We start from the raw sequence: 60948 nt of genomic DNA on the forward strand, positions 1-60948 counted from the left end.
CTCTGGTCGGTCTGTCTCTCTGGTCGGCCTGTCTTAGTACAGGACGGGGATGATTTATGCTGGAGTGTGTGTTTGTGTGTGTGTTATTTTAGGTCCCCACGAGGATAGAAGAACATAATGTGTGTGTGTGTGTTTGAGTGTGTGTGTGTGTGTGTGTGTGTGTGTGTGTGTGTGTGTGTGTGCATGCGCACGTGTTTCCTAGTACAGGATCTAAATCAGGTCTGATTTATGCAGAAGGAGGTAAGTGATACTGCAGACACAGTGAGTGATACTACAGACACAGTGACACTGCAGACACAGTGATACTGCAGACACAGTGACACTGCAGACACAGTGATACTGCAGACACAGTGACACTGCAGACACAGTGATACTGCAGACACAGTGATACTGCAGACACAGTGATATTGCAGACACAGTGATACTGCAGACACAGACCTCAAAGCCATAGATGCTTCCACTGGATCAACAGGTTTATGGCTTCTCTCATACTGCTGTAGGCCTCATTGCATATGAACTGGGATTAAATTACTGATTGCCATTGTTGAATGACTTAAATACAGAGGTGTCCAACTCATTCATGGAGAACCTAGTCTCTGCTGGTTTTTGTTTTTTCCTTTCAATTCAGACCTAGACAACCAGGTGAGGAGAGTTCCTTACTAATCAGTGACCTTAATTCATCAATCAAATACAAGGGAGGAGCGAAAACCCGCAGACACTCAGCCCTCCATGGAATGATGATGATGATGATTTAAAAAGAAAATAGGTTGCTAAAAAATATATATATTTTGACATAAGTATTTTACAAAGTAAGTATTCATATATCTAGGCCAATGGATGGCATGGTATAAAATGTATCACAAAGTTAAAGTAGTGTTTAATGGTTGTTTGTCTTGCTTGCTTGTTGCTCAGTTGGTAGAGCATGGTGTGTGCAACGCCAGGGTTGTGGGTTTGATTCCCACGGGGGACCAGTACAAAAAAAAAATGCATGCATGAAATGAAATGTATGCATTCACTACTGTAAGTTACTCTGGATAAGAGCGTCTGCTAAATGACTAAAATGTAAATTATAAGATAGTTCAGGAGGTTAACACTATATACTTACTGTAAAGGATCATCTCTATATGATCTCCTGTGTTACCAAATGGAGGAGAAACAACTGTGGCATCAGCTCAGCTTTTCTTTACTCTAAAATCTAAAACATAATTTGTGCAATCTTCAAGCTCAAAGGTACAGTAATTTGACCTCAAACCTTGTCGCCCACACTGAAGCCTTATTGGTAGGCTACAAGGGAGTAACAGGAAATGATTTACATGCTTCCACGCTTACTTTTCTGGAATTGTTTATTTATGTTTCACAATAGATAAATGTAACTAATGTTTACTCAGATATGGTCTTTTGCCAGAAAAGGGAAAGTGAAGAAGATGGAGAAATGAGACAACATAACAGCATGTGGGAATGTGGGAATGACTAGTTTAGCTATCAAAACAAAAATCTGACGCATACTTTGACAATATAATAATGTTGATATTTCACATTAGAATAGATTCAGTCCTTGTTAAGGTTTCAGATCTTTGGCCAGAAAAGGGAGAAGTGATGAAATGTGTTGACAGGAGCATATGGGCATTAGAGAGAGTTAGCCATCACAACACAAATCAGACACATAATAAGACAGTCTAATGATATTTAGAAAAGACAAGTTCAGGGTTTTCCTCAAATGCTGCCAGAAAGGGATTTGCATCCGTTATGAAATGTGTCACTAGAGGGACTACTAGACTAATCCCAGATCTGTTTGTGTTTTTATGTATGACCTTAGGAATTGGCTAGACAGCACAAACAGATCTGGAATCATTTACATTTTAGTCATTTAGCAGACGCTCTTATCCAGAGCGACTTACAGTAGTGAATGCATACAATTCATACATTTTTTTTCTCCGTACTGGTCCCCCGTGGGAAACAAACCCACAACCCTGGCGTTACAAACACCATGCTCTACCAACTGAGCTACACGGGACCAGTCTAGTAGTCCCTCTACTGACACATTTCATAACAGATGCAAATTCCTTTCTGGCAGCTCGGCAGCCTGACACTTTAGACCAGTGGTTCTCAATCCTGGTCTTGGGGACCCAAAGGGGTGCACATTCCCGTTTTTGCCCTAGCGCTACAAACTTTATTCAAATCATCAAAGCATTTTAATGAGCTGTGTAGTGCTAGGGCAAAAACAAAAACGTGCACCCCTTTGGTTCCCCAGGACCAGGATTGAGAACCAGTGCTTTAGACTGATCCCAGATCTGTTTGTGTTTTCATGTATGACCATAGGAGTTGGCTAGACAGCACAAACAGATCTGGAATCAGTCTAGTAGTACCTCTAGTGACACATTTAATAATGGTTGCAAATCTTTTTCTGGCAGCTCAGCAGCCTGACACTTTAGACTGATCCCAGATCTGTTTGTGTTTTCATGTATGACCACAGGAGTTGGCTAAACAGCACAAACAGATCTGGAATCGGGCTAAAGTGTCAGGCTTAAATATTTTAAGCATTTGGGTTGCATACTTATTATATCCGTGGAATTTCAGGCTAATTGTTGTTATTGCAAAGAGAGAGAAAAATGCCACACTGACCCACAGCTTAAATCAAACTTGGCCTCTCCTCTCCTCCATCTCGAACCCTCGTTGAAATTCTACTGGGCCTCGTTCAAAGTATGAACCACCAAGAGCGCCAGAGGCTTTGGCCCAAATTCATAAGCAATAAATAATAAAACCGTTTTATGGAGCACAATTTCGACAAGCCACAGTGCATTGAGTAAGTTTTAAGACGAACAAAGGGTTTAGCTTTCAGCGATGTTCAGGATCACAGTGGCCTTTGGTTAGGTGTGCTAGTGTGAAAGCTAAATACAATATTGAGATAGGGCCTTTTATACAAATGTCAGGGATTCCACGTAACAGCTTGTGTTGCTTTGAGCTCATATCACTCTACTTGGTGACGTTATGGTGTGGAGAGAGAAACTAGAATCAAGTCGATGCTGCTGAACAGATGCCAAATCTTAATTTGAACCAGTTTGCTACAACAGGAAAATAATCATGCAGCAACAGGAAATTATAATTATTACGTGGATTATAAATATTGGACATTTTTGAAGGGGTTGATACATTTTTCGTTAGGGTAAATCAAGTCTGAAATTTCATTGTGGAAGTTACAGAAGCCTTTTTAAACCTCAAATACGCTACACGTTTTAAATGTCCTGCATTGCAGTAAAGTTCACCTGCAACTGATCAAATTAAGATCCTACATCTATCGGTTCAAACCTAGAGCTACATCTATTTATCTATATCTGTGGGTTCAAACCTCTTGGGATGATGACTGCTGTTTTCCGTTTTAGAGAAATACTAAACTGACCCACTAAACAACACAACATGTCCTCCCCCTGTCCTCAACATCTGGTTTGTACATGAGCTATTTTTGTTACCATGTAGGTAATGGTTGCTTTCCAACATAATCATATGGTTTTAAAATATGTTGGATGCTTATTTTCAATTTTTTGTTGTATATTAGTTTAGTTTTTGGTCCCATATTCCTAGCCCGCAATGACTACATCCTCCCCTGTTATTGGTAATGGAGACAGGTCAAAAAAAAAACATTGTGTGTGTGTGTGTGGGGGGGGGGGGCACGATCTTATTAAAAAAAAAACATTTTTGGGTGTGATTGTTGGTTACTGAAATATGAATATACTGATAATTAGTGCAGTGATTTATCAAAAACACATGCATGACCATTTTCTTTGACAAGATCTAACTCAATTGATTACTGGAAATGTTTGCCCTTGAAAGGAATTTGATTGTGAACTAGACACAAGTGGATTTTTAATTGGCAAGCCTTTCTCTACTGCACACCTGTCTTGTATCAGTCCATGTCCATTCCTCCATGTTCAGCTGTGGGTGCCAAGACAATCCATCACTGAGAGTGCTGTTCAGAAACTATAAGGCCTACTTCCCAAATGGCACCCTATTACCTATATAGTGCATAGGGCTCTGGTCAAAAGTAGTGCACTATATAGGGAAAGCCCATTTGGGACGAAGCCTAAGACTACCCAGAGTGCATTTCAGCCCCAAGTGCCCAGAAGATCAATAAACCCATTTTCTCCTCTTTGTCTCTGCTCTTGGTTTCAACATGGGGTTCTGGTGGAGAGAAGGCCTGGCCACGATAAACACCTATATTAGCATAACCCAGGTCGGGGGATTGAAATGTGTGAGTGCTCAGTGCTGGTAGATTTACACCGCGTGATGGATAGAAAGTGTGGAATATTCCATGAATCCATCACTGTGGTAAATCTAAGAACCACTACTGTCTCTGTCTGTCTGAGTGTCTGTCTGTCAGACTGTCACCCCCTCCCACAGAGAAAAGTAGTGAGGTAGCCTAGCCTGCCAGCGGAACCGAAAGAACCCATCCAACCGTTCCAGAACAAACAAGCTTCCATCTTCCTTCCATTCCACTCATCATAGTCATCTCTTTATGAATGGACTAAGTGCTTAGAGTCAATGATGCTGATTTGCATATTGTGATGTACTATAGACATTCCAGTAGGCATCCAATTTATCCTGTTGATTCTAGAGTGGCTAGATAGCATATGGCTTTCCAATCATAACAGCAAAACATCTCACTGTAAAACGGTAGGGGGACAGATTATGATATGGTTTGTGGTTTCTGTTTGTCTCTGTGAATAAATTGTATGACTGCATATTGTTTTATTCAAAATAACACTCACGGTGCTGTGTGCATGTGGGCAGTTTGGCAAACAAAGCTGTTCAAATTATTTAGGACTGCAGCTGCTGTTGCCTGGGTGTCAAGATTTCTGCAGTTGGAGAGGTTGTTCTGAAGGCAAAATACAGACAAAAGACCCCATAATAAAGTGACATCAGACACAGTGTCAGCAGCTACTGCATCTGATAGGGTTCCTTTAATTCATATTAATTCAACATCACGTGGGTTTATTGCATAAGATATTGAAGAATTTAGTGCAAATGAAGACTGGAGAGACGGCACAGAAGGAACTTTCATCAGAAACTGATCGGAGAGGCACAACCATCTCTATTCTTGGGTTTGGGGGTGATACTAAAACGCCTGAGACAGGTTGAGATATGGGGTGCTCAGCGACACAGACAGAATATGTTTTTTTTTTCTTACCGCATGGGATGCAGATTTGGACGAGCGAAGTGCCGCGCACACAAACGGTTTGCAGTGACCAAAGAGTACTTAACTCTGTGCTTTTCTTTAGTCTAGCATTTCCAACTTGATATCAACAGACAGAGATCTTTATCCAAAACCTTTTGCCTGGCTTTTCCAACCCTCCATTTCGCTGCTCCATCGGAGAGCGGTTCAAAGGCCGGAAGGTTCACTGTTGAGACAGAAAAGGGGGGAAGAGAGGAAGAGGAGAGCAGTCAGTGGTTTTCAGGACCACTTTGTGGTCAGTGGGGGAGATTGAGGAGCCGAGGGAGCCCGAGGAGGCCTCAGAGCCAGACTGGGTGTTGGAAGGACAACGGGGCCATTGCACAGGCCAAATGGCAAAGTTTGCGAGCGCAAATTACCAAGAAAATGGGGGAAAGAGATCAGAATGGGGAACATTTTTCATAGAAAAAGGGGGCCGGGGGAGGGGGGGACATCTCGTCAGGGCCAAGTGCTTGACTTAACTTCTGCTCTACGGGTCTGACTCTGACAACCCCAGCTGTTAAAAAAAGAACGAAAGTTGTCTTCTTCTTGGTCCTGGATTCCGGATCCAACTCCCAAGATCAATATTCCCACAACTGTGGCGCTCTTTGAGATGGGGTGCATCGCAAAAGGCAACCTATTCCCTATAGAACCCTACGGGTCCTGGTCAAAAGTAGTGCACTGTGTAGAGAATAGGATGCATTTTGGGACGTAGACATGGAACTAATGGGGAAGGTTTGAGCCATTCCAATCCTTTGAACTTCCAACGCTGTTTTGCGCTTCTGGATGATCAAGGTCGTCGGTTGTCACGCAATTCCTGCTCGTGTTATCAGATCCTGGCCTCCTACTGAGGAACGTTGAAAGAGAAACCATCTCCTGCCACTGTTAAGCCCGTTTGGTGCGTATGTGTGAGGTGAAGGTAGTCTGGCTGGTACTGATGTCGTTCTTTTCTGGCCTTAATGGCCATGTACTCTTATAGTCTCCACCTGGCACAGCCAGAAGAGGACTGGCCACCCCTCAGAGCCTGGCTCCTCTCTAGGTTTGTTCCTAGGTTCCTGCCTTTTTATGGAGTTTTTTCTAGCCACCGTGCTTCTACATCTGCATTGCTTGCTGTTTGGGGTTTTAAGCTGGGTTTCTGTATAAGGTCTTTGTGACATCTGCTGATGTAAAAATGGCTTTATAATTAAATGTCATTGATTGATTGATTTTCAGGAATGTCACGTTAAAATGGGAAAGGAATTAAAGAGAAAGTAGGAAGTGAAATGAAGGAGATGTTTTCACCTCTTAGATTGCTTCGGCGATTTTTTAGATCAAAAGGTCAAACCCTCCTTTGATGCACCTCGTTAAATTCCCTTTTCAATTTTTTATGCGGCATTCCATTTACTTTTCACACACTGGTTGTTTCTTGATTGCCAGACATCTTTCTCGCCATTTCAGCCTTCACAAAGCCTCTCTTTGTGAGAGATGTTTTGAATCATTTGGAAGGCCTAGTAGACCTGGTCCAGTCCAATGGAATACCAAACCAATGTCTCAGAGTATTCCCTCAGAACCATACTAAACATGAATGTCCTCTCTCTCTGTCTCTCTCTTTGTCTCTTTCTCTTTTTCTGTCTCTTTCTCTCTCTTTCTTTCTTTCTCTCTCTCTTTCTGTCTCTTTCTCTCTTCCTCGCCCTCCTCTCTTTCTCTCTCTCTGTCTCTTTCTCTCTCTCTTTCTGTCTCTTTCTCTCTTTCTCTCTCTCTTTCTGTCTCTTTCTCTTCCTCACCCTCCTCTCTTTCTTTCTTTCTTTCTTTCTTTCTTTCTCTCTCTTTCTGTCTCTTATTCTCTTCCTTGCCCTCCTCTCTTTCTCTATCTCTTTCTATCTCTTTCTGTCTCTCTCTCTTTCCATCCACTTCTTTTTGCTCTTAATCCAATGCCAAGCCACAAGCCTGTGTCTGCCCTGGCGTTGCCAAATAATGATTTAATTAAACAAACACGCGCACCTGTCTCCAGTGGGCAGTACGAGACGAGCGCCACGCTTTGGTTGGACCACCTGACACATTCCTCCTATCACCTCTTTTTATACTAAGCTGTCAATCAAAGAGAGAGAAAGACAGACAGTTTCAGCACTAAATGAATAATGTTAGTAGTAGAGGATGGAAAGGAGTTCCCTAACTAAGCTGCATGGTCTCTGGGTAACCATATGAGTGAGTATTAAAATGACATTCAATGTATTTAAAACCAGAGTGGGATAAGACACAGGCCTACAGTAAGTAGTATAAATATGAATAATTCTTGGGCTGATCAGAGTGAATTAATTCCCTTGATATCTGGGCTATCCATAGCAGGCTAATAAAGCCTGTCATAATCAATCACTGCATGAATTAAGTGTCTGGTTTAGAATATATTTGCCTAATATTAGCCTATATCATACATTTAGACAGGAGAGTAAAAAGCCACTAAAGAACCAGTCTGCCTACCTCATAGGCCTATAGTATGTCCTCAGCAAAGTATTCAACTTTTACTGGGTCTGGCCTGATAGTTGACACCTCTAGTTATTTATAACATCATGTTTCATATGCAGCGTCAGCGTAGCAAGAGAGAAATGCCATCTCTCGCCTTGGTTTGCACTTTATCATCAATTTGAAACCAAGCATTGATCCTAAGACCTGGAAAAAGAACACTGATCTAGAGAAATCAGATAGATCTCACTAGGGCGGCAGGTAGCCTAGCGAATAGAGCGTGGGGCCAGTAACCGAAAGGTCGCTGTTTTGAATACCCCAGCCGACAAGGTGAGAAATCTGTTTATGTGCCCTTGAGCAAGGCAGTTAACCTTCATTTGCTCCAGGGGTGCCATAATACTATGGCTGACCCTGTAAAACAACACATTTCACTGCACCTATCTGGTGTATGTGACAATAAAACATATATATTTTTTGCTACAATACCTCAAGGCATACTCTGAGATGCACACGTTAAAAACACTTGCAACAAATGTATTTTTACAGGAGCACAGAAAATAGCCTGAATTACTGTATACCAGTATTTAATGGTGAATTATAAGTATAAGTATCATTTCACACTTTCCTATACAGGCTGCACTGTACTGTCTAACCTACTGCATGTAGTGTTTCACCTTGTCACGACTTCTACCGAAGTCGATGCCCCTCCTTGTTTGGGTGATGCTCGGCGGTCGACGTCACCGGTCTTCTAGCCATCATTGATCCATTTTTCATTTTCCATTGGTTTTGTCTTGTCTTCCTACACACCTGGTTCCAATCCCATTAATTACATGCTGTGTATTTAACCCTCTGTTTCCCCTCATGTCCTTGTCGGAGATTGTTTGTGGTTATGTGTTCGTGTATTTTGTATAGGTGTGCGACGGGTTAGTTTACCCATGTTTATCTTTTATGTACGTTGGTTTCTTGGAGTTTGTTTTAATATAATTCAACTACTCCAGTTCCACCAAGTTGGTTTCTCCTGCGCCTGACTTCCCTGCCACCTACACACACGACAATGACAGACTCTCCGACCAAAATTATGAAGTCAGCAGGAAAGGATACCCTGGACATGGAGGTGGAGGAGCGCGTCCAGGAGCATGCGAAGAAGCTTCACCATCTGTGCGCAGCCATGGATCGCGTTGTCCAGAATATGGACCGCTGGGAGAGACAGGGAGTTCTTCCAACGCCTCCACCAGCCCAACCGAGGTCTATACTGAGCGCCCCTTCTCAACCTGAACCCGGTAGAATCCGTATATCCATGCCTCAGGGGTACGACGGAAATACTGCCGGCTGCCAGGATTTCTTCCTCCAATTAGACCTTTATCTGGCCACGGTCCACCCAGTTCCATCAGACCGTGAGAAGAGTTTCGCCCTCGTCTCGTGCCTCACCGGGAGAGCCCTGGAATGGGCCAGCGCTGTGTGTGGAGGAGGAGATGCGGCGTTGGACCGTTATGAGGAGTTCACCCGCCGTTTTCGGGCAGTCTGCGACCACCCACCCGAAGGCAGAGCGGCGGGTGAGCGCCTCTACCATCTGAGGCAGGAGATGAGGAGCGTCCAGGATTTTGCCCTGGAGTTCAGGACCCTGGCAGCCGGTGCGGGATGGAATCACAGGGCCCTGATCGACCATTACCGCTGCAGTCTGCGTGAGGACGTCCGTCGGGAGCTGGCCTGCAGAGACACCACCCTCACCTTCGACCAGCTGGTGGATCTGTCCATCCGGCTGGACAACTTGCTGGCTGCTCGCGGACGTCCAGATCGGGGTCTGGAGGTTCCATCCTCCCGCACCCCCTCTCCTATACACATGGAGCTGGGAGGGAGGGTGCAGAGGGAGACCGGAGGGGGTTCCCGCTCATGCACCATCTGTGATCGCAGAGGTCACACTGCTGGTCGGTGCAGGGTAGGTTCTTCTGGGAACCGAGGTAGAAGGCAGGGCGCTCTGGCGCCACCCCAGGTGAGTAGGCACCATTCTCATCCAGAGCCCTCTGTTGCACATATATTTGTATCTGTCACTTTTCCTGATTTTTTCCCCCCCGCGTTCCCAGTATAAGGCGCTAGTAGATTCAGGCGTGACTGGGAATTTTATTGATCAAGCGTTTGCTCATAGTTTAGGGATCCCCATTGTACCAGTGGATGTGCCTTTCCCCGTTCACACTTTAGATAGTCGACCATTAGGGTCAGGGTTTATCAGGCAGGCCACAGCTTCTTTGAGTATGGTGACGCAGGAGGGTCACAAGGAAAAAATGTGTATTTTCCTTATTGACACTCCCGTGTATCCCGTGGTGCTGGGTCTACCTTGGTTAACTTGTCATAACCCCACTTTTTCTTGGCCACAGAGGGCTCTCACGGGGTGGTCGCGAGAGTGCTCAGGTAGGTGTGTAGGGGTTTCCGTTGGTGCTACTACAGTGGAAAGTCCAGACCAGGTCTCCACCGTGCACATTCCCCCCGAATATGCCGATTTGGCTCTCGCCTTCTGTAAAAAGAAGGCGACTCAATTACCACCCCATTGACAGGGGGATTGTGCGATAAATCTCATGGTAGACGCTGCACTTCCCAGGAGTCATGTGTATCCCCTGTTGCAAGCGGAGACGTTGGCTATGGAGACATATGTCTCCGAATCCCTGTGTCAGGGGTACATTCGGTCCTCCATTTCACCCGTCTCCTCGAGTTTCTTTTTTGTGAAGAAGAAGGATGGAGGTCTGCGCCCGTGCATTGATTATCGAGGTCTCAATAAAATCACGGTGGGGTACAGTTACCCGCTACCTCTGATCGCCACGGCGATTGAGTTAATGCACGGAGCGCGCTTCTTCACTAAACTGGATCTCAGGAGTGCGTACAACCTGGTGCGTATCCGTGAGGGAGACGAGTGGAAGACAGCATTTAGTACCACCTCAGGGCATTATGAGTACCTCGTCATGCCGTACGGGTTGAAGAATGCTCCATCAGTCTTCCAATCTTTTGTAGACAAGATTTTCAGGGACCTGCACGGGCAGGGTGTAGTGATGTATATCGATGACATTCTGATATACTCCGCTACACGCGCCGAGCATGTGTCCCTGGTGCGCAGAGTGCTTGGACGCCTGTTGGAGCATGGCCAGTATGTCAAGGCTGAGAAATGCCTGTTCTTTCAACAGTCCGTCTCCTTCTTAGGGTATCGCCTATCCACGTCAGGAGTGGAGATGGAAAGTGACCGCATGGCAGCCGTGCGTAATTGGCCGACTCCCAGCAATTTTTAGGGTTTGCCAATTACGACCGGAGGTTTATCCGGGGTTTTGGTCAGGTAGCTGCTCCCATTACCTCACTGCTGAAGGGGGTCCGGTGCGCTTGCAGTGGTCGGCTGGGGCGGACAAGGCTTTTAGGCAACTGAAGGCTCTGTTTACCTCGGTTCCTGTTTTGGCTCATCCGGATCCCTCTTTGCAATTCATAGTGGAGGTGGACGCGTCTGAGGCTGAGATAGGAGCTGTGCTCTCTCAGCGCTCGGGTATGGCACCTAAGCTCCGCCCCTGTGCCTTCTTCTCTAAGAAGCTCAGCCCAGCAGAACGAAACTATGATGTGGGGGACCGGAAGCTGTTGGCTGTCGTCAAGGCTTTGAAGGTGTGGAGACATTGGCTTGAGGGGGCTGAACACCCTTTTCTCATCTGGACTGACCACCGCAATCTGGAGTACATCGGGAGGCGAGGAGACTGAATCCTCGCCAGGCAAGGTGGGCCATGTTTTTCACCCATTTTGTGTTTACCCTCTCTTACAGACCAGGCTCCCAGAACGTTAAGGCAGATGCACTGTCCCGGCTGTATGACACAGAGGAGCGGTCCATAGATCCCACTCCCATAATCCCAGCCTCTTGTTTGGTGGCACCGGTAGTGTGGGAGCTGGACGCGGACATTGAGCAGGCGTCATGTGCAGAGCCCGTTCTCCCTCAGTGTCCAGCTGGGCGTCTGTACGTTCCGTCTGCTGTCCGCGACCGATTGATCTACTGGGCTCACACGTCACCCTCCTCTGGTCATCCTGGGATCGATCGGACGATGCGCTGTCTTAGTGGGAAATACTGGTGGCCCACTTTAGTTAAGGACGTGAGGGTTTACAGTGGGGGGAAAAAGTATTTGATCCCCTGCTGATTTTGTACGTTTGCCCACTTACAAAAAAATGATCAGTCTATAATTTTAATGGTATGTTTATATGAACAGTGAGAGACAGAATAACCACAAAAAAATCCAGAAAAGCGCATGTCAAAAATGTTATAAAATTATTTGCATTTTAATGAGGGAAATAAGTATTTGACCCCTCTGCAAAACATGACTTAGTACTTGGTGGCAAAACCCTTGTTGGCAATCACAGAGGTCAGACGTTTCTTGTAGTTGGCCACCAGGTTTGCACACATCTCAGGAGTGATTTTGTCCCACTCCTCTTTGCAGATCTTCTCCAAGTCATTAAGGTTTCGAGGCTGACATTTGGCAACTCGAACCTTCAGCTCCCTCCACAGATTTTCTATGGGATTAAGGTCTGGAGACTGGCTAGGCCACTCCAGGACCTTAAAGTGCTTCTTCTTGAGCCACTCATTTTTTGCCTTGGCCGTGTGTTTTGGGTCATTGTCATGCTGGAATACCCATCCACGACCCATTTTCAATGCCCTGGCTGAGGGAAGGAGGTTCTCACTCAAGATTTGACGGTACCACCGACAAGGTCGCACTTGTCGGTGGATTTCCTAACCGATCTTCCACCTTCACAAGGTAACACCACGATCCTGGTCGTTGTGGATCGTTTTTCTAAGTCCTGTCGTCTCCTCCCTTTGCCCGGTCTCCCTACGGCCCTACAGACTGCGGAGGCTCTGTTTACACACGTCTTCCGGCACTATGGGGTGCCTGAGGATATAGTGTCTGACCGGGGCCCCCAGTTTATGTCAAGGGTCTGGAAGGCGTTCATGGAATGGCTGGGGGTCTTGGTCAGCCTTACCTCGGGTTTTCCCCCTGAGAGTAACGGGCAGGTGGAGAGAGTTAACCAGGATGTGGGTAGGTTTCTGAGGTCTTATTGCCAGGACCGGCCGGGGGAGTGGTCGGCGTTCGTGCCCTGGGCAGAGATGGCCCAGAACTCGCTCCACCACTCCTCCACTAACCTCTCTCCTTTTCAGTGTGTGTTGGGGTATCAGCCGGTTCTGGCCCCTTTGCATCAGAGTCAGACCAAGGCTCCTGTGGTGGATGACTGGTTCCGGCACGCGGAGGAAACCTGGGACACAACTCCCGTCCACCAAGTTGGTGCAGACTGTCACCGCAGTGAGGCCCCGGTGTTTGCACTGGGGGACAGGGTCTGGCTCTCAACCCGAAACCTGCCCCTTCGCCTGCCCTGCCGGTAGCTGGGTCCGCAGTTTGTGGGGCCATTTAAAGTCCTGAGGAGAGTGAACGGGGTATGTTATAGGTTAAAGCTTCCCCCCCATTACCGCATTAACCCCTCGTTCCACGTGTCTCTCCTCAGGCCGGTGGTGGCTGGCCCGCTTCAGGAGGCAGAGGTGCGGGAGGTTCCTCTGCCCCCTCTGGACATTGAGAGGGCCCCGGCGTACTCTGTTCGATCCATCCTGGATTCGAGACGTTGGGCGAGGGGCCTTCAGTTCCTCGTGGACTAGGAGGGGTACGGTCCGGAGGAGAGATGCTGGGTTCCGGTGGAGGATGTGTTGGATCCTTTCCTGCTGCGAGAGTTCCATCGTCTCCATCCGGATCACCCTGCACCTCGTCCTCTGGGTCGTCCCCGAGGCCGGTGTCGACGCGCTGCTGGAGCCGCACATCGGGGGGGGGGGGGGTACTGTCACGACTTCTGCTGAAGTCGATGCCCCTCCTTGTTCGGGTGGTGCTCGGCGGTCGACGTCACCGGTCTTCTAGCCATCATTGATCCATTTTTCATTTTCCATTGCTTTTGTCTTGTCTTCCTACACACCTGGTTCCAATCCCATTAATTACATGCTGTGTATTTAACCCTCTGTTTCCCCTCATGTCCTTGTCGGAGATTGTTTGTGGTTATGTGTTCGTGTATTTTGTATAGGTGTGCGACGGGTTAGCTTACCCATGTTTATCTTTAATGTATGTTGGTTTCTTGGAGTTTGTTTTAATATAATTAAACTACTCCAGTTCCACCAAGTTGATTTCTCCTGCGCCTGACTTCCCTGCCACTTACACACACACGACAATGACACACCTCTTATAATGATGGGTTATAGACCATATGTTCATGTAATTTTTACTGAGCAATAATGATCAAATTAATCAATAATGGCTATTTAAAAACAACCAAATATTTAGGTATCTGTTTTAAACTATAGATGTTTGGCAGCTGGTTATTGAAATGCTATTTGAGTTATTATTTCCTGAACCATGTATGTATATACAGACTGATATTCAAAAGTAATGTGACTCACATTGGCTACAGTAGCCTAGTATAACAGTGACCGTAAAACGTACATGTAAACATGGACAAATGACATGAAAAAGTGTTCTTCTATGTCTGAAAATAATATGACTTAAAATTGACTCACGGGGCCGCCCATGGGCTACCTATCCTTTAGGACACCGCGCTATATAAAACGCTATTGAGAAGCACGAGTCAGAGAACCTCCGGTACAGCCTATCCGCAGCATTGGAATATTCCACGCGCTCACTCTCCTGGTCATGAAACTCCAATAAACGGAATTAAAAGCGATGAAGGCAATTCTGTTGGGAAGTTGTTGAACATTTGTTTTCCGAGAACAATGGGGAATATTAACTCAGTGTCATCATCCTGCCGAAGAGATATCATGGAACAATGGTTCTTCTTTTAGAGTACTTTTATTCTGCCCCAGTCGATTTAGGAAGACTTTGGTGAATGTGTTTCGTTTTCAACGGTTTCTTTGGATTATATAGATAGATACCTGTATATCTTTCTGGAATCTGGATTTTGAATAACACCGCGGACAATTCCGTTAACAGGGTGGACATCACAATTGACTGGAATTATTCATCCCAATCTGTAATGGTAATGATTATTCATTAAATATTTTCTTATCATAATTATGATGGCTTTTTGTGTAAGGCAACAGTATTAATAAAGGGTAACCAAATGGACAGCTTTGGAAAAAATAACCCTCAAAGAAATTATGCTAAGAATGTTTCAGAGCCACAAAGACATGTCAGTGGTATGTAAGGCATGGTAGTGCATATTTAAAATAGCTAAACACACCTTGACCTCAATAATAATTACAGGTTGACTCGATAAGGTAATAATTTGTCATTTAGTAGGGTGATTAGGATGATAGTGACAGGTCAATCCAGAAAATGTCTTTGGATGTTTTCTGATTCATCCTCAGTGACTTGATACTAAACCTATTTTAGTTTAATTTACAGTAAGGGTGAGCTGTGCCTGGAGAACTGTTTTCCTCAAGTTTAGTGAGTATGTAGGTCTATTCATGACACATATATGCATTCATATTGAATGCACCACCTGTTGGATTTTTTTTTTACTATAATAGAACAGAAAACAATAGAATTGAGTAGAATAGAATAGCCTATTTATTCATTGAGTTGGGTAGAATAGCCTATTTATTAATTGAGTTGGGTAGAATAGCCTATTTATTAATTGAGTTGGGTAGAATAGCCTAGTTATTAATTGAGTTGGGTAGAAAAGCATAGTTATTAATTGAGTAGAATAGAATAGCCTAGTTATTAATTGAGTTGGGTAGAAAAGCATAGTTATTAATTGAGTAGAATAGAATAGCCTAGTTATTAATTGAGTTGGGTAGAATAGCATAGTTATTAATTGAGTAGAATAGAATAGCCTAGTTATTAATTGAGTTGGGTAGAATAGCATAGTTATTAATTGAGTAGAATAGAATAGCCTAGTTATTAATTGAGTTGGGTAGAATAGCATAGTTATTAATTGAGTAGAATAGAATAGCCTAGTTATTAATTGAGTTGGGTAGAATAGCATAGTTATTAATTGAGTAGAATAGAATAGCCTAGTTATTAATTGAGTTGGGTTGAATAGCATAGTTATTAATTGAGTAGAATAGAATAGCCTAGTTATTAATTGAGTTGGGTTGAATAAGCTTGGCAGCATATATCACCTCTATTAGTGACATTAGACCACTGAATAAAACAGACAAATCTGTATTAGAAACATAGCCTCTGTACTGTCTGCCACATCAGTACAATATAGACACACTGTTGAAACACAAACATGTGTGTAGAGTTATCAGAAATGCGTTTTTGCTTAAGATTTATTGCTTGAAAGTCTACTTTTACACCAACGAACACAGACCATTTGAGGCGGTTTAAAAATAACCATCACCTCAATGTAATGTCCATGTTTCCATGCTTCCCAAAAACAAGTGTTAATGTGAGGAAACCATTTTGTCAAGAGAGAGAGCGAGAACGTGTGTTGCCTGCTGCCTCCCTGGTCTAGAATAGAGCCTGAGGGATTGAAGCTGCTCATGGAATGTGTCTCAATAGTTGTGTGCTTGTCAACAGGGAACTGTTATAACTTGCCCTTAGTTCTAACCCTTCAGTGGCATATGACTAATGTACAACAGATTGTGTGATACAACAGAGAGTGTTTCAGCAGAAAAGTCATTACACCAGTGTGTGGAGACAATGCAGAATGGTTGTGTCTATATTTGTGTGCAGACAACCTCTCAGTTGTATCACGCAAATATCAGTTGTATCACAACTATTGTGTCAAATGCGTTGTATGTCAATTGTACAACCTTAGTGTGAATAGAGCAGCTGTTTTGTGGGATTAGGTGGAAGCTGTCCCTAACCGCTGATACAGGATCAGATATTGTTTAATGGTTGCTTAATAGTTATGTTTGGGAATTGGGATAGAATGAGCTGATCCTAGAGCTGTGGTTAGTGGTTAGGTGCTATTACCTCAAAAAAACATTTAAAATAAATTAAAATCATTATTCATCATGTACACAGTTTACAGCAGGTATAAAAGTTTAAGTGAAATGCTTGCGTGATAGACGCTTAACATTGCAGTACAATATCAATAAAAATCTAAAGTAAATACAAAATAATGAGTAATTAGAGGAAGGTAGTATGCATAGTAAAACTGATATGTACACAATAGAATATACAGTATAGATAATGAATGTGTTATGTCAAGTATGACTGTGTTACAAATATAAAGTGGATAGTGTCTTGGTTGCGCAGTTGAATAAATGGTATATAATAGAACAGCAGTGTTGTGTGTGTGTGTGTGTGTGTGTGTGTGTGTGTGTGTGTTTATGTGTGCTTCTGTGTTTGTGCTTGTGTAAGGGTTGGATGTGTGGAGAGTCAATGCATACAGTCTAAGGTACAGATATTCTCTGAGGTGCAAATAGCTATTTTTGTCAAGTTTAAGTTTAAAGGGGCTTTAAAGCATATTCTATATCTATGTGGGTTAAATAGTATAGAGAACTGTGGTGTCATTCATGAGTTACTCATCCTCGTGATATTTTATAGTTAGTAGATAGCTAGATAGGGAAGAAGACATGTGTTGCTGAAACTTGAGAGTCTGAATTCTAGTATTGACTGTGTGTGTTTTCCATTTATATTGCCACCTATACGATGACCCCATTCCCCCATGTTACTTACAGGTCATTGAAGCCTGAAATACCACTATAATCATATTGTCTCTCTCCTTCTCTTCTCAGCCTCTCTCAGTGATGGGGTTCCTGACCTTCAAAGCCCAGTGATGCTAGCCATGAATCACTACAACTTCTCCGGGCCCCCTGGGGCCCTCGACCCCCTCTCCAACCTCAGCCAGTGGGACACGGAGATGGTAGGTAGGCCAGATATTAGAGAAGTGGAACAGTAACCGGAAGGTCACTGGTTAAAGTCCAGGGGGCCAGAACTAGCTAATGGAGGGAGGCTGGTTTCCCTTCTGTGCGTGTGTATGTGTGATGTCCGGTGGGTTGGATAACATTAGACAGCAAAAAGACACAGTTCAGATTGTGATTGGACATAAAGTTGTATTGTATATTGCATATTGTATAGGTGGAAATGGAGAGTCTGGCTCACCTGGGGAACCTCACCTTGGACAAACCTATATCCGGAGGCCCGATCGCAGCCGCTCTCTCAATGACCCTGGGCGTCATCTCCAACATCGTGGCCTTGTTCATCCTGGCCAACGCCTACTCCCACCAGCGCCGACGCTCCAAAGCCACCTTCCTCCTCTTCGCCAGCTCCCTGGTACTGACAGATGTTTTTGGGCACATCATCCCGGGAGTGCTGGTCCTCCGGCTTTACCACTCCGGAGGGGTGTTCCCTGAGGCGGCTGCCGCTTCCTCAAACGGCTCGACCGACCCCATGTGCCAGTTCCTAGGTGGATCTATGGTGTTCTTCGGCCTGTGCCCGCTCTTCCTGGGCTGTGCGATGGCCGCCGAGCGCTGTCTGGGTGTTACGCAGCCGCTGCTCCACTCCTCCTTAGTTACCACCACCCGTACCAAGCTGTCCCTCTCTGGGATCTGGCTGGTGGCCCTCTGCGTGGCCCTGCTGCCCTGTTTCCAGCTGGGGTCATACACCTACCAGCACCCCAACAGCTGGTGTTTTATCAAGGTCAGTAGCCAGCAGGGCTGGGGTCAATTCGAATTCACAGCTGTCAGTTCAGAAAGGGATTTTAATAAAAAATGTAAGAAATGGAAAAACGTTTTTATGTATTATTTATTGATTTAATTACATTTGAATAGACCCCAACCCTGGCAGCCAGATACTGAGCTCCCCTAATGCTTTAGGTTGAACATTCTCAAAGTTCTATGGCAGTTATTTAAACAATGTGACGTTTAATAAATCTGCCTACCACCATTAAAGTGAATGGGATTTTTTTGGAAGCACAAAAAGCTTCATAGAAATAACACTAGTGTACAATATGACAGGATAAAGTACAGAGTTATATACAACAACGACTAAATGTCTGTCTTCTCCTTCATCAAGGTCTTAGCTAACGACACCCAGGAAGCGGACGTAGCCTTCGTTACGCTCTTCTCCGGGCTGGGCCTGACGTCGCTGGGGGTGGCCCTGGTGTGTAATACCATCAGCGGGCTGACCCTGGTTCTGGCCAGGCTGAGACGGAGGCCCTCAGGCTACTCATCGTCCCACAGCCACCGCTCAGTGGCCAAGAGCCACGATATAGAGATGGTGGTGCAGCTGGTGGGCATCATGGTCACGTCCTGTATCTGCTGGAGCCCTCTGCTGGTGAGTGGGACAATCGCTGCCTAGGTCATGAACAAGTGTAGATGCTGATGCTACTGATTCCATCCACCACACCATGCCTATTCCCTACACCCGCTACACATCTAGAAAAAAGTCACCCAACAACAAAGACTGGCCACAGGCCCCTTCAGTTTGATCCATTTGTACACTGAAAATACACAAGATAGTTTATTTTACACATAATTATTCCAAAAAAATTGGAATTAGGCTGTCAATGCCCCATCAAAAAAATAGGTTGCATGATGCTGCTGGATCAAAGTATAACAGTGAACAATTATATCTCTTCTCTTATGCCCCAGATCTTCGGGCTCATGTCAGTGATGCGCTCCTATAGGGGCTCCATTGATAAAGCTGACATGGCCACCTACGAGACGTTGAATTTGATGGGCGTGAGGTTGGCTTCCTGGAACCAGATCCTGGACCCCTGGGTCTATATCCTGCTGCGTCGGGCCGTCCTCCGCAAGATCTACCTCATCACCAAGCGCCAGGCCGATTTGAAAGGGAGTGTGCTCCGACGCTGGGAGGGGAACTCGTTTCAGAGCAAGAGCTCGGAGAACAATCCCGTTAACAGGATATGAGATCATAACCAAGCACCAGGCCGATGTGAAGGGGAGTGTGCTGCTACGCTGGGAGTGGAACCCCTTTCAGAGTAAAAGCTTGGAGAAGAATAAGGTCAACAGGATATGACTGTGTGACTAACGGTGTTCGAGCGAGTGCCAGAAGAAAACTGCATTAGCCCGCTAAGCTAAAGCCTAGTATTGACCATGGAGCCAAAGCAACTCTTTAGGTCTCAGGCAAAGTTACTCATCATGCAGCGAGCGTGGTCCTTGGTACTTTGTGGTGGCCACCGACAGAAAAAGAGGGCATTTCTGTTGTCACGTATAGTGAAGGATACGATGCTCTGAAAAATGAGGATGTTCTTCAGCCATGGCAGTATCTCTTAATCTTCTTCATCACAGTGACTGGCAAGCTAAGATCATCCTCCTTTGGATATCTCTTAAATTAAAACTAGGAATTGAGTACGGACATACCCGGTGTCCGAGTACGGTCTATTGGACCAGTCAGTCTGCATTATCCCACTGACGGATAGTTGGGAAACACATTATCGAAAGGACCGAGGGTTGGGAAACACATTATCCAACAGATGGAGAGTTGAGAAACACAATACCCCACAGATGGAGAGTTGAGAAACACACTTGCATAGTGAGTAGGTCAAAGGCTTGAAGCGTATGAAAATGTGCAGCTATATCAGCACAGAGGTTCATCTGAGAGATCAGAAGGTCAAAGCCTAGCTACATATCTTCATGAATAGAATGTAACGCAGAAAAATATCACAATTCATTCAACCGATTGGATCTCATTTGTGGAACGTTACGTTTGATTATTCTGGAGTCTGTTGGTTAAGGTTTAACAATTACATTTTAACATCACCGATGTCTAACGATTCCAGAACGATTCCAAAAAGACTGAGTTGTATGCTATGTAAATGTTATGCTAAGATTAAGATCGCTTGTTAAGTAAAGGGAGAACTATGATTTTTCCTGAGCTTCTGATGTATAAAAATGCTACTTCATGTCAAATATTGTACAAGTTATAAATATTTATTGCTTTTCCTCAATTCTCTGGGGACATGTAAAGAAGTTATGGAATGTAAAGCAATTGAATGTGATGAAATAAAGAAGAATGTTTTGACTGAATTAGATACCGTTGTTGTCCTTTTTTTTCTCCTCTCCGCCAAGGTATTAAATACAGTATTACAATAATACAGAATGTTCAAAGGGTGTACAGTATCCTGAATATATGGCGGGAAAACACACGATGCAAAGAAATCAAATGGTGTAACTGAGCCCATTCTAGTAAACCGTGACTATTATGCTCAAGTCAATATTCTTCGATAGGAAACTGAAGATTAATGCTGCAGCCTGCTTACCGCCTACGTAGTTCTCTGAAAACTTTCCTCTCACATAACTGTATATTTGACACAGCTTTTAAATCATACATTTGGAGAAAGGCCAAAGTCAGCAAAACACCAAATTCCCAAAACACATGCAACAACACAAGCCAACCCAGCAAACCAGGACTGAGGGTCATCATAACACCTCATAAAACATCCCTGTTCAGTTCTAAGTCCAACGCTTGATTTATTTATTTCTCAGGGCCCTTGTCTACAATTCATATATTCTGTCTGACTTGGTCTTTTTTTCATTCAAATGATAAGATGCTGGAAACTATGCTCGAAATGTGATTCCCATGGGACAAGAGCAAGAAAGGAATGCTGGCTTAGAGTAAGTAAATTAAATAGCAAATTATATCGACCATGGCAGTCAATAAATAATACTCATAGTTCTTTCCTATAACATTTTTGACTCCAAGCCACACTGAATAAAATTGTGGTAGCCACATATGTATAGTTGAAGTCGTAAGTTTACATACACTTAGGTTGGAGTTATTAAAACTAGTTTTTCAATCACTCCACAAATTTCTTGTTAACAATCTATAGTTTTGGCAAGTCGGTTAGGACGTCTACTTTGTGCATGACAAAATACATTTTTCCAACAATTGTTTACAGACAGATTATTTCACTTATAATTCACTGTATCACAATTCCAGTGGGTCAGAAGTTTACATACACTAAGTTGACTGTGCCTTTAAACAGTTTGGAAAATTCCAGAAAATGATGTCATGGCTTTAGAAGCTTTAGATAGGCTAATTGACATCATTTGAGTCAATTGGATGTGTACGTCAAGGCCTACTTTCAAACTCAGTGCCTCTTTGCTTGACATCATGGGACAATCAAATGAAATCAGCCAAGACCTCAGAAAAAAATTGTAGGCCTCCACAAGTCTGGTTCATCCTTGGGAGCAATTTCCAAATGCCTGAAGGTACCACGTTCATCTGTACAAACAATAGAACGCAAGTATAAACACCATGGGACCACGCAGCCGTCAAACCGCTCAGGAAGGAGACGCGTTCTCTCTCCTAGAGATGAACGTATGTTGGTGCGAAAAGTGCAAATCAATCTCAGAACAACAGCAAAGGACCTTGTGAAGATGCTGGAGGAAACAGGTACAAAAGTATCTATATCCACAGTAAAAATAGTCCTATATCGACATAACCTGAAAGGCCGCTCAGCAAGGAAGAAGCCACTGCTCCAAAACCGCCATAAAAAAGCCGGACTACGGTTTGCAACTGCACATGGGGACAAAGATCGTACTTTTTGGAGAAATGTCCTCTGGTCTGATGAAACAAAAATAGAACAGTTTGGCCATAATGACCATCGTTATGTTTGGAGGAAAAAGGGGGACGCTTGCAAGCCGAAGAACACCATCCCAACCGTGAAGCACGGGGGTGGCAGAATCATGTTGTGGGGGTGCTTTGCTGCAGGAGGGACTGCTGCACTTCACAAAATAGATGACATCATGAGGCAGGAAAATGATGTAGATATATTTAAGCAACATCTCAAGACATCAGTCAGGAAGTTAAAGCTTGGTCACAAATGGGTCTTCCAAATGGACGTTGACCCCAAGCATACTTCCAAAATAGTGGCAAAATGGCTTAAGGACAACAAAGTCAAGGTATTGGAGTGACCATCACAAAGCCCTGACCTAAATCCCATAGAAAATTTGTGGGCAGAACTAAAAAAGTGTGTCTGAGCAAGGAGGCCTACAAACCTGACTCAGTTACACCAGCTCTGTCAGGAGGAATGGGCCAAAATTCACCAAACTTATTGTGGGAAGCTTGTGGAAGGCTGCCTGAAATGTTTGACTCAAGTTAAACAATTTAAAGGCAATGCTACCAAATACTAATTGAGTGTATGTAAACTTCTGACCTACTGTGAATGTGATGAAATAAATAAATAATTCTCTCTACTTTATTCTGACATTTCACATTCATATAATAAAGTGGTGATCCTAACTGACCTAAGATAGGGAATTTTTACTAGGACTAAATGTCAGGAATTTTGAAAAACTGAGTTTAAATGTATTTTGCTAAGGTGTACATAAACCTCTGACTTCAACTGTATCTCCACCAGTTTGGATATCTCAAATAACACCTGGCTGCCACCTACTATAGGCCTAGATATGGCCTAGATATGGCCTACAGTAGGTGGCAGCCAGGTGTTATTTGAGATATCCAAACTGGTGGAGAGAGTGCTGGGTAAAGTGAAGGCTGTGAGGATCACGAGAGGCTTGTTTAGATTTGTTGTGCTTCTGCGGATCAGAAGGAACGTGCGTTGCGTCTCACCCGATTTGATAAGTTTGAAGTGTCGTGTGTGTCTCTTCGGAACAGGGCACCCCTCAAGGGGGTTATATCTGGCATCTCGTGAGAAGTCGATTTTGAAGAGATTAAAAATATTCCTGGAGTGATTGATGAATGTCGGATGAATCGTGTGAATGGTGAAAAAGTGAAGAGTTTATCTGTTCTTTTATTTGTTGATATGGAGTCTCTCCCTACTCAAGTGCAGTTGGGGTATATAAACTACAGAGTCACAGCGTTTATCCCAAGACCAATGGAGTGTGACCATTGTAAAGCTTTTGGTCATGTTTCAAGCATTTGCAGAAGGGAGAAACCGAGATGTCCAAGTTGTGGAAAAGATCATATCATGTGTTTTAAAAGTAAGGAAAATGTGACATGTTGCAATTGTGGTGGGAACCATGAAGCCACATTTTTCGATTGCCCTACAATGGTGAAAGAGAATGAGGTGGCCAAATCCAGGGATGTCCAGAGTATTTCATATGCAGCAGCTGTTAAAAGGGTTGAGGGTTTTAAAGGTGCTCCTGAAGAGTTGATGGTGGTAGTTAGGCCTTCACTGGAGGCTGCAGGGGTTGCCTTTCACCAGCAGGACCTGGCATTTAAAGGTTAAGAAGGTGGCCTTCATAGCTATGGTAATTAATGGCACTGCCAAGGTGGAGAGAAGGTATAGGAAAATAGATATCATTGTGGATGTGGCAGAGCGGTTCCTGGAACTGGAAGACTTCACAGTGGATGAGTTACATTGAAATATTGTCACAAGCCATACCACCCTTTCAGGCCCTAGAGCGTGAGAAGGGAGATATGGAGATTTGAAAGAAGGAAGAAGTAGGAGTTTTGTTTTGGTCAATGTACTATTTTTATTTAGGTGTATTAAGTTAGTTTCCCTATCACATTCAACCCGTCCAGTGAGTGGCGGCAATACAACTTTTGGGGTTGTAGTACGCCATTGTCCCACAGAAGAAGAAACCAGCAAGGTGTTGCTAAAAGACGTCATTATTGCGCGACACCGCGCAGCTCCACGCCCCCAAACAGCGCGACATTACCGTGCCTCTTTCTTTCTCAGGTGAGTGTTTTTAACGATCTAGAAAAGGTTGTTATTTTAGTGTTTGTAAATTCATACACACATTCTGCTAGCGATGTATTTAATTGCAGTTATGTGCTGAATTAAGCGTCAAAAAAGTATTAGCTTACCTTGCTAACTACAGCATCTGGTACGGTCTCTGATCTGGTAGTATCATGCTAGCTATCTTGCCATAACAATGGCGTCGGCACCGCAGGTTGAAAAGAAATTGTTAGCCCAATAATTATTGGTTTGCAGCGTGTTTAATTTTGTTTTAAACCCAAATTATCAAAAGCAGTATGGACAGCTGCTTACACATTTGGTGGTAAACAAACAGTTAGTTAGCATAGTTTACCTGCACGTCGTTGTACAACTCCCTGGTATGTTTACGAATGTTAGCTAGGTAGTTACCTCAGGTATCTCACATGATGTACAAGCCTGCCGTACGTCACACTAACTGCAGTTTCACCAAATGTTCTTATACAAACTGTATATAGTTTTCTTTACCATGTGTTTATCATGAGGTGGTGCATTGTAGAGAGTGATTTTCAGTGTTTCTGTTTCTATGGCTACAGCAGGTGTCACACAGGTGGCAGTAAAAAGACAAGCTCATGGCTATGGCAGCAGAGCCAGTGCCAGATGCAGTCTGGGACGAACGGCAGGCCTATGAAGAGCTCCTGTACTGGGACAGCCTGATACAGCGAGGCCATCGCCTGCTACCACACGACTTTGACAGGTACTGTATCGCTCCAGGGTGAACTTTCAATGAGGTATAGATCTAGGATCCACATCCCCAATCCTAACCTTAAGGGAAAACTCCACCTAAAACTATATTTGGGTATTTGTTTCATTAGTCCATTGTTGATATAGTCCCAAAATGTTTTGCACGTCAGAAATAGAGTTTTCCAGACATATAACTTTCAAAATACAAAAATATAGCCGGTATGATGGATTTCAATTATATGGTGCAAAATGCATCATACTGGCTGTATTTATGTATTTTGAAAGTTATATGTTTGGAAAACTATTTCTGACATGTAAAATATTTTGGGGCTATATCAACAATGGACTAAGAGTTTTTGGGTGGAATCTTACTTTAACCATTAGTGGGGGGAAATGCAAGGAACACTTTGACTGAAGAGCAGTGCCTTCTCTCATCCATGCCTTTACTCTTATTTCACACATTGACTGGTTATAATAATGTTACATTATGACAACTACAATGTAGTATTTCTACACACAAGGCATTTCAATTCTCTTCAAAGGTTGCACTAATCTCTGCCAAAATCGGTCGATGTTGAATCTACAGAGGTGAACTTAGTACTGTAATTGGTTTCTATTCTAACTACTTTGTCTCTCTCCCCTCCCAGATATGAGGAGCTGCGCTACTGGTATGACTGTCTCTGTTACGAGGAGGAGCTGAGGCAGTACGATGAGTACATCGCCGCCATACAGGAGATGGAGGAGAACCGACTCCAAACTGAGGTTCAAACTTCCACCTCCACCGTTTCTCTTCATGTCAATACAAATTCCCTGTGTGTGTGAATGTAGCGCTGGCTAATGCCTGTCACCTCCGAATGAACACAAGGTTTGGAGAATCAGAATTATCCCTAGGTGTTGTGTTGAATTCTACTTGAAGAACAATTTGTTTCACCTGTACAGCACAGAAGGCTGGTGAGGGGAGGATGGCTCATTATAATGGATAGAATGGAGTGGGTGGGATGGTATCAAGCCCTTGGAAACTGTGATGTGTTTATTACCATTCCATTCACTCTGTTCTAGCCATTACTATGAGCCGTCCTCCCCTCACAAGCCTCCTCTGCCGTGTATACTGTTTATAGGCCAACACGAGAAGCCAATTGCACCTACTTTGATATGTTGGACAAATGGTCCTATGATTTGTTTCCAACATGGCCATTAATAAAATATTTTATTTCCCCTCTTGCTAAGAGGCATGTAAATGCAGAAGTTGTAGATGATACAGTAACTATAATTTTCCAGTCGCAGTTTTTCCCCTCAGTCTATTTGTACTTACTAGTCATACTGGTTTTCCAGATCATTCACACACATCCTATTCCATTGGAACAAGTTAAAGCAGTGCTTAGGGCTGGCATGGTAACTGTATAATCATGTAACTGACCATTATGGATGCAGACCGCCATGAAAATAAAATAACTGTTTTAATACTATAACATTTTTTTTTTTTTAAGTTAACAAACTTTACCCAAAAGCATTAAAGTAAAATAAGTCTACTTCACATCTAACAGCCAATAGAAGGAGAGACTAGAGGAGACAAAACTAGGCTGTTTTAGAATTTTGTTGTGGAACGAACAGCTGTCTAAAGATGGCCTGGCATTCAAAAAGGCAAGACGCACGGTTGATTTATTACAATAAGAACATAGATTTCAGTTTTCCTACTGTGTGCCCAACTGAACACGACCCACATCTCACTTACCCTTTTCCATCTTACCTTCTCTCTTCCAGGCCCCTCCGGTGCGCACGCCTCCCATGCGTATCTTCGTGAGCGACGACCGACACATGATGGCGAAGCACGCGGCAGTGTACCCATCGTCTGAGGAGCTGGAGGCGGTGCAGACAGTCATCTCCCACGTGGAGTGTGCCCTCAAGACCGTCTCCGACCTGCTGGATGTGGAGGCCGGAGTCGGGGTGGCGCCTGTACCTGTGGAGGGGGCAGAGGAGAGGTAAGAAAGACTGATCAAAGACCCTGGTACTGCAGGACCTATACCAGGTGGTGTCAGAGGAAAGCCCATAAAATTGTCAGAGACTCCAGTCACCCAAGTCATAGACTGTTCTCTCTGCTACCGCACGGCAAGCGGTACCGGAGCACCAAGTCTAGGACCAAAATGCTCCTCAACAGCTTCTACCCCCCTCCCTGCCTTTTGTACACTGCTGCTACTTGCTGTTTATTATCTGTGCATAGTCACTTCACCTCCACCTACGTGTACAAATTACCTCAACTAATCTGTACGCCCGCACACTGACTTGGTACCGGTGCCCCCCTGTATATAGCCTTGTTATTGTGTTACTTTTTATTATTACTTTTTACTTTAGTCTACTTGGTAAATATTTTCTTAACTCTTCTTGAACTGCACTCTTGGGCTTGTAAGTAAGCATTTCACGGTAAAGTCTACACTTGTTGTATTCGGCGCATTTGACAAATAAAGTTTGATTTGTTTGGAAACGCTTCCTTCATCATTTCCTTGAGTTAAGCACAGCTTGATACATGATTGGATAGCTGAGAGCAGGATTAACATCCTATTACTTTCACTAATCCAAGCAATTAAGATCTGTGACTCTTAGGCTGCAGGTAGCCTAGTGGTTAAGAGCGTTTCGTCAGTAACCGAAAGGTCGCTAGTTTGAATCCCCAAGCCGACTAGGTGAAAAATCTGTTGGTGCTATTGAGCAAGGCACGTAACCCTATTTGCTCCTGTAAGTCATTCTGGATAAGAGCAGCTGCTGAAAGTCTAAAATGTAATGAATACTTCAACATAGGAAGGCAAGATGCATTTTTAGAGACAAAGAAAGGTCAAGGGTAACAGTACATCTAATCTTGGATATGTGTGGTTCTTCATATCTTGTAGATTTACTTATTGCATTTGTCTCTGAATAAGCATTTCCTTGGTACTCCCTCCCCTGTCCCAGTGAGGTGGCTCCCCCTCCAGAGCGTATCCTGCGTGGGGTGATGAGGGTGGGCCTGGTGGCCAAGGGCCTGCTGCTGAAGGGAGACATGGACCTGGAGCTGGTGCTGCTCTGCACTGAGAAACCCACCGTCACCCTGCTCAAGAAGGTGGCTGAGAACCTCTCCACCCAGATTGAGGTAGTGTATCTATTTCATTTAACCTTTACTCAACCAAGAAGTCCCATTGTGCTCAGAAGACCTCTTTCCCAATGGAGACCAATATCCTTCGATGATGTTAACGTTCTCTCTCTTTGGTCATTTTGAAGTGAGTATGAGAGTGACCGAGAGAGTTGCAATAGGACCTATATTTAAAAAGGTATTTTTGGTTGTGAAAGGTGCCGCCTCTATGCTAATATTGTCTCTCTTTCTGTACTGTAAGCCAAGCCAACCCTTCTGTAAGCCAAAATCCTAACTGATTTATTTTCCCATCATTCCAACTCTACTAAAGCTCGTCACAGAGGACAAGTATGAGGTCACCCAGATCCCAGAGGAGGCGGAGATTGTGATCAAGAGTATCAAGGAGCCCATCCTGACCCTAACCATTCACCTGACCTCCCCCATGATCCGCATGGAGGCTGAGCCAGAGGATGCCGGACCTACCACCCCCCTGGAGGGACCACCTGGAGGTATGACCCCCCCCAGGGACCAGCCTCAAACCAGGCCAGGAGGCTGGGACTACCCAACACTACCACGGCTGTGTTCAGGGCACAGCGTTGTGGGACGTCTCAGATAGAAATATGATGTAGAGATCTATTTGTGATAGATATGTGCACCAATAGATATTATGTGTGATACTTCTATCTGCAATGTTCCACAACATTGTGCTTTGCTGAATGTAGGCAGCCCTGGACTGCACTTAACAGCAGGCAACTTCAGATCAGCTACAGCAACAGCTGATAATCTGTGTGTTACTATTCACTTAAAGCATGTTACTGTGCAGCTCCCTACTGATCCATACACTGAGACACCATTTAAATACCTGATCAGTCAATATAGAGGTTAGTGGAACCTGCACAGTGGCTACTTTAGAACCGATGACAGTGAACAAACAATCTGATTGGTTCTTCACTGGAGCTCGGAGTTCTTCTATTCGCTGTAATTATGTAACAAAACGGCGACAATCTTCATCGCTACAATGCCTCTTTTAGTCGTTAATAATGCATTGTGTAATAATGTTTTTGGTGATTTTAATAACAGTAATGTACGACTTAATTTACAGTTAATTGTATTGTTCAAGTTAAGAAATTAAGGCTTTTCTGAGAATGCCAGCCAATGCGCGGATATAGATTTGATTGCATGTGTTTTTAATGCAGAACAGTGTAACGTGAGGTTCGTATTGCAGCAAAACTGATCGGCATGACAGGTAATGTTTTTGGACCCTTCCTTTGACCTGCCTGGTTGAATGGGAACACAACCAGTCACAAGCAAAGGATATGGAAGGGAAAGTGTATGTGAGAGAGAGCAATATGTGTGTGTGAGTGAGTAATGCATGGGGGTGTATGTGAGCGAGAGGCAAAAGGGATGAATGTGATCTAATTAAGTCAGGAAAAGGGCATTTTAAGTTCAATCAGCTTTAGTAGCTACGTCCTCCAAGAGAATGGCCTTGTCTTGGATCAAGGCCAGATTTGGTTGCTGGGGGAAGTTAAGCTGAAGCCAAGCAGTCATCAGTTTTGCTGCAGTACCGAGCCGACCACAGATGCATTCTGATTCCAACTGCCTTGTACAGTAATTCCAAACCTGATTGATTCTCTCTTACTAAGCCTTCTAGTGTGTCAGTTTTTAGGGACGCTGGACCTTTGACCAACTGGCATCTCATTCTGTCTCGGAAAGGGGCAGAGCAGTATGACCCAAACCACTGGGGCGGAGGGAAGGGGTACTAAGATTAGGATTGATTAAGACTAAGAAATCCCCCCCAGCAAAACCTTATATTGAGAAATATTATGCTCTGGTACCCACTGTGAATCTGATGGCTAGAGTACACTCATCACTTAGACCTAGCATAGGGTTTTGTGCTACAGGGTGGGTGGGTAAATCCATTCTCTATAAATGCGGGGACTCCCCTTCAATCAAATTTATTCATAAAGCCCTTTTTACACCAGCCGATGTCACAAAGTTCTGTACAGAAACCCAGTCTAAAACCCCAAACAGCAAGCAATGCAGATGTAGAAGTCCTTGTCCTGCCTTAGGAAAAGCTACCTCCTCCCCGAGCCTCGAGACAGAACCCCCCCTTGGTCAAACCGTACCTTGTCTTCTTATCCCACCCATCGACCAATAGAAAAGCTAACGGTCGACAGCGATGCGCCGGCGGACGTTCTGGACAGGCAGAAATGCCTAACTGCCTTGGCATCTCTCCGCCACGCCAAGTGGTTCCAGGTTTGCATCCTGTCTTTACTTGTCAAATAAAGTGTTCAAATGTGCCTTTTATTCTGCCTTGTCCCATAATGAGTTGTGAGTTTGTATGCTCTCACAATGCCTCATTGTTTTCTATGATTTCATTCTGTCTTCCTCGGAACTATATTGCTGTTATTTGCTAGTACAAATTATATTGTAGCTACGCTGTTTTTAAGGGTCCCTAAACACTATGTAACCATCGCTCGTTCAGAGGGGTTGGGTTAAATGCACATTTTGGTTGAATACATTAAGTTGTGCAGCTGACTAGGTATCCCCTTTCCCTCCTAATTAAGTATTTGGCTCCAATGGTATATTGGAGGGATACTGCACTAACCTTCCTATGCTACCCTGGGTGCAATATTCCTGATGACTCAGTTACTTACACAATTGGTTGAATTGGACTCGTATCACACTTTTCCTTTGTGCTGTCCAGGAATATTAGCCTCGTGAGCTGCCTGCAGCGCGCATTCATGTAAGCTCACGGGATCATGCGGCTCGTGAGGCTACTGGAATATTGCACCCCTTTTTATTTATTTTATTAGGTCGTTGGATATCGCACCCTCTTTGACTTAGCTCGGCCCGTGCTTGTCTCTCTCAGGCTAAGGTCAACGACCTGAAGTCGGCCGCCATCGTGATCCGTATCATGAGAGACCTGTGTAACCGCGTCCCCACCTGGGCTCCACTCAGAGGATGGGTGAGTCAAGTCAAACTAATATAATACATGTAATATTGACTATAATGATATACATGTCATATACAATAAATTATTAAATATAAGTAAATAAATATTATTTCATTTGGTGGAAGCGGTGGGATCCAGATCTGAACTAGATTCATTAACTACTGTTCTCTCTCTGTTCTGTCTAGCCTTTAGAGCTGCTGTGTGAGAAGGCCATTGGAACCTGCGATCGGCCAATGGGAGCAGGAGAGTCTTTCCGCAGAGTTCTAGAGTGCTTGGCGTCTGGAATCCTGATGGCCGGTAAGTCTTTTATCCCTAAAGACCTGTATTGGGTAAATAGAGAAAATATAGGGCCTAGAGCATAGCCTTGCGGAACACCTCTCAGAACAATGTAGAAATGACGTCCACTAAATTAAACTAATTCAAATGTTCTTCTGTTGTTCAAAGATGGTCCGGGTATCAAGGACCCTTGCGAGAAGGAGAAGGTGGACGCCATCAGCCACCTGGACACTCAGCAACGTGAAGACATTACACAGAGTGCCCAGGTAAAACAGGCTTCAGTTTTATTCGGTTAGGTGAAATATTTATGCCTATAATGTTCCAGGTAGAATTGTAACAAATGGAGCTGACATGATTTCCTACTCTACTTGAAAAACGATATTATCTGTTCTACCCAAAAGATTTTTGTCGCTGAAAGTTCTGTTATGTTGCGTCCTTAACACGCCCCAGGTAGAATATCAATTGTGTTATTCTCTCCTATGTGCTTCCTTTTGGGATTGACTGTGTTCTATGTTTGTTTTTCCCTGTCAGCATGCCCTAAGGTTGTCTGCGTTCGGGCAGCTGTACAAGGTGCTGGGGATGGATTCCCTGCCTGCCAGGGAACCAAGGAGAACCATAGGGCCAGGTCTCAGAAACTACGGTTGTTAGTATCTCCTCAGTTTTTGGCCATCTTCCTGGCCTGTCCCATGCTTCTCAAATGTGACTTTCATATTAGCTGTCTAGTAGTAGTCTTGATGTGTTGTGATTTTGAACTTTTCCTGAACCTTGTCCCTTTTCCATGTACCTACCAGCTCAGATCCTGGCCAGTTCCACCTACCCTCCCAAGAGACCTCATGATGCCGCGGACAAAGGGGGAGACGACAGCAAGAAGAGGAAGTTCCAGAAATATCCAAAATTTCCTAGAAAGTCGTGTATGTATCCGAAGTGGTCTTCGAATGGGATATTTCGTAGCTATTCTACCATTGAGGCTCTTTCTGAGGAGGTTACATTTGTTCCTGTTCTGATATGCTCTCTCCCTCTTTTTCCCTTTCTTTCTTTCTCCCCCATCTCTCTTTCTCACTATCTCTTTCTGTCTCTCTTTCTGTCACTCTCTCTTTCACTCTCCCTTCCCCCAGCCACAGAAGAGAAGCCCGGGGACTCTCCTATGGCCATGAATGCCCTGATGCGTCTCAACCAGCACAAGCCTGGTCTGCAGTACCGTCTGACGGGTCAGAGCGGTCCAGTGCACTTCCCAGTGTTCACCATGTCCGTAGACGTGGACGGCGATACATACGAGGCCTCAGGGCCGTCCAAACGCACAGCCAAACTCCACCTAGCTGCCAAGGTAAGGGATTGTATGCCTAGGCGAAAACATGCTAGCTGTACCAGTAGACTTCCAGTCATTGTGCTAACATTAGTTAGCATTAGCGTGCAAAACTACCTGCAAGTTCCTTCATACTGCACGTAGAGACAAAAATGGTATCCACGACTCTGGGTAACTAGACACATCTCACACTATCTCTTTAAGATGATGGTTAACTGGTACAACACAAGTTGGTCCCTGAAATCAAATGTTACTCTCTTTGAAAGAAACAGTAGTCTTTCTCCTATCTCTGTAACCCTCGCTTGCTGTCATCAAAGTGTTATGTCATTGTTCTCGAAGAATGTAATCCACTGGTTTTGCATTGAATGCCTTGTCGTCTGTATTGACTCTGTTTATAATGGCTGCCGTCCACCAAGTCCTCTCTCTCCCTGTCCGTCTCAGGTCCTGCAGAAGTTGGGCCTGCCCACTGGGGCGGATGTGAAGATTGAACCAGGCGAAGAGGGAGGAGCCAACGTACCATCCACACCTACAGCAAGTGATGCGTCCATGGCATCTGACGAGGTAGTCTTTCTCTCTTCATATCTCCTATGTTTTCTGACTTTTTCCTGTGACTTTTTTAAAATGGTTGACTTAATATACTTTCATAAAGCAACACAAAGCATTGCTACTGTACCTGTAGACTTCCATTAGCTTGTGAAACTACCACTTCCTTCCTTCCTACTGTATGCAACAACATAAAAATGGTATCCGTGAGTTTCTGACTCTGGGTACGTAGAACAAGGGCTTAAATGCCAGAATCTCACAGTATACTTTCATAAAGCAGATATAAAGCAGTTATGTTGCAATAGAGTTGTTGTTGATGTTCATTGGACTTGACTGTTTTGCTATGTCTTCCGTACTATCAGAACGGTCCCATCCTCACCAAGCACGGGAAGAACCCAGTGATGGAGCTGAACGAGAAGAGACGCAGCCTGAAGTACGAGCTCTCTGCTGAGACCGGGGGCAGCCATGACAAGTGCTTCGTCATGGAGGTCAGTCAGTGGCAGATGGGCGGGGTTTGCATGCTTGGGACAATTCTATTGATTCATTGCGCAAGGATTTGGAAACTAGAGTAGATGAATAACCAGTAAGGTCAGAGCTCGTATCAACAAAGCATCTCGGAGTAGAAGTACTGATCTAGGATCAGGTCCCCCATGTTTATGTAGAATCTTATTCATTACGATCCTAGATCAGCACTACCACCCTGAGACGCTTTATGAATATGGGCCCAGATGTAGTTGACAGAGCAGGATGTGGAAACACAGTAACCAGCATGTGTCTCTTTGTTACCACCTCCGCCACTCACAGGTGGAGGTAGATGGACAGAAGTTCAAAGGTCGAGGCTCCAACAAGAAGGAGGCCAAAGCCTACGCAGCCTTAGCTGCTTTGGACAAACTCTTCCCCGAGGGGGCGGGGCCCTACTATAACCCTCACTCTGACCCCAAGAAGAAGAAACCAGTCACATACACTTCCATGGTAAGACATGATATAAACTCAGCAAAAAAAGAAACGTCCTCTCACTGTCAACTGCGTTTATTTTCAGCAAACTTGGCGTGTAAATATTTGTATGAACATAACAACTGAGATATAAACTGAACAAGTTCCACAGACATGTGACTAACAGAAATGGAATGTGTCCCTGAACAAAGGGGGGGGTCAAAATCAAAAGTAACATTCAGTATCTGGTGTGGCCACCAGCGGCATTAACCTCTGGTATCATTGGGACGCTAGCGTCCCACCTCGACAACAGCCAGTGAAATTGCAGGGCGCCAAATTCAAACAACAGAAATCCCCAAATTAAAATTCCTCAAACATACAAGTATTATACACCATTTTAAAGATAAACTTCTTGTTAATCCAACCACGGTGTCAGATTTCAAAAAGGCTTTACGGCGAAAGCACACCATGCGATTATGTTAGGTCAGCGCCTAGCCACAAGAAACCATACTGCCATTTTCCAGCCAAGGAGAGGACTCACAAAAGTCAGAAATAGCGATTTAAATGAATCAGTAACCTTTGATGAATTTCATCTGGTGGCACTCCCAGGACGCCATGTAACACAATAAATGTTTGTTTTGTTCAATAAATTCCCTTTTTATGTCCAAAAACCTCAGTTTAAATTGGTGCGTTATGTTCAGTAATGCATTGTCTCAAATAACATCTGGTGAAATTGCAGAGAGCCAAATCAAATTACAGAAATACTCATCAAACATTGATGAAAGATACAAGTGTTGTACATAGGATTAAAGATAAATGTCTTGTTAATCCAGCCGCTGTGTCAGATTTCAAAAAGGCTTTATGGCGAAAGCACACCATGCGATTATGTTAGGACAGCGCCTAGCCACAAGAAACCATACAGCCATTTTCCAGCCAAGGAGAGGACTCACAAAAGTCAGAAATAGCGATTTAAATGAATCACTAACCTTTGATGATCTTCATCTGGTGGCACTCCCAGGACTCCATGTTACACAAATGTTTGTTTTGTTTGATAATTTCCCTCCAAAAACCTCAGTTTTGTTGGTGCGTTTAGTTCAGTAATTCAAAGGCACACAACGCGCTCTCAACATCCAGACGAAAAGTCAAAAAAGTACAAATAAAGTTTGTAGAAACATGTCAAACGATGTTTAAAATCAATCCTCCAGGTTGTTTTTGTCATAAATAATTAATCATATTTCAACCGGACAAAAGCTTCGTCAATAGAAAAGGAGAAACAAGAAAGGCGCGCTCCCGATCACGCGGTGGACTAATGTCTGGAAATTTCCACTGTCCACTCATTGAAAGTGCTGTATCTCCCTCATTTTTCAGAGTAAAAGCCTGAAACAATGCCTAAAGACTGGCCACATGTAGAAGAAGCCAAAGAGATTGTGAACTGGGTCCTAAGTCTTTGTATGGTGGATTGGCTTTCAATGGAAAAACAGCCTTTCAAAATAATAGTACTTCCTAGATGGATTTTCCTCACATTTATGCCTGCCATATCAGTTCTGTTATACTCACAGACATTATTTTAACAGTTTTTGGAAACTTTAGAGTGTTTTCTATCCAAATCTACCGATTATATGCATAGCCTAGCTTCTGGGCCTGAGTAGCAGGCAGCTTAATTTGGGCACGCTTTTCATCCAAAATTCTGAATGCTGCCCCCTACCCTAGTGAAGTTAAGTACTGCAGTGCAACTCCTCCTCATGGACTGCACCAGATTTGCCAGTTCTTGTTGTGAGATGTTACCCCACTCTTCCACCAAGGCACCTGCAAGTTCCCGGACATTTCTGTGGGGAATGGCCCTAGCCCTCACCCTCCGATCCAACAGGTCCCAGACGTGCTCAATAGGATTGAGATCCGGGCTCTTCGCTGGCCATGGCAGAACACTGACATTCCTGTCTTGCAGGAAATCACACACAGAACGAGCAGTATGGCTGGTGGCATTGTCATGCTGGAGGGTCATGTCAGGATGAGCCTGCAGGAAGGGTACCACATGAGGGAGGAGGATGTCTGCCTGCAATGACAACAAGCTCAGTCCGATGATGCTGTGACACACCCCAGACAATGACGGACCCTCCACCTCCAAATCGATCCTGCTCCTGAGTATAGGCCTTGGTGTAACCCTCATTCCTTCGATGATAAACACGAATCCGACCATCACCCCTGGTGAGACAAAACCGCGACTAGTCAGTGAAGAGCACTTTTTGCCAGTCCTGTCTGGTCCAGCGATGGTGGATTTGTGCCCATAGGCGACGTTGTTGCCGGTGATGTCTGGTGAGGACCTGCCTTACAACAGGCCTACAAATCAAATCAAATCAAATGTATTTATATAGCCCTTCGTACATCAGCTGATATCTCAAAGTGCTGTACAGAAACCCAGCCTAAAACCCCAAACAGCAAGAAATGCATCTGAAAGAAGCACGGTGGCTAGGAAAAACTCCCTAGGAAAAACTCCCTAGAAAGGCCAAAAACCTAGGAAGAAACCTAGAGGAACCAGGCTATGAGGGGTGGCCAGTCCTCTTCTGGCTGTGCCGGGTGGATATTATAACAGAACATGGTCAAGATGTTAAAATGTTCATAAATGACCAGCATGGTCAAATAATAATAATCATAGTAGTTGTCGAGGGTGTAACAAGCACGTCCGGTGAACAGGTCTTGGTTCCATAGCCGCAGGCAGAACAGTTGAAACTGGAGCAGCAGCACGGCCTTAGGCATGCCCTCAGTCCAGCCTCTCAGCCTATTGCGGACAGTCTGAGCACTGATGGAGGGATTGTGCGTTCCTGGTATAACTCGGGCAGTTGTTGCCATCCTGTACCTGTCCCACAGGTGTGATGTTCGGATGTACCGATCCTGTGCAGGTGTTACACGTGGTCTGCCACTGCGAGGACGATCAGCTCTCCATGCTGTCTTAGGCGTCTCACAGTACAGACATGGCAATTTATTGCCCTGGCCACATCTGCAGTCCGCATGCCTCCTTGCAGCATGCCTAAGGCACGTTCACGCAGATGAGCAGGGACCCTGAGCATCTTTCTTTTGGTGTTTTTTAGAGTCAGTAGAAAGGCCTCTTTAGTGACCTTTTGTTTTCATAACTGTGACCTTAATTTCCTTAATTGCCATCTGTAAGCTGTTAGTGTCTTAACGACCGTTCCACAGATGCAAGTTCATTAATTGTTTATGGTTCATTGAACAAGCATGGGAAACAGTGTTTAAAGCCTTTACAATGAAGATCTGTGAAGTTATTTGGATTTTTACAAACTATCTTTGAAAGACAGGGTCCTGAAAAAGGGCCGTTTTCTTTTTTTGCTGAGTTTATCTTTCGTACACACACTGTAATGCACCTCACAATACTATAGAATCATGACTAGGAATAGCCATTAATTAATCCACACAGACACCATGACTAGGAACCCTTTAGTGACCTCTGACCCTCCCTCAACAGCATATCCCAGGCTTTGGCACTATTCGAGGCATTCCAACTGACACGGAGCCTAACAACCGGGGCCACGGGCGAGGCAGGGGTCGAGGAAAGCCTACGACTGGCAGCAGCTACAACCAAAGTAGGACACTTCACTTGGACTGTCTATCTCAGGATCTAGACTGGACTTAAGGCCTTTAAGAGCATGTTCTCACAGAGATGAGGTTATCAGAAAATCATTCAAATATGGCTTATTTTAGATTATTTAGTAAATAAGTTAATGACTAGACAATAAGCCTATAGTCGGACTGTTCTAGAGAGCTTGTTAGGAAATCGTCCAACTCTTTTGGGCTCCTTTGCGTTAAGGTAATAAATCTATCTCTCTTTTCTTGTTAACAGCAAACTACCGTTATGGAAGCAGTGCTGGCTCTGGTTATCGTAAGTGTTTTTTTTCTCTCCACACTGTTGTCAAGGGAACTAATGAGTGATAGATTAGGTGTGTTCATTTGTGTTTGGTAACTTATCTCTTTAGCCTTATCTATTCTATAGCCACTATAGTCTATTGAGTCACTGGTACCCATTTCAATTCCTTAAAAAGTACTTCCTTCCTTCAAGTATAATCACTAGAAATCCATGAATTAGATAGCCATGTGCCCCCCTTGCATCACCTGTATAATCATGTATAATGATTACGCCTACTTCAAAGAAGGGAGGAATGGGGCCCCAGAAGTGGGCTAAGGGGGCCCTGACTGCTAGTTTTGTTTTCTGTCCTCCTTGGCCTCTAAGTTGAGTCTTAACACTTACACATTGCTTCTCTTATTTAAACCCTAGCATCTCTCTCCATCATGTTGACTTGAATGCTGGGGCTGGGCTGCAACACAATGTTGAGCATTTGTCATAAGACTAATTAAAAGGAAAATATACAGTATTTTTACTTCCTAGTTGAAGTTGTTTGGCTTAGATACAGAGACGATCACTATACATTTCTCAGTTTTTCTCAAAAAGATATCCCCTTCAAAGCATTTGCTAAGTGTTCCTCCAACCAATACTAAATGTCCTCCTTCACCAATCACACTATTGTAACTTCATTGTCCATCTCTCCCTCAGACAATCTGTACAGTATGGGTGCAACAGAGGCTGCTTCCTCTACAACCACCTCCACCGGTGACGCCTCCACAGAGCCAGACGCCAGCGGCAACACCACCGGCTACGGCACCTTCTACCCCGAATCATCCTACACCACACCGGCCATAACCGCCTCCGCCACCTCGGCCGCCATGACCGCCCAAGCCCAGGTCGGTGCATCTTCCCTGGGTGCCTACCAGTCGGTGCCCCCTCCCCTGGACCAGCAGAGCCCCTATAGTTATGGCTACGGAGGGGATAAGAAGAGTCTGCTGACTGCAGCTCAGGCTCAAGCCCAACAGACCCAGCAACAACAGGTGGACTACTCTATGTACAGTACAGCCTACCCCAGCTCTGTCACCGGGGGCCAAATGTACAGTTACGGTGAGTGGAAAGCTATATAAGGGGCCAAAGGAGGCCCTACACACTCACACGCATTCATACACTGGTAACTGCCCGATGTAACAGTGCCTTCAGAAAGTATTCTTACTGATGATGATGATGATGATGATGATGATGATACTAATAATAATAATGATGATGTGTGGGGTACAGAGATGAGGCAGTCATTCAAAAATCATGTTAAACACCGTTATTGCACACAGTGAGTCCATACAACTTATTAAGTACTGGAACGTATTTAGCCTTGTCATAACAAAGGGGTTGAATACTTATTAGCTCAAGACATTTCAGCTTTTCCAATTTTTACATTTCTAAAAACATAATTCCACTTTGACATTATGGGGTATTGTGTGTAGGCCATTGACAAAAAATCCACATTTATTCCATTTTAAATGCAGGCTGTAACACACCAAAATGTGAAAAAGGTCAAGGAGTAGGAATACTTTCTGAAGGCACTGTATGTGTGTGTATACCAATATATAGAGATTTTTATCTGGTATTATTTCTGATACTGGGTCTGTCTTTAGTCACTTGATATCCAAATGTGGTCTTAATAATGGTTTAAAGAGTGTTAGTAGAGCATCTGATTGGTTGATTATTTAATGCCTTGTTCTTATTGATGTTTCATTGGTCCGTAGGCTACGGCAACCAATCAAGCTTCAGCATGTACGGGAACGCCTCCTCCCAGGGCTACGGGGCGGCTGCTTCTCCCCAGACCCAGCAGACCTCCTACCCCACGGGATACGGAAACATGAACTATCAGTACAAATAGGAGGTATCACACACACATCCCTCTCAAGCCCCCCACCAACCCTCTAAAGCCTTCCCCCAGAGGAAAAGAAGACCCTCATGTCTTTCTCTACTTTCATTATATTGATCTAAAATTGATTAATCCTAAACCCTCAGTCATTTTCACCATCACTTTATTTCCTAAACCAGACTATCCATTTCTTTATTTACCATGTGGTAAATGTAACCTAAATGTGTCTAACAAGTAGTTCAGTTCTGTATAGGGATTACAAAAAGGAAATAATAATAGCGCTTTCGGAATGATGCTATCTTGGGTCATATACTTCTTGTTTTGTTCAAGTCTTCTTCTTTTTTTTCAATAAAAAAAATGTACACTTTGTTTTTCTGTTGGCAAGCCACCTGAGGTTGAATGTGAATGTAAACGGAGAATCTGTTCTTAGTCTTTAAAATGTCTGTTTCAAAGACTTGTTTTCTTTCCATTTTTAATTTGAATCACTATTTTATGTTTTAATTGTTATTATATTAACCAGCAGTGTGGTAAAAAAACAAATCAGTTGACAGTAACTTGGATTTGTATGTGAAAGAGCAATGGAAATGTGTTAATTGCTGTTTCATTGTAAGGTTTCGGTAAAAGGCTTGTATCTGGTTGTTTGTAAGAATAAATTACTTTTATTTTGGAGCAGTGTCATACTTTACATACACTGACCACTGTTTTCTAGACCTGGGTTTAAATACTATTTGAAATAATTTCAAATACTTTTATCTGTGCTTGATTGAACTTGCCTGTTGCAATGCAAACAATAGAAAAGTCCCAAAAGTGCAAACTCAAACTCCCGGCAGCCTAAAGAAAACGTTCAAAGTATTTGAAAGGTATCAAGTAGTTATTGAACCCAGGTATACTGTGTTTAGGCTTCTTCTCCACATGGCAACCGATCCCCTGACATGTTTTCATGCTGCGGGCCAACATGTTATTTATTACTATTAGTTCTGTATTGAATATAGACTAAATCCTATAGTTGACCTGACTGGCAGTGGTTACATTTTAAATGCCTAGAAAGACTATGTAGCTAGCTCATCTTGAGCATCACTTTAAAATCCCAGGGATGTTCCTCACAAGTAACATTATGATGCAGATCATGGCTCATGCATTGGGAGCCAATGGCCCAAATGCTTTCTCTGAAGGTATGCTATGCTTTAGTTTCTACTTAGCCAATAACCACTGAATGCACTTCCTCATTGTGGTTCTAGAGCCTGGCCTACCATACCCCACTGTATGTACTGTAGCTAGAAGAGTTTATTTGCAACTTACAACTCAGTTAATTGAGAACGTCTGCTTGTTAATCATTCAAAAACCAGATGACATAAATGGAAAAACATCCATTGTGGTGTAGATTTTACATGTAAATATAGCCCCATATACATGCAATACAGTTTTATTCACAGCTTTTCCCCACAATTCCGATTAACCTCCATACATTATCTCTGTCCTGTTCCACTACTACAGGGGTGTCAAACTCATTCCATGAAGTCTGCTGTTTTTTTTGTTTGTTTAAGACCAGGCTAACCAGGAGAGGGTCGTTCCTTATTAATTAGTGACCTTAATTCATCAATCAAGTAAAAGGGAGGAACAAAAACGCACAGCCTTCCATGGAATACGTTTGACCAGAGAGGAAGAGGCAACGCGAGAGGGATTACGGCCCAAAATCTGTTTTCTCCATCAGGTGGCGTTTTTTTCGCTCGCCAAGCGAGTGTCGAATTTGGTTAACAAAAAATGTAATGGCTTATTTACTACGTGTGGCTTATTTGATCTAATGTACATTTTGTAATGCTTAGGTTGTTCTGATCTACTGATATAAGTAGGATAGGTAACATCCCGGCAAATTTGAGAAAAAACACTATTGGAGTTTATCAAATGGATCAATCACTCGCCACCAGCATTTTCTATTGAACTGTGATCGTGTCTGCTGCAAACATGGAGACCTCATAAGTCCCTCTGTGTTCCACAGCTGTGATTGGATAAGTTTAAAGTAGCATTGAAAAATAGTCATCAATATAGATACCTATCTATACAATGCTGCTATATATGTGTGTATATATAGATAGAACCAGTCGACAGTTTGGACACACCTACTCATTCAAGTGTTTTTCTTTATTTACTATTTTCTACATAGTAGAATAATAGTAAAGACAAAACTATGAAATAACACATGGAATCATGTAGTAACCAAAAAAGTGTTAAACAAATTTTTCAAAAGAATATGTGAGATTCTTCAAAGTAGCCACCCTTTGCCTTGAAGACAGCTTTGCACACTTGGCATTCTCTCAACCAGCTTCATTAGGGCAAAGGGTGGCTACTTTGAAGAATCTCAAATATAAAATATATTTTGATTTAACACTTTTTGTTACTACATGATTCCATATGTGTTATTTCATAGTTTTGATGTCTTCACTATTATTCTACAATGTAAAAATAAAGAAAACCCTGGAATTTGTAGGTGTGTCCAAACACATTAGCTAGAATGGTCCCACCTGATCTTGCCTCCTCCCTTCCCTTTTTGAAGACATTTATTTTCATTGTTAGAGTGGCCAATTGAGTATCTGGTCAATATAATGGATAATCTGTGGTTTGACACGTGTACTGTTAGATCATTGATGTGCAGCTCCTTTGACCTCAGGACCTCTCAGGTCATGTTTCTGAGAATCTGCCCATACATTGACAGATGAGTGAATATGGCAAGGTCACACAATGCTGCTAGGTGGGGCCTGGTGGGGTCATAGAGGTAAATGTACAGTAGTAAACAGTGAAGTGAAACTAGCTGTTATTTATAAGTAAACTACTTTTTTTTGCAAACATGATGGGGGGGCATTCCAAGAAAAGGAAGAAGACCCCTTGCTCAAAAGCAATCCATCAAGCCTTCAAGATACTGGTGAAGAGAGGATAAGGAGAGATAGAGTAAACAGAGGAGAGAAAAAAAAAGTTTGAGAGACAGAAAAGGAGAAACGCTGATTAACACTGAGGTGGAAAATGTGGAGTCTGACCATTAGCTTTTATAACCAATGTCAGTCACATGCTGCTAGCACTCCTTCTCTGGTCCCAAGACTGACTCAGGGTCAAGGGTGTGAGCAACTGTCATGCTCCAGTGGCATGGTCGTAGTCTGGGCTTGATCACAGACTGGCCTGGGGTTGTGGGTGGGGCTTTGGGGTGGGGCGGGGCTGGCCCTGGGGTTACCTTGGTTCTATCAGGACAGACAGACAGGCAGGAGCTGATAAAAGAGGAGTGGAGACTGAATAGACAGATGAGTGTTGGCCCGGCTGCAGTAGGACACTCAGGACAACGCACTACCATCACTTATCACAGTGAGTGTATTTACATGACATTCTTATCAACCTGTAGGTTATCAGTGTAGGAGAAACAGCACTTTCAGGTTTTTTTCATATTAAATAAGGCTGGCTATTTGTTTTTTGCTAAATAGATCTGCATTTTCTGTTTTTACTCTGTGTAAAGTTGACTGCTCTGTATTTGGGGTTTGGAGAAGCTGTTCTGTAGGTGAGATATAGGTTATTTAAAATAGTTTGTTAGGTACAAAACTTCTGCTATATTAATTCTTTGACACTTCTAATGCAACGGGCATGAGAGAGATGAGATCACGAGTCATGACCCTTCCCTGGGTCACGGTTCGACAGGATACAGCTTATGTCAAATTGAATTCAAAAGTTGAATTTGTTACCATTTTAGCTAACCCTAACATTAACCTAATTATCCTAACCGGCTACGAATGGTCAACTCTGACAAGCTGTATTACGATCTTCCCTGCCACAGTGGTATTAGAACTCTGATTGGCAACAGCGAGTCCCAGCTGGGATTGGTCAACTCACTAAACAATCAATAAGCTGCCATTTTGGACTTACAAGAAGTGGTGCTTGCTCTGGGGAAGATGGAGAATTGAGTCTGTCAACACATGATGCGAGAGCCTTTTGTTACTTGTGGTAGTTTTGGTTTCTTAGTTAGTGCAATGTAAGGTTATTGCTCGTGCTGAGTTGGCAGTGTTTGCATGTTTCAGTTTCAATCTGTAGTTTTTGCTTTGTCAGGGAAAATGCTACAAAGTGCCATATCAGGGTATTTTCAGTTCTTCTGTAGTCCTAACATTGGACTTGGATTTTGTCAAATAAAACCAAAGCAAGTTATCATGACTTGTTTTTGTCCTTCAGATGGCCCTTCCCCTGTTCACCCTCCTGCTGACTGCCCTCCCTGTGGTCCACTGCCTCCCCACTGCCTTCCAGGACCTGGAGCAAAGCAGCAGTATGTACATTTTCAACAGTGGCAGGAGGTGTCATAGTAGGACGGTCTCATGTAATGGCTGGAATGGAATAAATGGGATCATACATATGGAAAACCCATGTTTGACTCGGTTCCATTGATTCCATTCCAGACATTACAATGAGCCCATCCTCCTATAGCACCTCCCACCAGTCTCCACTGCTTTTCAGTTATACTTCCACTGACTCATCCCATTTGGCTACAAATCAATCTGTTATAGTAAGTTGTGTGTGTGTGTATATACACTACATTGTCTGAGACGCTATGCGTTTGCTGGAGGATGTAATGGGTTTGATTCCTGCATGGGCCTCATACACTTGAACTGTACATTTCTTTGGTTAAAAGTGTCTGTTAAATGGCTATAATACTACATGTATGGTGGTGGTTTCTCCCCCAGAGAACCAAACGTCCATCCGGTTCCTGGCTCTGGGGGACTGGGGCGGGGTGCCCTACCCTCCCTACATCACACCAGTGGAGAAGGCTACAGCCTGGGAGATGGGCAAGATAGCAGAGCAGATGGGTGCAGACTTTGTTCTGGCCCTGGGTGATAACTTCTACTACTCTGGAGTGAATAGTGCAGATTCTCCAAGATTCCAGGTCAGTTGTTAAGCAGAGTTACTCCAGCTATGGCAAAATGGATCAAATATCTGTACTTTCTTTGCTGTGAATGTTTTTCTGATCCTAATGGTTAGTTGCTGTGTCTGTTACGTCTTGAGGAATTTTAAATGTGTACGGTTTGAAAACAGAATGGGAATGTGCTTGTTTATCAATCTGTCTAAAATTACCTCTGCCCTCTCAGGATACCTTTGAGCGCGTGTACACGGCTGACTCTCTCAACATTCCCTGGTACATCCTGGCTGGAAACCACGACCATGCGGGCAACGTCAAGGCTCAGATCGACTACAGCCGCAAGTCTGACAGATGGTAAGAAATGGACACTTAGACCAGAGACAGAGGTGAGATATCTCACTCGCTCCTCTTTTCTGGTTCATGAACTAAGCAAGCAAGACCCAGCTGATAATGCATTGGTGCCTATGGGACAGCCACCCCTTCAGCAGAACGGAACTGTGACCCTTTTTTCAATGGTAAACCACCGGAGTGGGACATCTTCATTTATCCACTGTCTTTGCTTAGACCTTATGCAAGTCTTTGACAGTATAAAACCTTCTTTAAAAGTTTTCCGTATCTCTGTTCATCATATATGTTGTATCATGCAGCAGAATCAGTCTTTTCACTGCATAATCCTAGTCTGCATCCCAAATGTCTAAAATAGTACACTATATTGGGATTAGGGTGCCATTTGGGATGCAGACCTTTTCACTGAACTGTTTCGATCTTAACCTTCATTGAGCAGTCTTCATTGTGCCTCAATTCCCCCCTCAGGCGGTTCCCTCACTACTACTACGAGCTGAACTTCCGTATCCCCAACACCAAGCACACTCTGAGCATCATGATGCTGGATACAGTGATGCTGTGTGGTAACTCTGACGACTACGTTGATGAGAAGCCCCGCGGACCACTGAGCACCATTGAGGCCAACCGACAGGTACACAGATTATTCTGGGCTTTGTTAAATAATGTTTTTGGCTTGAACTTTTAAAGTGACTTTAAGATTTGAGATTCTATTGACTTTCTTTGTTCCACTGACCCTGTCAACCTGACCATTGTTGCAACTGGATGTACTTTTGACATTTGTTATTCTTCTCTTGTCCTTATGGTTAATTAATTGCAACTGCTGACAAATTCTCCATCAGAAATTCAAAAAAACAATGTAATAGAGGAAATTATCAATAACTAAGTCTTAATTTACTGCATCCACCTACCAGCTGACCTGGCTGCAACAGAGGATGGCCCGGTCCAAGGCTGACTTCCTGCTTGTGGCTGGTCACTACCCGGTGTGGTCAGTGTCCGAGCACGGCCCAACAGAGTGCCTCCTGAAGAGACTACGCCCCCTTCTGGTCAAACACAAGGCCACTGCATACTTCTGTGGTCACGACCACAACCTGCAGGTTTGTGGAGGTTTTGAAACTTAATTTCGCATAGTCTTCTCTTAAACTACTAGTGGTGTAACCAACTATTCTATCAACCAGAAGTTGCTGTTAGATAAAGGAAGGCCATATGGAAGATTGTTTACTTTAGCATGTCACTTTAGCATTCTCGATTTATTGATGGATAATGTTAAAACGCCTTCGGGATCGGTGACCCTTCCACGGGACGGTTGCGCTAACGTAGGCTAATGCGATTAGCAAGAGGTTGTAAGTAACAAGAACATTTCCCAGGACATAGACATCTGATATTGGCAGAAAGCTTACATTTTTGTTAATCTAACTGCACTGTCCAATTTACAGTAGCTATTACAGTGAAAGAATACCATGCTGTTTGAGTGCACAATTATGAACATGAAGTTATTAATAAAAGAATTATACACATTTAGGCAGTCTTGATACAAAACTCTGAACAGAAATGCAATGGTTCATTGGATCAGTCTAAAACTTTGCACATACACTGCTGCCATCTAGTGACAAATCTAAATTGCACCTGGGCTGGAAAAATACATTATTGCCTTGCTTTTGCATTTCAAAGATGAAGGTACAAAAGAATGGTTGGTTTTTTTCTTTGTATTATCTTTCACCAGGTCTATTGTGTTATATTCTCCTAGATTCCTTTCACATTTCCACAAACTTCAGTGTTTCCTTTCAAATGGTACCAATAATATGTATCCTTGCTTCAGGGCCTGAGCTACAGGAGGTTTGATTTGGGTGTCATTTTAAGTGAAAATTGAAAAAAAGGGGTGGATCCTTAATAAGAGGTTCTTAAGTTGCATCATGGTATCATTTGGAATGGCAAACTGTAGAACATTTTTCAACACAATTAAAAAATCTTTTCAGGTAGTGGCTCTTTTTGAAAATGTTTGCGCTCTGCCAAACATGACCCTGACTGATTTTCCCCTCTCCCTATTCTCTCCTCAGTACCTGAAGGAGTCTGGTGTGGGCTATGTAGTGAGCGGTGCCGGTAACTTCCTGGACCCAGACACGCGTCACTGGCACCATGTCCCCAAAGACACCCTCAAGTTTTTTACAGGCCAGGCTTCTACCCTGGGAGGCTTTGTCCACGGAGAGGTCAGTCATAAATGGAATTGTCCATTCTAGTGTTTTATTGAATTGTCTGTATACTGTTTGTGGTTTTGATACTTGTAGATGGACTTTAGATGTGTTACATGGCAGCCTAGTCTCTGGTCAATAGTGCACTACATGGGGAATGGGGTGCCATTTGACGTACATTTGCCGTTCCCTGAGGGATCAATAAAGTTGTATTGTATTGAAGGTAACCAAGGACAAGATGACCCTCACCTTTATCCAGGCTAAAGGGACGTCTCTGTACCGCACTGTCTTGCCACGCAGGGACATCGACGATGACCAAAATGGCAGCGATGAGGAGGACAAGGATTAGCCCTAGTGGAAGAGATGACGAAATAAACGGTCACAATTGACGTGTATATATGACCTAGCCCTTAAATTAAGGACTACATTGATTTATTTTACAATACTTCTACTTTAGCAGTTAAATTCTGTCAAAGTACAATTTACTCAAATGTAGTCCTTCGTAAGGGCTAGATATTGACCATGAACAATAGGATGGATGGCTGAGGTGTGGATACAAGACTGGCAGTTATTATAGCTTATGTTGGATGGATGATTTCAGGTTGAGTTTTTAGAAAACAACCTTGGCATTATGAGTTGGCCTAAATGTAGCATAAAGGAAAATAATGTATTTTAATAAATAATGAAAGTATTTTTTTTTTTTAAATGAAATGTAAGATTTTTTTGTGTTCATTTAACGAATAAATAACTTTTTGGATTTGTTTTCCTGTCATTTGTACATATTGATGCCAATCTGTTAGATATTTCAGGGCTTGCTATATTGGGCCTCAGCATTAGCCCATTACATTGGAGTTGAAGGACCAAGTCATCTATTTGTCCTTGTACATGCTGCCCTCTGGTGATTAGGCTATTTCACTGCACCGCTAGTTAAGAAACATTGACGAAGCATATTCCAGTGTCCTAAATGAATTGACTCAAAGGCCAGGCTCTGACAAGGGTTGATGACTGTAATAACTCAACTGAAGGGTGTTCACTAAGTCCAAACGTCATGGTCAAATTGGTCTTAGGTAGTTGGACAGCTTGACGTCTGTCCACTTTTTCAAACATTTGCTGTATTTAGATCTAAAATACATGCCCCAGTCTCGCCATGATCCCCTGAACCCACTGGCTGTAGGGAGCAGAGGTGGTTGTGTTGCAGTTAGGGTGAGTGCTGCTGACCATGCTCTTTTTAAAGATGGTGGGTAAATGATGTCCCGCTGACGCTGTCTTAATATGGAACAAAATGGTCAGTTACTGTCCGCTTAAGGTGGCGCTCCCATACTGTAGGTACCAATGCATTAGCGTCTGGGTCTGGTCTGCTTTAGTTCATTGACTGCATATGAACCAGATAAAATGAGGGAGTAGGCTGTCTGGTTGTGCTGCTGACCATGCACTTTTGTCCGTTGGTGGAGAAAGCCTCTGGTCTGCTGCCAATAGAAGACCAATAGGGATCAGGGCTGAATGGTGTTGGCACTGTCAAGACCCACCAATAGGATTGAACTCAAACACACCCTACCAGTATTGTCCTAGGTTGATGTCAATGCATGTTGCGTGAGGTAGTGTGAGGTAGCCTACAATACCTTGCCAACATCTTATCCTTGGCCACATTGCACAATCCATTTGTTATTTACCAATGTATGCATGCAAATCATGAAGTACACTAGAACATAATTGTTAGAGTTTAAATATAAGCCAATTGTGTAGTAGCCAGGCAGGCCCGGATCATCCAGTTGCAATCGTCACGGTACAGTAGGGAGCTGAGCTTAGTTGACCTGAGAGCAGGACAGGGACAGAACGGGATAGGGCCAGAGACTTACCGAGAACAGGTCATGTAGCCAGATGGCCGAGTCAGTCACACCATGGAACCAGGTCCTCTTAGCATGGGGTAAAAACCTTAAAGTGGAATTCCACTCCAAAATTATATATATTTTTTTCATTAGTCCACTGTTGATTCAGTCCCAAAATGTTTTGCATGTCAGCAGTCAAGTTTAAATACCAAACAAGAGTTGAGTGATATTCCCAATTAAGGGTCATGGGTAGGGTTGGTTACAACATTGTTTCGACTAAATCGAGATGTCTAAATTGTTAATGTAATTAATGAATAGATACATGAATTACATATATTTCTACCTGACTTTGTAGCCCTTGTGAAACACTATTAGATACTGTAGCATGTTTTTTTTTACCTTTATTTAACTAGGCAAGTCAGTTAAAAACAAATTATTATTTTCAATGATGGCCTAGGAACAGTGGGTTAACTGCCTTGTTCAGGGGCAGAACGACAGATTTTTACCTTGTCAGCTCAGGGATTCGATCTTACAACCTTTCGGTTACTAGTCCAACGCTCTAACCACTAGGCTACCTGCCACCCCTTATATTGTTAGACACTAGCACGTTTACATTATTAGGTACTGTAGCACGTTTACATTATTAGGTACTGTAGCACGTTTACATTATTAGGTACTGTAGCACGTTTACATTATTAGGTACTGTAGCATGTTTACATTATTAGGTACTGTAGCATGTTTACATTATTAGGTACTGTAGCATGTTTACATTATTAGGTACTGTAGCACGTTTACATTATTAGGTACTGTAGCATGTTTACATTATTAGGTACTGTAGCACGTTTACATTATTAGGTACTGTAGCACGTTTACATTATTAGGTACTGTAGCATGTTTACATTATTAGGTACTGTAGCACGTTTACATTATTAGGTACTGTAGCACGTTTACATTATTAGGTACTGTAGGACATTTACATTATTAGGTACTGTAGCACGTTTACATTATTAGGTACTGTAGAATGTTTACATTATTAGGTACTGTAGCACGTTTACATTATTAGGTACTGTAGCACGTTTACATTATTAGGTACTGTAGAATGTTTACATTATTAGGTACTGTAGCATGTTTACATTATTAGGTACTGTAGCATGTTTACATTGTTAGACACTAGCATGCTTACATTAGGTACTGTAGCATGTTACCATTATTAGATACAGTAGCATGTTTACATTATTAGATCATGTAGCATGTTTACAATATTAGGTACTATAGCATGTTTACATTATTAGATACAGTAGCATGTTTACATTATTAGATCATGTAGCATGTTTACATTATTAGATACTGAGGCATGTTTACTGCAACGCCATGAAACTTTCTCTCTTCTAGCATTATGTTAACTGCAACATTATGAAGACATTTCATTACCCATATAGCTGAGGATAAAAACCAATTGTCTACACACAATGTTCCCTCAAACCAGCTGTGCTTTTTGTATAATTTGGCAGTCACTGTCTCCCTACAATAGTTAAATCACAGCACAACTTTGCATGCACCATCACAGGTGTAGAAAAATGTGAATCCTCCAGTTTGGCCAAACCTGCCAGTCACTACAATATCCCTACAATGTCCCAAACTGCAGGGAGCGGTAATCCACTCGTCACATGTTCCAATCTCCAATCCGTTTAAGGATTATCCCAAAATGTCCTCTACCGCACTGGTTATACTGTATCTCTACCTAGCAGGCCTATTCTCCCACTGTGGACTGACATCAGGGCCTGATCTTTATTGGATAACCAAGTTAAACATTAATTTTCCTTGTATAAACACGTTTATGAGTGGTTCAAAATCCAGTAAGACTGTCTCTCGCACATTGACATTCTAGAAACTTGACATAAAAATTCTAGAGTCAGTTCTAGAACATTCAAGTGGAACTCCAGCAGTGTCCCAGGTAGTCTGAGTAAGAACGACCTTTGCGGAGTCCTCATTAGTCCTGCAGTAAGCCCTCTTTACCGGTGTGGAGCGATACCTACTCCCAACGCCAACGTGTCTAAACAGTGTCACTGCTGGGCTTATGCTTTTTATTAGGCCTAGATCTGCTCTTAATACGGCAGGTAGCTTCAGCCATGTGCTGACTGCCCAAGACAATGTGATATACCTCACCACCCCAAGAGGTCCTGCAGGTGTCGTCTTTGATATTTTTTGTCAACTTACACACATTCTCTCATATATAGTTTCCTACTAAAATGTGTACAGAGTAGTTGGTTTACATCCTCTGGTCATGGTCAAACAGTTGAGTCAAGGTTTATAATCCAATTGACAGTAACACTAATAGTTTGATAGGTTTACCCTATATGAGGTTGAGCATTGTCCTCCAAAGCTGGGGATGAAATTAACTCATGAACTTCTGTCCGTCTCCATAGTAATAGTGTGACGTTCTGCCATCCTAACTGAGCTGCCAGAGAGGACAGAAACAGCTGTTTTAATCACCATTGGTCTCATGGTCACATCCCTGAACAGTTAGTTACCTTCCTCTCTGGCAGCTCAGTTAGGATGGCAGACTATGCCAGAGTTCAATCAATGGTTGAGATGGGAGAACACTGTGTATGGATCCATCGAGACTAACGTGACAATACATCTCATTTCCCGTTGGTACACTAAGCTGCTGTCCTGATAAGATCATTCCATAACAGCTGTCTGTGAGGTTCTGAGCTTCTGCCTCAGATTAAACTGCTCTCTGAGCCTCTAATTCCCTGGCTGAAAAGTAATAAAAGGAGTCTGTATTAGAGAGGGCTAAACTGCATGTGTAATCTTCTCTCTTTAATCCCCCTCTTCTGCTCTCCCATAAAGGAAGACAGGCACCTGAAAGACCCGCACAGATGGGATGAGCGCAGTCGCAATCAAGCTTGACGATAAAAGCAATAAAATAGCATAACAGTATCAAATCCTATATGCAATATCAGGTAACATCCAGCTTAAATAAGAATAGTTTGTTTTAAGTTGTGTAACACTATACCTTTCTGGAAAACAACATCAATTATGGAACATAACTAGCCACAGGAAGCAACAGGATTGAAATATACTACACTGTACTTGAATTCTACTACTGTGTGCTTACCCTCTAGTATTTGTTTGCATAAGGTAGTGTGTTTCCACTTAAAATACTGTTTAGATGAGCCTATCCCAAACCTCTTCCCAGGCCACCTGTATGGGAATCACAGACTCACCTTAACCTAACCTCACCCCTACTAACTGAATTAATTCAATCCTACTAGTTAATTAGTAAATTAACTAAGCTAATCCTGCTGAAGCCTGGAAATAACCTTAGTATCAGGTGTTATCAAACATAATACATCTAATACCATATTCGCACAAACATATATTTACACAAAGTCCTCTTAGTTGAAGTTTTGAATGTTATCCCACACTCACTTTACCATAACTTTTGACCACAGGAGGCTGGTGAGGGGAGAAGTGCTCATAATAATGGCTGGAATGGAAACCATGTGGTTGATACCATTCCATTCATTCTGTTCTACCCATAGTTATGAGACCGTTCTCCCCAATTAAGATGCCACCAGCTGCCTTTGCTTTTGACACCCGTATTGGTAAAGAAATAATAGACCACAGATATATAGGCCTACTGAACACTCAACATTAGATTCATTATAAAATATGCAAATGTGGTCGTTTTTCTGTGTTTATTGGTAGTTTTAATGTTTAAATGCTCGAGGAGGAAAAATCACTAGTCTGGTGGTGTCAAAGAGAAGAAGGAAGTGTGGTGACTTGGCACAAATCCGATGGAAAGTTCACAGGGGAAGTCCGGCATCCCTCTCCTTGTCCCATCGCCATTAATACACAACTGTCAATCTTAAGCTATCCTCTCAAGCTTTAAAGAGGGATGATCGGTAACACTTCCATCACTCCGTTTCCGTCATTGCACTGCTCCCACCAACTTTGGTTTTAAATCAGATCCCCCTTTAGTTACACCTTTAGTTAACCAGATGGTCCCATTGAGGTCAGAAGACCTCTTTGCCAAGGGAAACCTGGCCAAGTGAGGCAGTATCCCTGCCTGTTCAACTGGGGTTTCCTTGATAGGAAAGATGTGAAGAATATGTCCACTTTGGCCAACTCCAGAAAAGGTCCGTCCATATACATTAAGCTTGACGGATATCTGTAACTCTCCAACCAAGTTGGTGAAATTACAAAAGCATCATAAAACCGTCAATCGATTGTGTGCAGTCCTACGATGTCCCGTGATTTTCTTTTCACCCGGTGAATACACAATGATGTGCCCAAAACATTTAAAAGTCTTTCTTTTGCTCCACTGACATTTTGGGATGGAATGTGTTGAGGCTAAACAAGGAAGTTTGGTACTGTTAAAGGGATACTTCGGGATTTTGGCAATGAGGCCCTTTATCTACTTCCCCCGAGTTAGATGAACTTGTGGATACCATTTTTACGTCTCTGTGTCCAGTAAGAGTTTGAAGGAAATTAGAGGTAGTTTCACAAGCCAATGCTAACTAGCGTTAGCGCAATGACTGGAAGTCTATGGGGATCTGCTAGCATGCTACAGGTTTGGTACAGCATAGAGATCTGCTAGCATGCTACAGGTTTGGTACTGAAAATGACATGAGCCATATGAATCAAATTAAGATGAACACCAGAATAACCGCTAATGGAATAGCTAACTAAATATGGTTTACCAGTACTGTATTCAAACGTACCTTTCTGACTCTAAACCTACTGTCCTCAAAAGAACCATTAAAATGAGTGTTATTGCACCGTGCCTCGAATGGCTTCAGATTATTCTAGACAAGACACTCATGCTAAGCAATCCTCCATCTTCAGAGCAGGTGGGTCACCTTTGATAAAGTAATTATTGCATCATTCCATGGGTGGTCCCTAGGCCTCTTGCTCTCTTTGTGGTTATTTCACCGTATCTTGTGGGTCAGTGCTTATATTTGTCCTATTTCACACATGTACAAGTGTGTGAATTGGAAAATGTGATTTTGCATATCCCACTTTCCCTGAGACACCCTCGGAGAATGGGGTCAAGGCCAGAGTTGGCCATTACTAGCGACATTTCGCTCATACCACTAGGCTAACTGCCTCCAGTGGTCGGCCTTAGGCGTCCGACTCTCTAATCTCTCGGCCAGGTAGGGAATGGCTCAACGCAGGGCTGTTCACGCTGAGCGAGTGCGGGAAGAAGGAGGGTATGTGGGTTATGACATTCAGCAGCGGGCTGGCCAGAGGGCTCCCCTCGATGGGGGTCATGGGGATGATGACGTTGTCTGTGTCCCAGACGTGGAAGGCGTTGTGGTGGGAGTTGGTCATGATGGGGGGCATGTGGGAAGGACCGCAGGGCTTCAGGTCACCATCCTTCAGGGGGTCAGGCTCCACGGGACCCAGCAGGCAGTCTGTGTGGAGAGAGAGAGAGAAGTGGGGATAGATGGTGTGATTAGCAGCATAGAAATGAATGGTGGTTAGAGATATGACTCCTTTCTCCTAGGTTTCCCCAGTTCATAAAATGTAGGCTATTATCACATCCAAATCTTTCACAGAGGCCTGCTAAACAACAGAAACACAATGGGTACAACATGTCTTCAGCAGGCAGTCTGTGGATAGAGAGAGGTGGATGGTGTGATTTAGGGCCTACTTTGTACCTACTTAGGCCGATCATGCCTCAAGGAGCATAGGCTATCCGCGGCGCTTCGGTGATTAGTAGGATAGAAACGAATGGGGGCCGGTATTACACAATCCCTCCTATACAGTAGATTCTCTCACAAAAGCATTACATTTGCTTGAAGTCAAAATTGTTTTCCACAGAGACCTGCTAACATAAAGTCAATGGGTCCAAAGTACCTTCTCTAAGAAATTCTGCAATTGCAATGATCTATTAATACTCCATTCTAGCCTACAGTGCTGATGAAGTTATACATAATCATGTGTGCAGTCAACATGTTAGTCTGAATCTCATTCCTTATCCCCTAGGTAACCCCCTCGAACCTTTCAACTGCTGTACAGTCAAAAACCTAATAGGCTAAAACATGTCTCAAATGTACAATTATCCATCAATAGATTGATACACTCCAGTGTACACTACATACGGTATGTTCTTTCTACTTAAAACTCTGATCAATATAGTACTGTAACTTTAAACTAGAACACTATTACAGTATGTGCAGGTTACCTATTAAACTAATCACAATCTCCAGTAACATTCCTTGTCCTTAAAGTACCCCCCCCCCCCCCCAACTACCTGCTATGTCCAGGGCCAGGTCCTTGATGAGGTGACCGACGATAGCGTAAGCCACAGCCACCACCACGACAGCTGCCATCAGCAGATATAGCATGGATTTAGGCAGCTGGATAATGTCCCTAGGAGGAGGCTTATATTCCTTATAGAGAATATCCTCATCATTAATAAAGATTTTTATCAAATGTCCTGCTTTGTCTGTTAGGTTTAAACTTTTCACGACATCCATGTTGGCGGTGTTCGTGGTGGTCCGCTGCTTTGTAATGCAGGATGTTTTCTGCGATGAGTTCCTTCCCAACGTCCACAAAGTTACTCCACAATGTCCCGAGGTTGTAGGATTCTCTTATCCAAGCCTTTCAATGAGTCAATGCTGCATGCAGACTTAAATACACAGAATAAGAAGTACATTAACTGACTGTGTATTCATTTCAACAAATGGACACAAAAGTAAACGTATGGAATATTATTCACTCAATATCATAAAAAGAAAATGAGTCATTGATAGAGACTGATTTCAAGTACCACTTCTAAACCCAAATAGGCTGAGGGAAAAACATAAAACGCTCACCTTGGAATTTCAGTTATTCAATTGTAAAGTGAATGCTGTCCGCCAAAATCCTCAACTTTGATCATGTCTTCACAACCACCCGTTCTTTTATGTTCGATTATATTGGGATATGTGATCAAAGTGTTGTTCCAGTGTTGCCTAGGTGAGCAAGCAGGGGAGGTTCCTTAGCAGAAGAGCTTGATCTAGTGTAAGTCAGAGAGCACGTGCGGTGGCCACTGTCCAGGGTGCTGAAGGCGCTCTGGCAGTACCCTCTGGTAACAGCGATGAGAGAATAGCGCACCGAGACAGGATTGGCAGATTACTGCAAGAGAACAAGAAACCTTGGGTAGTCCCGCCCCCTAATCCACTCCCCCATGATCAAACCAGAGGATCAGAACAGAAGTCAATGCAAAAGAAGGTAGTGTCGGTTGACAATCAGCTAATCTCTCGTGGACAGATGAAACGGCGAGAATCTGTCAAGGCTCACGTAGAATTGTGATTACGAGCAGCAGTAGTTCCTGGTTTTGGGTTTTCGTCATTTATTATTCACTGAAGGCGGTGCTTTAGATGGTGTGGTGATTTTCAAGCCCGTGTGCAGATGATAAAAGGTTTCCACTAGATTCCACAGCTACAAAGTCAAAATTGGCTATATTTGCTTCCTTCCTTTGCACAAAGGTAATGACTGAATGCCAAATCACCCCCTTCCCCATGCCCCTCGGCCCTCCATTTACCTTCACACGCACCTCCGCCATATGCACAAGTGTCCCTCAAAGCTGAGGGAGTGAAAATGATGTAGGGAGTACGGTAGGGACTAATTAGACTAGAGCTGGGACGATAAACCGAAAATGATTAACACCGACCATACCGATAACTTAACGCAGCTATTTTGCTGATAACGTTCATTATGGTAAGTAGCCTATACTAAAATGTGAAGTTTGAAATGAAATATGTTTGCTAATATGTGTGATTGTTAATGGGACAATGGCTACAACCATCACACTAGTAGTAGTAGTTTAAAGGGTGATAAAAAATAAAAACTGTGGTGCACATCGTTATAAACTTATTGTTCTATGTATCATTATCGCATCAATTTAGGCAATTTTTTGCGATATGGATTTTTATCCATATTTCGCCCAGCTCTAAATTAGACCCTCCAATAACCACTTTGACCAGGCTTGAGGCCAGCGGCGTCGTTAGCAAGCTAGCAAGTGCAAGCTAGCTAGCTAACTTGCCATAAATGTTTAATGCTTTTCGACCTGTCCCCAAATGATTATAATTGGTTCAGAGTTTGTTTTGATATTTTAACCTGCGTGTTGTGATCGCTTTTGGCGTGGGGGGACAAAATACAGTTATGCACGATGGCGCACCCGCACAGCCGGTTTGGGTTCCGTGTTAGGCACCGCATTATTTTTGAGTTTGCGCAATTTCACACAAAAAAATTGAGAGGTGTGCCTAATTATATGCCTTGTGCATTTGACTGTCCGATTCTATATTTTACATGTATAAAAGATGAAATACCTCCCAAATGAAATGTTTAACTATTTCCAAGGGTTATATCTTGTAAAACGACAGGGAGGATTTGTTAATTTGAGTTTCATGCGCATTTTATTTTTTATAAGTGGAACATGAATTGCATCATTCAAGTCATGAGTCTGTCTCGAAGTTGATGAGTTTATTCATCCCCTCGTCACTCTCTGGAAGTCACCCTCTGAGTTATAAACAACACATGACAACGGACAGCGGACTAAACTCCACTCCATTGTGAATGAAGTTTCTGATGGCTCCACCAACGGAGTGGAGCAGAAACCAAACTTTGTGGAATCTAGCCCCGACTACATCGATTCCCCCAAAGTGAATACTTAAAAAAAATATATAATATGAAATGACTACTTTGTACCTATGTTTGTCCTCTGTAGTTGTGTGTATTTATTTGTTTGCTGAAATCCATACTTTTTCAATAAATGTCAATCAAATACAACCACCGATTTGTTTCCTTGTTGAGATTCAATTGGCACATGTGCATTTTTGCTGAGTTGCCATCTTAGCAGCAATGAGCAAACAGTCAGTAGTTATTTGATTAACATTTATTGAAAAAATATTGATTTCACCTAGAGGTCGACCGATTAATCAGAATGGCCGATTAATTAGGGCTGATTTCAAGTTTTCATAACAATCGGAAATCGGTATTTTTGGACGCCGATTTGGCCGATTTTTTTTACACCTTTATTTAACTAGGCAAGTCAGTTAAGAACACATTCTTATTTTCAATGACGGCCTAGGAACTGTGGGTTAACTGCCTTGTTCTGGGGCAGAACAACATATTTACCTTGTCAGCTCGGGGATTCAATCTTGCAACCTTACGGTTAACTAGTCCAACGCTCTAACCACCTACTTTACATTGCACTCCACAAGGAGCCTGCTTGTTACGCGAATGCAGTAAGAAGCCAAGGTAAGTTGCTAGCTAGCATTAAACTTATCTTATAAAAAACAATCAATCAATCATAATCACTAGTTAACTACACATGGTTGATGATATTACTAGTTTATCTAGCCTGTCCTGCGTTGCATATAATCGCTTAGGTACACGTTGCTCCAACGTGTACCTAACCATAAACATCAATGCCTTTCTTAAAATCAATACACAAGTATATATTTTTAAACCTGCATATTTAGTTAATATTGCCTGCTAACATGAATTTCTTTTAACTAGGGAAAATGTGTCACTTCTCTTGCAACAGAGTCAGGGTATATGCAGCAGTTTGGGCCGCCTGGCTCGTTGCGAACTGTGAAGACTATTTCTTCCTATCAAAGACAGCCGACTTCGCCAAACTGGGGATGATTTAACAAAAGCGCATTTGCGAAAAAAGCACAATCGTTGCACGACTGTACCTAACCATAAACATCAATGCCTTTCTTAAAATCAATACACAGAAGTATATATTTTTAAACCTGCATATTTAGCTAAAAGAAATCCAGGTTAGAGGGCAATATTAACCAGGTGAAATTGTGTCACTTCTCTTGCGTTCATTGCACGCAGAGCCAGGGTATATGCAACCGTTTGGGCCACCTGGCTCGTTGCAAAACTAATTTGCCAGAATTTTACGTAATTATGTCATAACATTGAAGGTTGTGCAATGTAACAGGAATATTTAGACTTAGGGATGCCACCCGTTAGATAAAATACAGAACTGTTTCGTATTTCACTGAAAGGAAAAACGTTTTGTTTTCGAGATGATAGTTTCCGGATTCAACCATATTAATGACCTAAGGCTCGTATTTCTGTATGTTTATTATATTATAATTAAGTCTATGATTTGATAGAGCAGCCTGACTGAGCGATGGTAGGCACCAGCAGGCTCGTAAGCATTCATTCAAACAGCACTTTCGTGCGTTTTGCCAGCAGCTCTTCGCTGTGCTTCAAGCGTTGCGCTGTTTATATCTTCAAGCCTGTCAACTCCCAAGATTAGGCTGGTGTAACCAATGTGAAATGGCTAGCTAGTTAGCAGGGTGCGCGCTAATAGCGTTTCAAACATCACTCGCTCTGATACTTGGAGTAGTTGTTCCCCTTGCTCTGCATGGGTAACGCTGCTTCGAGGGTAGCTGTTGTCGATGTGTTCCTGGTTCGAGCCCAGGTAGGAGCGAGGAGAGGGACGGAAGCTATACTGTTACACTGGCAATACTAAAGTGCCTATAAGAACATCCAATAGTCAAAGGTATATGAAATACAAATCGTATAGAGAGAAATAGTCCTATAATTCCTATAATAACTACAACCTAAAACTTCTTACCTGGGAATATTGAAGACTCATGTTAAAAGGAACCCCCAGCTTTCATATGTTCTCATGTTCTGAGCAAGGAACTTAAACGTTAGCTTTTTAAATGGCACATATTGCACTTTTACTTTCTTCTCCAACACTTTGTATTTGCATTATTTAAACCAAATTGAACATGTTTTATTATTTATTTGAGGCTAAATTGATTTTATTGATGTATTATATTAAGTTAAAATAAGTGTTCATTCAGTATTGTTGTAATTGTCATTATTACAAATAAAAATCAAATGTTAAAAAATCGGCAGATTAATCGGTATCAGCTTTTTTGGTCCTCCAATAATAGGTATCGGTGTTGAAAAATCATAATCGGTCGACCTCTAATTTCACCAGACAGATATGCAACTACAGAGGACAAACATAAGTACCAGGTAGGTGTTTCATATTATTATTATTTTTTTATATTGACCTTGGGTGTATCGATGTAGTCTGAGCTAGATTCCACAAAGCCTGGTCTCTGCTCCACTCCGTTGGTGGAATCTACATAAACCTCCTTCACCATGGAGTGGAGTCCACTTGACCAGCGGTTCCCAAACTGTGGGGTACGTGCTCGGCAGGGAACTCAGTCCGGCTTTCAACTTACTCTGGAAAGTTGTAATAGTAGTCACCTTGTCCTAAAGAGATTTACACGGTTATCAAAACGTCAGTGGCGCAGAGGTTTACGGCACTGCATCTCAGTGCAAGAGGTTTCACTACTGTCCCTGGTTCGAATCCAGGCTGTATCACATCTGGACGTAATTGGGAATCCTATAGGGTGGTGCACAATTGGCCCAGTGTTGTCCGGGGTAGGCTGTCATTGTAAATAAGATTTTGTTCTTAACTGACTTGCCTAGTTAGAGGTTCAAATAACAAAAATATTTAAGCCTACACAAGACACAGCCCACATTTTAAGTGTTTCTAAAATGTATGGTGGAAAAACGATTGGAACCATTTCTGTTTGACTGTCAGGTTTTATGGGTATTAGGCCTCATACTATGGTACTCTATTCAGAAGTAAAACAGGAAATGTTTTACTTCATTCACTAGAGAATTGTACTTCTAAGTAACCTAGATTAACATTTAGCAGCATCAGCAGGATTGTATAATGTTCGACTGTTAACTCAAATCAAATGGTATTCCCTCAAAATAAATAGCTGATCCTGAAAGGCTCTCAATATTGCCCCACTAGCGCTCGAGGCTAACGTTAGTTAGCTATTTTCCCGGGAAACTAACAGGCGCGTAATTTGACATTCCATCTCAAAATCAAAGGCTTATTTTTCTTACACGACGCTTGTAGTAAGTAGCTAGCTATTTTTGAAACATTATACTC

At 43.1% G+C, this 60948-nt stretch overlaps 3 protein-coding genes across 5 annotated transcripts; all 3 read left to right on the forward strand.

Moving 5' to 3' along the window:
* The first annotated feature begins 14246 nt into the window (after nucleotides 1-14246).
* On the forward strand, nucleotides 14247-20587 carry LOC115147332 (prostaglandin E2 receptor EP1 subtype-like). The gene is made up of 5 exons (XM_029689522.1): nucleotides 14247-14671; nucleotides 17328-17455; nucleotides 17671-18231; nucleotides 18607-18867; nucleotides 19185-20587. The coding sequence occupies exons 2-5, from the start codon at nucleotides 17369-17371 to the stop codon at nucleotides 19461-19463; spliced, it is 1188 nt and encodes a 395-aa protein (XP_029545382.1). The 5' UTR covers nucleotides 14247-14671; nucleotides 17328-17368; the 3' UTR covers nucleotides 19464-20587.
* A 3541-nt stretch (nucleotides 20588-24128) lies between these two features.
* Nucleotides 24129-40434, forward strand: LOC115147333 (interleukin enhancer-binding factor 3). Of its 3 annotated transcripts, none has more exons than XM_029689523.1 (20): nucleotides 24129-24202; nucleotides 24775-24935; nucleotides 25570-25684; nucleotides 26684-26901; nucleotides 27863-28037; nucleotides 28348-28525; nucleotides 30175-30272; nucleotides 30889-30984; nucleotides 31158-31269; nucleotides 31417-31514; nucleotides 31780-31891; nucleotides 32040-32159; nucleotides 32364-32572; nucleotides 32993-33112; nucleotides 33457-33582; nucleotides 33899-34066; nucleotides 37506-37623; nucleotides 37881-37919; nucleotides 38589-38987; nucleotides 39644-40434. In XM_029689523.1, the coding sequence occupies exons 2-20, from the start codon at nucleotides 24811-24813 to the stop codon at nucleotides 39775-39777; spliced, it is 2760 nt and encodes a 919-aa protein (XP_029545383.1). In that variant the 5' UTR covers nucleotides 24129-24202; nucleotides 24775-24810; the 3' UTR covers nucleotides 39778-40434. The 3 variants fall into 3 exon arrangements, with proteins under 3 accessions (XP_029545383.1, XP_029545385.1, XP_029545384.1); XM_029689525.1 differs by having other exon boundaries at nucleotides 31780-31873; XM_029689524.1 differs by having other exon boundaries at nucleotides 24161-24202; nucleotides 24778-24935.
* Nucleotides 40435-42995: 2561 nt separating this feature from the next.
* On the forward strand, nucleotides 42996-47932 carry LOC115147335 (tartrate-resistant acid phosphatase type 5). The gene is made up of 8 exons (XM_029689526.1): nucleotides 42996-43113; nucleotides 43966-44056; nucleotides 44472-44671; nucleotides 44874-44998; nucleotides 45458-45620; nucleotides 45901-46083; nucleotides 47044-47193; nucleotides 47399-47932. Exons 2-8 carry the CDS (start codon nucleotides 43966-43968, stop codon nucleotides 47522-47524), a joined length of 1038 nt encoding a protein of 345 aa, XP_029545386.1. The 5' UTR covers nucleotides 42996-43113; the 3' UTR covers nucleotides 47525-47932.
* Nucleotides 47933-60948: the final 13016 nt, after the last annotated feature.

The sequence above is a fragment of the Salmo trutta genome, chromosome 14 (assembly GCF_901001165.1).
Source record: "Salmo trutta chromosome 14, fSalTru1.1, whole genome shotgun sequence".
In the NCBI taxonomy this organism is placed as follows: Eukaryota; Metazoa; Chordata; class Actinopteri; order Salmoniformes; family Salmonidae; genus Salmo; species Salmo trutta.

Coding starts and splice junctions, on each gene's coding strand:
- LOC115147332 (XM_029689522.1), top strand. CDS start 17,369: ATGCTAGCCATGAATCACTACAACTTCTCCGGGCCCCCTGGGGCCCTC. Junction 17,456..17,670: donor GCCAGTGGGACACGGAGATG/GTAGGTAGGCCA, acceptor CATATTGTATAG/GTGGAAATGGAGAGTCTGGC. Junction 18,868..19,184: donor TCTGCTGGAGCCCTCTGCTG/GTGAGTGGGACA, acceptor CTTATGCCCCAG/ATCTTCGGGCTCATGTCAGT.
- LOC115147333 (XM_029689523.1), top strand. CDS start 24,811: ATGGCTATGGCAGCAGAGCCAGTGCCAGATGCAGTCTGGGACGAACGG. Junction 25,685..26,683: donor AGAACCGACTCCAAACTGAG/GTTCAAACTTCC, acceptor TCTCTCTTCCAG/GCCCCTCCGGTGCGCACGCC. Junction 33,113..33,456: donor CGTCCATGGCATCTGACGAG/GTAGTCTTTCTC, acceptor CCGTACTATCAG/AACGGTCCCATCCTCACCAA.
- LOC115147335 (XM_029689526.1), top strand. CDS start 43,966: ATGGCCCTTCCCCTGTTCACCCTCCTGCTGACTGCCCTCCCTGTGGTC. Junction 44,999..45,457: donor AGCCGCAAGTCTGACAGATG/GTAAGAAATGGA, acceptor TTCCCCCCTCAG/GCGGTTCCCTCACTACTACT. Junction 47,194..47,398: donor GAGGCTTTGTCCACGGAGAG/GTCAGTCATAAA, acceptor ATTGTATTGAAG/GTAACCAAGGACAAGATGAC.